General features: G+C 50.9%; 1 pseudogene; it reads left to right on the top strand.

The window, feature by feature from the left end:
• Window positions 1–36,949: 36,949 nt before the first annotated feature.
• LOC144277870 (syntaxin-binding protein 2-like) lies at window positions 36,950–48,102 on the top strand (annotated as a pseudogene).
• The last annotated feature ends 23,557 nt before the right edge of the window (window positions 48,103–71,659 follow it).

Genomic DNA, 71,659 nt, shown 5'->3' with positions numbered 1-71,659 from the left:
CGAGCCCTAATAGAGAAAATAAAGACTCCAACAAGTACAGAAGGCAGCATCACCTCAGAGACACAAACTGACAGGCATTTGGCAGCTGCTGAACCTCTCTCAGTAAGTTAGATGACAGACACGTCTTTCAGGCTTTCCTGTGCCCTGTGACAATCCTGCTGATGGAAAGCGGGAAGTGTGGTATAATATTGCTGTGTGGGCACTTCTCCTCTGATGGACTGTTTCCCTGAGTCCGGCTCTGCTGTCTGTGGAACAAATACGGCAGTTTTAGCTACGTTACTGATTTCCTTAATACTATCTGGCCATTAGAAAGTCTTTGGAGCAGGTTTCTCACAGTGCTTTGCAAATCTTCCTTTGGACTCGCAGCATGCCTTGGGAGGTCATACACATTTCTACAGATGTGGGAAAGTGAGCCACAAGTTAAGCAAGTTGCTCGCTGTCATTCAAGTTACTGGCAGAAGGGAGAATTTCGTACAGCAGATATCAGAAGGGGAGAGAGGGTGTGATGGTGTTGGGAAGAGATCTCCTTTTTTACCATGCTCTCCTTTCAGGCAACATGTGCCATCTTTGAGGTGGTGTCAGCCCTGCAGTCGAGCAAAGCTGTGCGGGAACTGCTCCCAGAGTTGTTTCCTGTTCTCCTGCAGCAGGTCAGCCAAACCCTCGGACAAAAGCTGCCTTTGCCAACGAGAAGCAGCCCGAGCAAAATCCGAAAAGGGCTACAACTTCCTGAGGGCAACCCTTGCCGGTAATTAGAAGGAAGGGAGAAAAACCAAGAGAATTCCAGGAGAGTTGTGTGACGCTCCCCAGGAGTTCCCAGGGTTACGAGGCACCTTACCATCACGTGCCCTTCGAGTGAGGAAGTCTTGTCTGTGCCTGCTGTGGGTCAGTTCCCTGAAACTACCAGGCTCTGGCAAAACAAACCCTGCCACCCAGGCCTCCTCAGACCTCAGTCCCTTTGTACAGGTTAATGACAGGCACACACCCACCCCCGAGTCTTCTGACCATTCCGTATAGTGTCCAGCCCTTTATCCACTGAACTCCCACAGAATTGTCAGGCCTGCTGTTCCCAATGGAACAGTACACACCAGTTTATTACTTCTTCTTTAGACTCTGTACTCGATACTTATACTCTGTACTGCAAAACACACAGCACTTAGATATATTTCTAGTGAAAACAAGAACCGAAATTCTCAAAAAACAGAGATTCCAGTGATTGTGAGTAAGAATGCAAGCAAAAAATGGTTACATTTCAAATGAAATCATAACCTGCTCCTAGAAACTAAACTTAACCAACAGGTTAACCTCCTGTCTCAAGATGTTTCTCACCCAAAGTTCTCAACCAAGCCTGATCGCGACCCCTCTTTCATGAAGCAAACTCACGGTCCATCTACTTCCGAAGTGAAAGATGTCCCCCAAATAGACTAGAGCAAACCTTTGATGTGTACCCCAAAATTGGGTCCCCACCCCCTGTCTACTTCCTGCTACTTTTCTTTCTTTGAAGTTCTCACAGTCCTTCTCAACTGAATGTGAACCCTACATGCTTAATGTACATGTAAACAAACAGATGGATAAACATTTCTTGCCTGAAAGAAAACCATTTTGTCACCTTTCCTGGTGACTAGTCCCGAGACACAGATCCTAAGAATGTAATTTCCAATGCATATCCATGACTTTTGACACAGCATCTGTACATGCGTTTCACAATGATGTTGGTGACATGGGCTTTTATTTGAGACTCATGGGGCAATCTTTTAGTGAGCTAGAATGTATGTACCAGGCCCCTCGGCACCCACTCTGTGCCCCTCGCCAGTTAACACTAAGATTCCTGAGTCCTCAGTTGACTTCAGCTCTGGTAGCACATTAATGTACATTTCCCACCAATCTCGCAACATTATTAGTTTCTCTTCTTGTTGTGTTTCTTTATTCCATGCCAACAAGGTGCTCAAATTACAGACTTCATGGTTTTATAACGTCTCTGAATTTTCCTAGGAAACCAGGATCTCAGCTCTGTTCACGGATGGGCAGCAGGTATCAAATAAACATAAGGAAGTACTACTTCACACAACACACGGTCAACCTGTGGAACTCATTGCCAAGGGGTGTTGTGAAGGCCAAAAGTATAACTGGGTTTTAAAAAAAAAAAGAATTAGATAAGTTCATGGAGAACAGGTCCATCAACGGCTATTAGGCAAGATGATCAGGGATGCAACCCCAAGCTCTGGGTGTCCCTAGGCCTCTGACCGCCAGAAACTGAGACTGGACAACAGGGATTGGATCATTTCATGATTGCCCTGTTCTGTTCATTCCTGCTGAAGAAGCTGGCATTGACCACTGTTGGAAGACACTGTACTGGACTAGATGGATCATTGGACTGAGCCAGTAAGGCTGATCTTATGTAGTGGCCACAGTGGGTCAGGTTTTCAAGATGGGTGCCTCAGTTTTGTCCACAAAACTTGAATTTGTTCAGATGGATGGGTACCTAGCTATGTGATTGCTGGCACTGCAGACACGAGTATATATTCTGCTCATGCTGTTGGCCCATGTGCAGGCCCATTTTAGGTACCTATATGTGACGGGGTGGTAGGCTGTGCCCCCGCCTCTTCCATGCACACAGACTGCTCTGAGTCCCTCCAAAGTGTTCTAGGGATGCCTGCTCCTGAGATCCTGGTGGTAAGGGCTCTGATGACTGTTTGACCCCACTGGATGATCTTAAATCACCTTTACGCTTGACCTTTGTTTTCTTTCTCCTCCCTCTTGTCTATACTTTCATGTCTAGGTTCCTCCAGCCCCTTTACATATATTTCCTCTTTACCTGGCCCTTCAGGTTTTATTTCCACCCTCCTGGGCCTCCATACCTGCCTTGGTGTCCCTGTTAGAAAGGGATTCCAGTCCATGCCCAGTAGAAGGCAGTGGGGCAATCCATCCACTCCCCCTACATGTTTCTGCCTAAACTTCCCCTTAATTTTCAGAGTCACCTCTGCCATTGGGCAGAATTTATTGTCCCCATGGACCTGGTATTCAGTTTTGATCCTACCTCTGGGAAGTATCCAGTGGGGTTTCACTAACTCCTGCCTGATTAGCAAACAGGATGAAGCTGTGTCCATTAGTCCCTTTGGTGGCTCCTCCCTACCCAGACCGATACGGTAGGTACTTTCTTTTTTCTTCCCTGCCTGGGAGTCTTGTCCCAACCACAAAACTGGGCAAACCCCCAGTCCATTTTCGGACAGTCTCTTTTTAGATGTCCTTCAGGTCCATGTCGGAAGCACACCTTAGGCCAAGCTCCCACTACAGTTCCTTGAGGCTCCTCCCTCTTCTTCTTGCTGCCCTTCCCAGCTGTAGGCACTCTGCTCCTTCTCAAATCTAGTCCCTTAAGCCACTGACTCACTCTGGGAATGTCCGCCTCTGCAAATTCCTCTCACTTTAACTGTGGGGTCCAGATGAACTGGCTGGCGCCACAGAACCCATACTCGGGTATGCTCAGGGAGACTCTGAAGAAACTTCCAGAACCATGCAGTCCATGATCTCCTCCACGGTCTGAGTATCTGGCCTTACCAATGAGTGGCCCAATCTTTTAATTTCTGTCCAAATGCACAGAGGCATAATCCCTCAATCCATCTTTCAACTCTACATTTCTGGCAGTACTTTTCTGTGGACAGGCCCCACCTCATCCAGCATGGCTGCCTTAATCATGTCCTAATCTCTTGCCTGCTCATCACTAAAAGCCCTAGATGTGCTTCCCCGGTTAAATAGGGTGTCAGTTGAAGGGCCCACATTGTTCTGTCCCTAGCAGGTCTCACTGCTCCTCCTTGAAGAGTAACCAAAAACACATGGGGGTTGTTCGCGGGTCCCATTTTACAGTCTGATCTCCTGTGCCTGGTTTCCATTTCCTGTCACGGGACTCACCAAACTTTGGGGGAGTTGTTGCCAGACCTGGGCTTGCTCCCGTATAAATTCCTGCCGAGTCTTTTGCTGTTAAACCTACCGGGCGAGGAAAGGCTGTTTTTCTGCCTGCTGGGATTGTTGGAAGGTCTGTCAGGTCTTCTACACCAGCGGTCTCCAAACTGGGGTGCGCGGGATGATTCGGGGGGGGCATGGCAGCAGTAGCGCCGCCGGATGGCACTCCGCCGTTATTTTCCCTTCGGCGGCAGCTCTGCACGTCCACGGCTGGTGCTCCCCTCTGGCGGCCCGCCTGCGGCAGGTCTCCCATCGGTGGCGCGTCTGCGGCAGGTCACCCTGGGGGTGCGTGAGCCAAAACGTTTGGAGACCACTGTTCTACACCAGCAGTTCTCAACCGGGCCGGTTTTAGGGGGTCTGCCAAGCAGGGTTGGCTTTAGACTAGCTGGGGCTCAGGGCAGAAAGCTGAAGCCTTGAGCCCAGCCCCTGCACTAAAGCCCCAAGCCCCTGCACCCTGTGAGGTTAAAATCTGGAGCCAGGAGCCCCAAACTCTGATGCCTGGCATGGCAGAGGCCTGGAACTGGGCCATGGACTATTTCTAGCATGTTGAGGGTGGGGGGAGGCTCAGAAACAGAAAGGTTGAGAACCCCTGTTCTACACTTCTCTTTGCTGCTTCATCACCCATTTCAGTGGTCTCCATCTCCTCCATCGCCTGGACTGCCAAACGTCTACACCGGCTTCTCCAACGGGCTCTCCATTTGCATAGATAACAGGGAAATCCCTGATGAGCCCCCAGCTGTGACAGAGAGGGGTGTTGCACCCCCACATCTTCCACAAACACAGACCGCGTTGAGACTTTTTTGCTTGTAAACACCAATGTATAGTCTATTTAATCCCCCTACCAATACATAGCACCTTTACATTGTATCTCAACTTTCTAAACTCTTCTCCAAAAGTCAGGTGGGGGGTAAGGTGTTTCCACTCAGAGACCTCACTTTGTCAGGCTCTCCTAGCTTTTTGTCTTTCTGTTTCTCTTAGGGTGACCAGACAGCAAGTGTGACAAATCAGGACGGGGGGGTGGGGTGGGGGGGATAGGCACCTGTATAAGATAAAGCCCTAAATATTGGGACATCTAGTCACCCAAGTTTCTTTCTCTGTCTGTTCCCCTCAAAGGGCTCCCTCCCATGTCCTTTTATACAGTTTTCCTGTTAATGGAATGATTGGTTCCTTGACTCACTAGCCCCAATCTGACCTCGTAATCAGGTACACCTCTATCCAATTAGGCCTTCTGTGAGGAACCGAATTAGTACGAACAGTGACCAGAGTGCTGACTCAAGTGCAAACCCTCAGTACTCTGTCACCTCATATCTGGAGATATGACCCCAAAATGTCCATTAGTGATCACCACACTCTATGCCCCCTGTTTCTGGGTCCTGATCATGTATCTTTTCCAGATCACTGTACTCTGCTAGTGCCCATACTCCTTGCAGAAAGAGAAAAAGGACTGCAAAATTTTGTCCCTAGCAAAACTAGTCCTATGAGATGTATGAGACTGAAACTTACCTCCCAGCATCAAGTCCTTCCAGGGACACTGGTGTCCAGGACATTGCCAATGGATCAACTGCCGATTGAACAGCAGACCTGAGAAGTAACCGGGGCTTCCTGACTCTCTGTTCAAGCTGCACCTTCCTCCTGATTGCTGCAGTTCTGTGCCTCTCTTTCCCCAGGCTTTCTATCAAAGCATTAGAAGCTGTGCTTTTCAAGGGTGGGAATGAGAGACTGGTGAGAGCGCTCAGGAAGCAGAGGACTTGGACTCTTGTGGAAAACCCCAAGACGCACCATGAGGGAGTGTGTCTGCTGGTGAGGTAAGAGATCTAGGAGGCATCATTTTATCCTTGGGAATGAGTAGCCAATAGAGTGGCTGAGAGGGAACCTCCCGTTTATAGCTTTGTGGGCGGGGGGTGTGGGGGTGTCCTGGGTGGAAACACACAGCTCCCACTCCTAGATATCAGAGCTGTATGCTCAGAGCAGCTGAGTTTTTGAAGTGTGCAATCTAGCCCATGAGCGGTTTCTTTTGTCTTCCAGGCTTCTGCTAAGATCTGGACTCATAACACCGGAGATCATACAGAGCCTCCTCCCCTGGGTGAATTCCCCCTCAGAAAACCACCGAGTCACCAGCACAGCTTTCCTTGCCCAGGTAAGACACAGGGCTCTGAAGAGCAGTTTCACCGTTAGACTCTTGTCTGCCTTTCTTTCGGGAGTTGTACAGTTCAGTTCATAGGAGTAATTGTCATTTTAGACAGTAGAATAGGTCCTCCTTTATATGGAAACCTCACCAGGAACTTCACGATACCTTTCTGAGTCCTTCTCTCTCTCTCTGTGGTTTTTATTGCCGTCATTGCCTATACTAGCTACACAACCACAGGTGCTGGCTGAGAGAGATACGGACAGAGTTTGGATGACTGGACCTCTTCTGCCAAGTCCTAGTGCTGATCCTAACCAACAGCTCCTGATTTTGGTTTAGCTCAGCACATCTTCTGAATGAACCGAGTGTCCTAATACTACCAACCAAGCAACCTACAACTACATTAATGTCTATCTTAGGTTCTCATTACTCTAGTATCAGAGTACCTCTAAACTCTTTAATGTCTGTGGCATAAGCCCCATGGAGGGGACAATGCTAATGGAGAGCTTGAACAAAGGGCAGAATGTAAAGGACCCAGAGTTGGGGCTGGAGACCCTAGTGAGGGCAATGGGACTCTTCTTGACTACCCCAGAAGGGGTTCCTTTGGACTTTGGGACTCAGCCAGAGGCCTGAGCCACAGAAGACACACTGAGGACGGCTGGCAGGGTGCACCAGGGGTGAGAAAAGGACTGTGATACCATACCCAGCCACTAAGAGGCTCTCAAGAGGTGAGTGGATCCCTATTCTAGTGCCCAAAAGGAAAGCTCCATGTTTTGTAGACCTTTCTCATTTGTGTGGAATTTCTCATTTGTGTTACAGTGTATTATGTGCCAAGTATCAGAGGGGTAGCCATATTTGTCTGTATCCTCAAGACTGGGGCTGTAGGAGGACTCCTTGTTGTTTTTAGTGTATGACATGTCTGCTCAAATTCTATTCCCAATCTTAATGATCATATTGGGGCTAATGGACAGGTTGATTTTCTTTCAGCTAATGAGTGATCCCATGCTCAGGGAGAAGAAGTTGCTTAAGCCAATCTTACACATCTTGGAAGAAAAGTCATATGATAGGAACAGCATTGTCCGGCAGATGGCTGTAAGAGGCCTGGGAAATTTAGTTTATGGGGCACCTGAGAAGGTAAGAGAGAATACTGACTAGAATGCAGCATAACGAGAGAAACCAAGGAAAATAGTTGTTCAGAGTTTACAGAGGCTGCACACAATGCACTAGGCCAAATTCTCCTCTCTCACATACCCGAGTAACCTCTTTGCAGTCAATACAGAGCAAGCTAGATCCTTTGCTAAGCTGGGCATAAGCAAACAATCTGTGCACTTTAATATGACCATGTGTAAATGTCTCCATCTAGGAACAAAAAAAATGCAGGCCATACTTACAGGATGAGAGACTCTATCCCAAGAAGCAATGATGCTGAAAACCACTTGAGTCATGGCAGAGAATCAGTTGAACATAAGGTGTCCCAATGCGAAGTTGTGGCCAAAAGGGCTGAAATGATCCTTAGAGGCATAAAGAGAGGAATCTTGACTAAGAGTAAAGAAGTTCTTTTCCCTCTGAATGTGACACTCATGTGAGCACTGCTGGAATGCTGTGTCCAGATCAGGTGTCCACAATTCAAGAAGGATGCTGATAAATTAGAGAGGATTCAGAGAAGAGTCCCAAGAATTCTCAAAGGATTGGCAAAGATACCGCTAGTGATAGACTCAAGGAGCTCAATCTATTTAGCTGTACAAAGAGAAGGTTAAGGAGTGACTTGAGGACAGTCTAGAACTACTCACATGGGGAACACATTTTGAGAATGGGTTCTTCCCATTAGCAAACAAAGGTATAAGAAGATTCAATGGGGGAAAATGAAGCTAGACTACTTCAGACTGTTAATAAGGCATTGATTTTTAATGGTAATTTTAATTAACCATTGGAACAATTTACCAAGGGTTGTAGTGGATTCTCTGTCACTAGCAATTTTAAAATCAAGATTGAACGTTTTTCTAAAAGATACACTCTAGTTCCAACAGAGACTATTTCGGGGAAGTTCAATGTTATGCAGGAGGTCAGACTGGATAATCACAAGGGTTCCTTTTGGCCTTGGAATCTAAGTAACTAGGAATGTAATAATAGGATGACACAGGTGTATGATGGCACCAAGTTTGGCTCATTGTAGCTCGAACCTGGTCTGAAAGATAGCTATAGGTCTCCGGGGGGTGGGAGGGGGAGAAGAAATTCCCACAGCTTCATAACTGCTAAAGAAAACGTATTAGAAGTGTGATCAGTGATCAGTGTTCTTTAATGTCGTATGTTTGTCCAGGTGAAAAAGCACAAGAAGTTTCTTATGGTCATCCTGCTCAGGGCCTTAAGTGACCCTTTCAGTTCTGAAGTCATTGGCGAGAGCATGAAAGCAGTGGCCAAAGTCCTGAAGGAGCTGAAAGAGAAGGACATAGGTTCTTCCTTCAGAGACCTCACCCAAGAGATCCAGACCTACTTTGACAACGTATGTGACCAGAACTCTCCAGCCCCATTTCAAGCGATCTTGATTAGACTCCATTTACTCCCTGGGCATTGCTCATGTCAGAGTGAAGAGATGTTTCGGCCCCAGGGAAGAGAGGTGTTTTACGGAGGAGGAGAACATTAGGAGGATGGGGATGACATCCCTGCTCTCACAGTCTCCCCCTTCTGTTCTTCTTTCTTGCCACTGAGAACCTCAAAGAAAGTCTGAATACTAGATTAGGTAGCTAGATAACCATGAAAAGGGGGTTCCAAGGTACAATAGAGAGCGTTGGGCCTGCTCTCTACCATTTTTACGTGAGAGGGTTGGAATGATTCCGTTTTGCAGAGAAGTTTGAGATGTCAAATTTTGGTTTTGTTCCTATTTGTGGCAATCCCTCTCCCCAAACTTCAAAACTCTTTGTGAAACAGAATTCCTATTCTCAGCCGAGCTCTATTGAAAGCCTTGGGTCCGGGCAGTCTGCTCTCAGACTATCCCAGTGGTGGGAACCCAGGAAACTGTGGGAGCTAGAAGTGCCAGGGAGTTGCAAATTTGAGAGCCAGGGTCCCAGACGCTGGGGGTTTGGAAGCCCACGATCCCAGTCAGCCTGCTAGATCGGCTTCCAGGGAGCTGAATGGGTGCACTGGCAAGACAGCAGGCAGGTTTCTAAGGACCCCTGCAAGGCTTCTGGAGGAATTTCATCAAAATGGAACTGTCGCTAAAATAGTTTGATGAATCAGCAAATTCAAATCAAAAATTAGTTCATGAAAGTGTTCCCGACTAGCTGTAGTTGGAATCCCTCGACTTTAGCGTAGAAGAGATGGCTGTGCGAGGTACGTGATGTGATTGTCCCTTAGTTACTAACTTGTGGGGCTTTCTTGGCTGTAGGAGGACGATGCTCTTCATTTATGGTCCTTTGTCCTATTTGGCATCCTGGCCCGCCTGACCAAAAGAAAATGGAAGGGCTATTTCGCCGAGCAGGTTAGACAGAGCTGGGTCACACTTCTGCTGCACCTGCAAGATCCGAACCCCAGGGTTTCAGTGGTAAGACCGAGAGTGACTTATTTACTAAGCCAAAGGAATCTTCCTCCCAATGACAGGGGAGCTCTGCTATTTCTGCCTGCTCTGGAGGCCCAAATTCCCCCCTCAGTTCATTGCCCTCCTGCTGAGTCAGTTCCCTCCAGGTTGGTCCATGGCTGCCTCACCAGAATCCAGGATAGGTCATGGGTCTGAGCCCGACAGCTCTCTCTTCCTGTCTGTCTCTGCACCCCAGGCCCCTGCCTCCCCAGAACAGAAGAGAGACCTGGTGAAGCAGCTTTCGTAGGTAGATCTGTTCCAAAAAGACATTGATGCTACCTCCAGGTTGCAGTGGAAGCTCTCCCCTCTATTAGTCATTCCTGCATGTTTTCTGCCAATTACATCCAGATGAATCCCTTTTTATCCTGGAATAGATGAGCAGGCAAGCAGATGAGTTCCCTTTGAATGACCAAAGCACTCAGTAGGGAACAATTAAATGGTGTGACACGCTTCCTTTTTTCAGGAATGCAGAGCTACGTTTCACCTCTGTGTCCCGTTTTTGGGACTGAAGAGGCTCCAAACTGCCGTGAATGAACACCTTGATGGCACAGCCGAGCTGAAGCCTGAAGAGCTCCAGGTGGACATTTGCAGACACCTTGTGAGTGAGCTGTTGAAGTGTCTGAAATTCTTGACTGGAGTGGTATGTGGTGGTGTAGAGGTGTGGGAGGGATGTGTGATGGGTAATGGAAATAACGGTCAGAGTGGGATATATGACTGAGGGTGATGGGAAATGTAAATCTGCCACAGATCCCCATTTTTCCCACGTCCACCCAGTCACCTGTTCTTTCTCTGATTTACCTGTGGCTCGTAAAAGCATGTGCTGGCAGTCAAAGGGCACTTCTAGCCAGAGAGAGCTCATGTGTCCCTGATTTCCTCTAGGCCAAAGAGAATGCCGAGCTGTTGGAGAACTTGTACAAAAGCACCATCATGTACTTCTTTAGCAGATGGGAAGAGATCCGGGCAGTTGCAGCCAAGTTAGCTGGTGAGAGATGATGCCCAGTGTCCCTTTTGGTATTCCCATTGAGGGAGAGAGAAAAAAATCCCACTGTGCAGCACTGAGCTGCCATTAATCTCTCTGTGCCTCAGCTTCCCATACATAAATGGGGATGTTAATATCCCTACCTCTCCAGTGTGGTGGTCGGAGGAAATCATGACTTGCTATAAAGTGCTTTGGGATTGTTGCAGGGAAAGCACGGTGCAGTCATTTAGTAGTAGAGGCTGGGACACTGTCTCATAGGGCATGTTTACACTTGGAGCTGGGGGTCTAATTCCCAGCTTGATGAAACATACCCGCACTAGGCCTGAGTGCTAAAAATAGAGAGTAGCTGCGATGGCAGGAGCAGGAGGAAGTTTAACCACCCCAAGTATGATCCCATCCAAACCCCAAAGTCGATTCTCAAGGTGACTAGCTCCTCCCACTGCTCGTGCTTCTTTAGCTACATTCTAATTTTAGCATGCAAGCGCTGTCCGAGCTAGAGTGGGCCTATCCCATTGAACTGGGAGTGATCCCCCTCGCTCAAAGTGCAGACCCACCCACAGTGTTGCTCAGTGCTCTTCACTACTACTTCATCATTGGGAGGCATGCAGCCCACCTGCCCTCAGCACCTGCTGTTTCAGGTTCCTGGCCACACCACCTTGTCAAGGAGGCAAAAGGTTCCTCCGCTTTGGCCGTGTGCCCTCTTCTCCCAAGCATACCCAGGTGAGACAGGCAGGCATTGTGGCCTAAGTCCCACCTGTCAGTCACCTTGTGGGATCCCTGCTTAGAACTCACTTATTCCTGGCCCCAGTCCTTTGCTCAGACAACTAGACCAAGACACTAGTGTAGTATGTCTCCAATAACTGACAGCAGTGGCAAGAGGAACACAGACTCTTGAAAGCAAATGGGTTTTGCCTAAACATTCTTTAAAAAAAAAAAGTCTTTCTCATTCTCTTCAGTGTGGACTCTAAACTGCACTAGCATCCTCTTGCCCACAGCTCACCCTTAGGCCCACAGTAGGAGAGGCCAAAGACCTGTCTAGGGGCTGCTAATATCACTTTGCACTCAACAAGGGAAGGTTTTATTGTTGTTGTTTGTTTTCCATTGTGTATTTAGGCATCATCCTGGAACACACAGACAGGCAGCGTATGAAATGGCTGAACCTGGACCATCTGCTGATGTGTAAGTAATAAATACAGCTGAAGTTCTGCTCATCCGTGAGTTCTAAAGGAATTTAGCTGACAAGCAGCAGTAACCGATACCACTGGTGCAAAGTGCATCAGCCACACATCCACGGACAAATTCAGTCTTGCCCAGTAGAAAGTCAGCTTTAATTTCCCCTGAAGGAGGCAGCTGCAGGGGGTGTGATGTGAGTCCGTGCATCTCCTGGTTGTCCTGGCAAGGCCCCCTCCGCAGCCAGTGCTATCCACTCTTTGGGCTTTATTGGCTCTCTGTGGACTGCCCAGGTGAGGAGAAATTGTAGCCACTTTCTGCTCCCCCAAATTTCCCACCAGCAATTTTTCTTCCAGTAGGTGCCCTGCATCCTGCACAAACCAGCTTGGACCTGGTCTCTGTTCAATTCCAGGGTTATTGGAGCTCAGACCGTGGCTCCTGAATAGAGAAGGAAAATAAACTTAAAAGTGGAAGCTATTGAAACAATGGACCTTCTTCCATTTACAGCAGAGTGGATGACTTTCTGGTCGAGTCAGGGCCTCCCCACTTGTTGGGAGCATGGAAGGGAGCCAATGGAGGAACCTAAAGCTTTCTTTGTATTGGAGAGCTTCTGTAGCGTGCTATTCAGAGATAGTAAGTCTCCAGCTATTTCAGGCACAGGTGACAATATGAAAAGTGAGGCATATTCATCTCTCATGTATTTTCCATCCCAATAGAAGGACTGAGCCCAGTTTCACATTTTACAATGTGATCATTCAGCTCTGGTAGTTCAAGATTCTGTGATCACGCTTAGCTGTGATTTGACAGTCTGTACACTAGCATGTTGTCCTCTGTCATTTCAGCTCTCCAGTTCCTCAAGAAAGACCCAAGTCCCTCTGTCCAGCTGGTGGCAACTGAGGTCCTAAATGACATCTGTCCTGGCCGAGTGCTTGGGGAATGAAGCGGGAGAGAAACATAAGAAGGCGCTCCAGTAGTATAAGGGCCCTACCGTCAATCAAACGTTAACCCCGCCCTTGGCCCTCGTAAGCCTTGCCCACTGGTCACTGGAAGTCCCAAGCCATGAGGTATTACTTCCAGGGTCAAGGCAGACAAATGACCGGAAGCAACGTGTGTCATGTGACCCCTCTAAGAACTCCTCCCATTGTCCTCTACCAATCGGGATGGGTTTCGCCCTGATAGGAACGCCCCAAGAGAAGATTTGACCAATCAGGGGGAGTTCCGGGGCAGGATGACTTGTCTGGAAGTGGTTCGTGTGACCCCTCTAAGAATACCTCCCACCACCGTCTACCAATCAGTAGGGGTTTGAGCCACTGGGGACCACCCCGAGAGGAGGTTTGACCAACCATGGGGAGTTACGGGGTGGGGTGATCTGTCTGGAAGTGGTTTGTGTGACCCCTCTAAGAATTCCTCCCACCGCCCTCTACCAATCAGGAGGGGTTTCAGCCACTGGGGACCACCCCGAGAGGAGATTTGACCAACTGGGGGGAGTTCCAGGCTGGGGTGACCCGTCCGGAAGTGCTTCGTGTGACCCCTCTAAGAACTCCTCCCACCACCTTCTACCAATCGCGATGGGTTTCGGCTGCAGAGGACCGCCCCGAGAAGAGATTTGACCAAAATGGGGCAGGTTCTCGGATTGGGTGAACCGTCCAGAAGAGGGTCATGTGAGCCCTCTAAGAACTCCTCCCAACGCCCTCTGCCAATCAGAGTGCAGCACCATCACCCCATCAGTCCCAGCGCTGGGCAGAGGAAGCCATCTCTCACCAAGAAGACATGTTTTAGAAATTGTGGAAAGGCTGAGAGGAAACATGGACTCCTTTACCACCCCCGTGAGACCTTCAGATTTTGTTTCAGCTCCGAGGACCTTTGGAGTTGTGTGGAGAAAGCGCTACGGCAGTGACAGTTCCGAGGAGGGCCCTTTGACTCAACCGTTGATGGGTTCGTCGGAACCCGACCCCAAAATCCAAACCTTTGTGAGGCATCCCGATGAGTGTGACAGCCTCTCATTGTCCATGCCCTAAAGTTGGAAGGCGATTGTGGCTTGGGGGAGTCACAAGGTGAACGGGAAAGACGGCGCTCAGGTAAATGAATGATTAAGAAGCGACGGTCGATCATGGGGGTGTAATGGGGTTAGGAATCGACCTGGCATTGCATAAATGTAAAAACAGGCAGTGGGGTGCTTACACTGTTTTTTGTCTGAAAATCTCTCAACAGCTCGACGATGCCTTTCTAGAGGCCTTTCAGAAGTTACACATCGGTAGCCCTGTGGGAGTAAATCCATCGCGCATCAGCTGTTTTTGCTCCTGTCTGAGACCCAGATCTCAAGAGGAAAATCCAGAAAAGGACAAAAATGGAAGAATGAACCAGCTCAGACTCCCTCATGGTAGGGATCATGGCCTCCTTTGTTTCAGGCGGCTGTAAAAGATTGTGTTAAACCAGGCGATTAATAAAACTTATTTAAATGTGCCAGAACGAACCTGTCCCCCTCCATACTTATGTTCGTAAAAGACGGTCCCAGGAACAGCCATGTCTCCACAGACGGCTCTGTTAAAGAAAATCTGTTAAACCCCCAGGAAAGTTGGGGGCTTTGACAGGGTCAATCTTCTTTTTCAAGTGGCCAAAAAGCATCCTAAAACTTTAAATAGAAGACAGGTCAGAGCTTGGCTTTCACACCAGGATGCTTACGCTTTACACAAACCAGCTCAAATACGTTTTAAAAGAACCAGGACCGTTGTTTCAGATGTGGACGCGCAATGGCAGGCAGATTTGGTCCGTATGCACCGCTTCTCCAAACACAACAGCGGTTTTAAATACATCTTAACAGTGATAGACATTCTATCCAAATATGCCTGGGCCTTAGGCCTAAAAGACAAGATGAGCGGTGAGGAATCCAAGGCCTTGAATGCTGTTTTTAGCCAAGGTCGCGTGCCTCAAAAATGACAAACTAATCGGTGGAAAGAATTTTGAAACAAACCTTTTAGCAGATTGTTGAAACGGCACAGCATTAACGCTTTTTGTTACTGATAATGAAGTCAAAGCAGGGGTTGTGGAGCCATTTTAACAGAACTTGAAAAAGATGTGGAGGATGTGGCGATATTTTACAGCCCATAACGCCTTTCGCCACATTGACCTGTTACCTGACTTTATGAAGAGTTACAACCAGAGCTTTTACAGAACTCTACTACCAGACCCGCTGATGTTAACCCTTCCAATTCTCTGAAGATATGGAAACCGGTTGATAGAGACGGTTTTAAAATAAAACCGGTTGTTGCCCCTTTTAGAAAAGGCGACCACGTGAGACTATCTAAAACCAAAGGAGCTTTTGAAAAAGGTTGTGAACAGACGTTTACTAATGAGATATTTATAGTGGATGAAGCCTTAACCAGGAGCCCGAGACCTGTATACCGATTAAAAGATTACGAGGGTGAGACAGTTACTGGATCTTTTTACCCTGAAGATTTACAAAAAGTAAACCCCAAACAAGACAAGATTTGCAGGATCGAAAAAGTTCTAGCGGAGAAAGGAAAAGGGAGAAAAAAGCAGCTACTGGTGAAATGGTTTGCGGGGGGGCGATAAGTTTACCAGCTGGGTGGAAGCTTCTCAATTCTGACGTTTAGACACAAACAAAAAGATTCCTCCTGCAAAGACTGAGGGAGCAAAAAATGAGCGACAGCGGGTTTTACATGACTTTGCCCAGCAATGCCAGCTCTGCAGTTTTTCCTCAAAACACCAGCTCGAACTTTACAATACAGCTAATTAAGCCCTTGGATCTCCCGGGTGCCTGGGAGGTGGGGTTAGTGGAAATACAACACCCGCACAGCTGGAACGCTATCAACGAGGACACCCCTTTTGAAATCACCTTTGAAGATATGGCATAGAGTTTTATCCTATGACGAGGTTATTACTTGTCCATACCCAAATGATTGGATCATATGAACAATACCGTGGCTCGTCATCCCCCACCACCTGAGGTGGTCATGAACGATGACCCTGTGGGTAGAAAAGTTAGCCTTAAATCTGCTGATTTTACTTTTATGTTTTCTACCAGCACGGAGCTAGCTCACATTCTAGGTTTGGGCCCCAAACGCAGCGTCCAAAAATTCCCCTTCTGGGCAGACATCACAGGGGGAGTTAATTCCCTGTATCTGCAAACAGATATTGTAGAACACCAGTTTGTGAGGGACTTTTTTGTTCCCCTGTTACACTGTGTCCCTGTCTGAGGAAGGAACAATGAGTTTGTCACCATCACCTACGATAAACCTCATCACGTTCCTGTCAGAAAACACCACATCGATACCATTACCATTGAAATAAAGACAGATCAGAATAGATACATCTCATTTGTTGAACGGAGTGGATGTGAAAATTTAAACTGACGTGCAGATAAGATGCTTTCTGTTTAATGGGCAGTGCAGCCGAAGGCTTTAAATTGCGCATTGTATCAGCATCGCTTTTTGTGAAGAAAGTACGGGTGGCCCTGAGCGTTCGTCTGGGGCACGCGGAGTCCCTGCTTACCAGAAATGGTAAATATCCCGTGGACCGTGTGGGAATGAAAGTGTTTAGCATCCCCGTGGGCAGCAGGGTCAATAACCAGGAGAACCTGTTTTTTGGGACAGTTACCCAAAATGCTTGTCCTAGGGTTTGTCTTATGCCTTGAGTGGAAGTTACACTAAAAATCCCTTTCATTTTAAACATGAAGATATTAATTTTGTGGCCTTGTATGTGGATGGTGAACAGATACCAACCAAGCCTCTGCAACCAAACTTGGAGGCAGGATGCTGCGTGAGAGAATACATGAATCTGGTACAGACACGGGTAAACACATGACAGATCGTTCTCTGTTAATCGACCGTGAGGAGTTTCCACAGGGTTACACCTTGTTTGCCTTTGACCTGTCTCCCGACTAGGAATGCACCGATGACTATTCCCTGATTAAAACCGGGAACCTGAGAGCAGAAATACGTTTGGGGAAGGCTTTAACCATCACCATCAATCTGATCGTGCATGGGGTTTTTGACAACATCATAGAGAGAAATCAGAGGAGAGACGTTCTGCTTGACCATATGTGAACATGGACACCATGCAGCTCTCGTGTGTCTTATCAAGGTGCCTTACACAAAAAAAGAATTTCTTAGATGTGTTCCCTTGTGATTTGGCTCCCTGGCAACAAGCTGTCTCAGAGACCCCTAGGTTTGTATCGCGCATCCACACAACCAACCTGGTGAACACTGGCTTGCCTTGTGTCTGGCAGAGCGTAACCGTGGAGAGTTTTTAGACTCATACGGGCACCCCCCGAAGAGCATGTTGTTTCCTAAAAGCATTATGAAATGTTTAAACAAAAATGCCACAGGCATTGTGTTTCACAATAGACAATTACAAGACCCCCGCTCTGTCACCTGCGGCTATCACTCAGTGTTTTTCTTACATCATCAGAGCAAGGGTTTATCTTTTGACTGGATTTTAAAATTGTAATCTAATGATTTAGTGCAAAACGAACGGATGGTGATGAATTTTGTAAAAAATACATTTAAATTCTTGGGCATGCCTAGCCTTGCTCAAAATGTGTTTCAACAAGCCCAGACATGTGTATCTTGCAATGCTTTTTATAGCCATGTTATCCAATATTCTCAGGCATAACAGACAATGTTTTGTTTGGCATTATCCAACACATTTTTTATAAAGTAACTTTTCCCACAGTTGCTAGGCCCCGTGAGAATTGCAGAAAAGGGGTGTGTCCACCTCGTATCCATTTTAAAATCTGTAGGGCAGGGTTTTAAACCCTTCTCCTAGGACCCTCTTGTTGTAAATGACTTTCTGTGTTTTCTTAAGGGTTTTGGTCTCTATTTACCACTGATTTTTGTTCCTTACGATAGAGGGCTACTGCACCTCTCTCTTTTTTGAGGTGTTTTCTCGCAGGCCCGTGCAATAGTCCAGGACTAGATCTTTCAAACTGTCAAAGTTGATCTTTTGACAGTTTGCCAAGTTCAGGGTAATACCTTTGACTTTCATACAGGCCTTTCCTCCCGACAGCTTATACCCGTATGTTTTCGGGCCTGCCGAAACAAACTCGGTGATGTGTTGATCTGGCGGGATCTTCCTCGTGAGGGAATTTAGAAAGAGTTTAGCGATTTGGCGTTTAGCGGGGTTAAACCTGATCTCGTGTTGGCACAAACGCACGCCTTCTTTCTGGTAGAAATCGTTCATGTACTTATTTTGTTTTTCTTCGTCTGTGCACCAGCTGGGATACCCTGAAGCCTCTTGTTTCTGGCGGAGGTGTCATTTGATGTACTCTGAAAAGAGTTCATCAGATTTTTCATTAAAAAGCCAGATTTCATATATTTTTGCCACCGCGTACCCCTTTGTTAGGGCCGCGTTCAATTCCACCGTGCACCAAGTCCCCAGGATGGCCCTCTCCTTGTCAGTATGGATGCACATCTCCCGCTGCTCGGTTTCCGCACAGGTTCGGCATAGCGGGAACATAAGCTTGCCACCCACTCTGACAGGTAACAATGGGAAAAAGAAGCCTTGTGTGGGGTACACTTTAAGTTTTGCGATTCCAAAATAATTTGCAAGGGGTCCAAATTTGTCATAAACTATATTGGGGTGTCCGATAGTGTATTCTTTGGTTTTCTTTACAAAAGGGTAGAAGTTGGTAAAATCATAATAGTGGATTTCTTCCCCGGAGTTAAGTTTGTAATATAGACAGATAGCGTTTGTCCTCCCCCCAAAAAGAGCATCCCTAGGCATGAGAGGCTAGGGCAACTGGGCTCATTTTCAATACCTGCAAGCTCCCTGTCTGTTTCTTTCATCACTTCCCACTCTTGCTCCCAAAGAGTCCTCACCACAAAACCAAGTTATTTCAGATAGTCGGTCTTGAGCTACGTCTTGTAATAAGGAAACCCAAAAGTTGTCCCCGTCACAGGGTTTTGTGCTTTTTCACAATGACAGGTGGCACAACCATGGAAAAGAACACCCATTAAACTCTAAGGCTGTGTGTACCCTGTCAACACTGACATAACCCTCTAAAGAGTAGGAGCCTACTTGTAGTTCCCCACCCTGTAAAGCATGCCCTATTTGTATAGTTTCTTGGTGAGAGGTATACAACAGCCACTGAATAGATGGGGTCGAATATCTTTTTCTGCCTGTGATCATTGTCTGGAGGGAGAAGAGCTACCGTGTTAGGCTCCAAAAACATAAACCTGTACATAGCCATGCAGGCAGATGCCAGTGTTATGTACCAGAATGGATCTATACACAGTTTTATCTCAGTGAATTTACCAGGTTCTCTCTCTACTAGATCTCCCTTCTCCATCATTTTCATAATCTCTTTTCTGTAGAGGATACAAAGCTGTCTCAAAATTTTGACATCCTGCTGACAGTAATACGCGAGCTCTTTCTGCAAGTCAAACGTCTCCTACCTGTGGGCCTGCTACCAGTCGAGAAACTCTGCTTTTTCCCTGAGCATCATGCTTTCTACACCATAGTGCTCCACACCGGGCATAGGCCCCACGTCATTTTGATTTTCTAAAGTGTTCAAAAAATGTGGAAAATACCCTTTGCACCCTTCAAACCCCATCACCTGCGGGAGCTAACCAAGCTTCATGGGCAAGAAGTTTAAAGAGTCTATAAAACGAACGCCCAGGACCTTACCTTCCACACACATTAGTTTACTACCCTGAGTGATCAGTTCTAGGCACATCTTTTCCTTCAGTAACTGTCTAATGATGAAGTATGCATCGTAACCTTTGGAATTGTGCGCCTGGAACGTGTAGACCCGGAACTCTTTGCCAATAAAGGTCTGAACAAACATAGAAAGACACTCATCACCCTTAAATTCCCAGGACTTTTCCGGCTTGAGGGACATAGCAAAAATGTAATTGGGAGTGTGCAACCCAGTCTCCTGTGTGTATTTGGAATCATAACAAATACACTTTTCTAAGGATTCGGGCTTTCTAAGGCTGTCCATAAAACCGAGGTGACCATCTACATCACCAGCGATCAAACCCTGACCCTGCTTACAGCGCCTCCCTTTACACCTGTGCCGCTTGTCCACGTAAGACTGACCCTTATCGCACAACGTTTTAGACAGGCATTCAGCTTGTTCTGTTGATGCCCAGTCGATGTGTCTGTCTAAACGCTCTCTGGACTGACAATACAGTCTACAGCGAGGACACCTCAGCTGCACGTCCACGCTGTCTGAGCAGGTTACGCTCAAGCAGAGGCAGCAGCTGTACCTGCGAGAGTGGCCGTGACTGTGCACCGTGGGGCAAAACTCACCATATTTTTTTGCTCCGAACAACTTTTTCACAACCCCATAGTAATGCTCATCGTGCAACAGGATGAAATAAGTCTTGGGGTAAACTGCCCCCCCCGTTTAAAAAAAGCCCCTTTCGCCGCATACAGCACCACCTGTATGTTGACTCCTAAATGCTGTTCAGACATTGCTACGTCACTGAGCATAATCTTTTTTTGATCTGACCAGCCCAGTTTCTCATGCAACTTTCTCGCCCCCGCTAACGATTCCGCATCCGTAGGTTTATGGTCGGACATGACGGCCAAGAGCCCATGCGCAAAACACAGATTGGTAGCCGTGTACGTCAGGTCTACTAAACATTGTCTCTTTTTTATGGATGATTTGACTACTGAGGATAGAATTTAAAACTCTACGAGCGGCCCCCACCCCTGTTTTTTTAAAACTGTCCCAACGAGGTGCAATGTCCCATTGACATGCAACTCTATTGCTCTGTGGCAGCTTTGAGGTCTGATTGAAGAAATCCTCAGCAGACAGCTCATCCCTAGTTCTTCAGACCGAAAACAACGGGTTAGTTCAATTACGGCTCTCTAAATGTAACTGAACATAATCATCAGGGCCTACCCTACCATTAACGTCATCGAGAACTAACTGTATCCCCCTGTGTATGGCTTCAACAACCTGCTGAGCTGAATTTATTCGCTCAAGATTGACAAAATGAAATTCCTCAAAATACACCAACCCCCCAAATCTAGGTAATTCACGTTGCCAACTTCTCACTCTCTCCATACACACCTCTGCATTTTCAGGGTTACTTGGGGATTCTTCTACGGGAGCATCTACATCAGATGCTATTTGAGAGTCAGACTGAGGCGCCTCCGTGAGGGTCATCGGGAGGAAATGGGGACCCATCATTCTCGAGAGCCCTCTGGGGAATTTTCTAAAGCAGACTCTGTGTGAGAGTCTGATTCCACCTCCCCATTTTCAGACATTCCAGTTTGAGAGCCTCCAGTCGAGGGCATCTCTTTTTGTCCCCCCTCCCCATTACCTCTTTAGCCCTTTTTAAAATTTTTACAGCGACCCTGGCCTGGAACTTTTTGGCAGCCATTTGTTTGTCCACCAAGCGCTGTCCCCCCTTTTGTTTACACCTGAGCTGATGTGTATCCTTGAGGGTGCCCCTTTTACCCAAGGCCCTTTCCACAACTAGTCACGCCTGCGCAGAGCCAAAAATTGAAGACAATATTATTATGATTATGATTATGATTATTAAAGATCACATGAAACTGTCTTGTAAACTTAAAAATAAAATATTCATTAGGGTGTTTTTCTATTTAAAAAGTCAGAGCTTTAAAATAAAATAATCCATTTCAGGCTGTACAACAAACAGGAGTTTTGAGTTTATTTCTACCACTTTAAAACAAAAAACAACAAACCCGCAAACATTTTTTTAAATGCACCTCAGTTTGCAAAATAAAAACCAAACTGCTTTTAAAATCAACTTTTAAAATCCAGTTTAAAACACATTTTGCACATTAAAAAAGCACCCTGTTAATTTGAAACACACCATTACCATCAGTTTGCAGCCATATACTTAAAAAAAAAAAACCTATGTTTTTTTACACAGAGAGAGAGAGAGAGAGAATTTAAAACACAGTTTGCAACAAAATGCTTTTCAATAAACCCACATGCATTTAAAAGCCAATTGCAGAAAGTTACGCCCCCCCCCCCACCCCACCTCCATATGTGTTTGGGCCCTTGGATTAAAGAACAAGCAAAACTGTTAGTTAGTATTACCCCCAAATCCCTATCCAACCTGTGTAATACCTGAAGTTATTAAGCAAAACTGCAGTTAAATTGGTTTTTACCTTGGCCCGGTGATGAAATGCAGTTTAAAGTGACTGGTTCCATGCTAAACAGATCACACTGCAAGAAACATAGGCAGCATTATTTACTAAGACAGCATGGCCAACGAGTGATATAATAGAATATATATTTTCAGAGTTAAAAACAGGGAGCATGGCTCCTTTTGCAGTCCAGCAGCCATTCAAGAGAGTTTCTGTTGAAAGAGTCTCCAAAATACATGAGGTTTTTACACCATCCTAAGCCTTTGTTTCAAACAGACTTCAAAATAGGAGCTAGCAGGTTGATTTGATCGCTACAACTCTCAAATAATAGCTACTTAAGGATGTTAGGCACCCCTCCCTAACATTCCCTTTTGTGATCTGGGGTGGGGGAATTTGTTATACCAATAAAATAAAAACCAGCAGGATCTTATTAAAAGGGAAAAGGCAAAATGCCACATTTATTGTGCATACAGAAAGAATCATAGTAAGCAGTTATAGCTATAACATTCCATTCAATTTCATATTTATTCACACATTCATTCATACACACACACACACACACACACAGGTTCTGCAAGGTTGTTATCATAGTTACCAGCCTTAGAGTTGCTCATGCCAAGCCACTGGCCAGGTGGCCTGGACACGAGGGGGGAGCAGGGCCTTGTCAGATGCACATCTGACGCGCCTGGAAGTTAGTTTGCAGAATCAGACCCCAAAGTTTTCCATTTCTAGAGTCCATTTTTATAGGAATTTATTCCTATGCCAGCCTATGGGAATTGCTTCATCATGCTGTTGCTGAATCAATCAGCAGATGGCACATTCCTGATGGCTCCATCTTGTTCTTCGTTTCTCCCATCCTTGAGGCTGTTGGGTGGATTCCAGTCTGCCCTCCGGGGGTCCTCTGGTTGACGCCTCCTTTGGCCGACGGACACTGGATTCTTAGGCTGGCACCTCCCTGATCATTCAGTTATTATCTACACCAAGCATCCATCCACATACATCCTCTATCTCTATTCTAAAGCACAATTGTTAACAAAGCCAGATAAATACAACAAAAGGGCGGGGAGTCTCTGTGTGCTGTTTCTGTTGTTACAAAGTGTTGCTTTGAGAACAGACTCTGTCTAGGATGTACTAACACAATTAGCAGCTTGCAACTTTCACATGGAGAGGGAGAGAAACAGTACCAAAACCCAAGAGACCTCTTAATTAGCAATACCCTGGAATTTAAACTATGGGGAATCAAACTCATTTGTGATTTTAAAACAGAACTTCTTTAGTATGATCCAACAAATTAAGCTGTTTGCACAACCGAGCTGCTTTTGGCCACATTTTTTTCCTTTTAGTTAAAATACATTTTTCTGTAGGGCCTTCTGACAGTATTAAATAGTAAATCGCCAATCCGTAATGTAACTGTACCCATTTCCAAGTGGGGACCCTTTGCAGATCATAGAATCATAGAATATCAGGGTTGGAAGGGACCCCTGAAGGTCATCTAGTCCAACCCCCTGCTCGAAGCAGGACCAATTCCCAGTTAAATCATCCCAGCCAGGGCTTTGTCAAGCCTGACCTTAAAAACTTCCAAGGAAGGAGATTCCACCACCTCCCTAGGCAACGCATTCCAGTGTTTCACCACCCTCTTAGTGAAAAAGTTTTTCCTAATATCCAATCTAAACCTCCCCCACTGCAACTTGAGGCCATTACTCCTCGTTCTGTCATCTGCTACCATTGAGAACAGTCTAGAGCCATCCTCTTTGGAACCCCCTTTCAGGTAGTTGAAAGCAGCCCTCAAATCCCCCCTCATTCTTCTCTTCTGCAGGCTAAACAATCCCAGCTCCCTCAGCCTCTCCTCATAAGTCATGTGTTCTAGACCCCTAATCATTTTTGTTGCCCTTCACTGGACTCTCTCCAATTTATCCACATCCTTCTTGTAGTGTGGGGCCCAAAACTGGACACAGTACTCCAGATGAGGCCTCACCAATGTCGAATAGAGGGGGACGATCACGTCCCTCGATCTGCTCGCTATGCCCCTACTTATACATCCCAAAATGCCATTGGCCTTCTTGGCAACAAGGGCACACTGCTGACTCATATCCAGCTTCTCGTCCACTGTCACCCCTAGGTCCTTTTCCGCAGAACTGCTGCCTAGCCATTCGGTCCCTAGTCTGTAGCGGTGCATTGGATTCTTCCGTCCTAAGTGCAGGACCCTGCACTTATCCTTATTGAACCTCATCAGATTTCTTTTGGCCCAATCCTCCAATTTGTCTAGGTCCTTCTGTATCCTATCCCTCCCCTCCAGCGTATCTACCACTCCTCCCAGTTTAGTATCGTCCGCAAATTTGCTGAGAGTGCAATCCACACCATCCTCCAGATCATTTATGAAGATATTGAACAAAACCGGCCCCAGGACCGACCCCTGGGGCACTCCACTTGACACCGGCTGCCAACTAGACATGGAGATCTCAGTAAATGTCTTTGGGGCTTGTTTTTTAAACATGTTTCTTTCATGATTAAAGTTTGGGGTGGGGGGTTGAAATAAAATGGTTGTATCACAACCATAATAAGCACCCACAGCTTTTAAAAATTTGTCTTTCGAGCAAATGATTGTTCTAAAGCATGGTGAAGATTTGTGAACCCTTCAAACATTTCAGTTTTGGGTTAGACCCGTGTGTGTGTGTGTGTGTGTGTGTGTGTGTGTGTGGTGGGGTTTTTTGGTTGGTTGTTTTGGGTTTTTTGGGTAAATATAGTATTTTAAACTTTTAATGGCTTTGAATTGCTTGAAAAAGTGACCCATAGCATTCAAACAACTCCTGGGTCATATTTAAACTGTCCAGTAGAGTTCTGCCAGTTCCTGGGTCATTTTCACTGTCCAATAGTGCTCTACCAACTCCAGGGATTATATTTAAACTGCCCAATAGCATCTGCGAATTCCTGAGGTTTTATTTCATTTCATATTAATCCGAACTCACCCACCCACCTCCCTTACTATGGGTGCACACCCATCAAATTTATCCCTCTAGCAGCAAGGGTAAGGAATGACAGTTACCTTCGCTATTCAGTGGGGGTGTGGTTAAAACCATTCAGTTCAACAGGATGAGTCAACTCTATTGTACTCAAACACATGTCTGAACCATCCCTGTTTTGTTTTCGTGTTGTAAGCAGAGGCAGGATGAGCTCTACCCTGACATCTGGTGGTGAGTTGTGGAAAAGGACTTCAGGAGCTGATCTCGTTTGCACAGGACACTCACCCCACCTAGCATGAGCCCACAGGAGCCCAAATGGTCACTTTGGCGGCTGTGGGATCCCCAGTTTCTCTGTTATTGGGGCAGGAAGAAGAAAGTGCTGTTATCCTGATTATGTGAATCAAGGACAGTGGAACTGTCCTTGGCTTTTTATGACGGAGGGACTCGCCATCAACTAAGTAGCACTCGCTAGGCAAGGGACAAGGATTCCAAAACCCAGGGAATTGAGAGAGTTTGGAGGTTTGTGCCTAGTGATGTGAGCCCCCTTCTGAGGGCCCCAAACATCAATTGCACTTTCTCTCCATGGTGTAATGTCAGAGGTAATTTTGATTCTATTAGGAGTTTGGTTACAGACTGCAGAGCTGACGTCACTTTGGGTTCATGGTGTCCCAGCTCTGAGGCCCCACTACTACTTAACACAGTATTCAGTGATTTCAACTTGTCATAGGGGAGCTACAGTGCCCCGCTGGTGGGGGCTTGACCCGGTTTTGCATTGCGTTACTGGGAGGGAACTCCTAGGTACTGAATCCAGCCCCTGTTGTGGCCAACTCTGATGGGCAGAAGGGTTACACTATAAACACGTTTTTAGGATTTGTTCCCCTCCCACTTCACTGCTTTTTGCTGTAAATGGGTCTCTTTTACACAAAGACACAAGACCTAGGTTCTCACAAACCATTTTTTTTCATTTAAAAGTCATACAGTTTCTTGAAAACAAACCCAGAGGCTCCATTAAAACTTTTAGCTCACTTAAGGGCCAGAGACCTTCTAACAGAAACACAGATAATCACAAAGCCCTTTTCATTCGATTTTTTAAAATGTACAGCAACCAAGTTTTATATTGCATGTTTGTCCCCTCATCATTCTCTCAATTAATCCTTTTAGATTTCTTACAAATAGACTTTTTCTTAAGCAGGGTTCTGTCACTTTTTGTGTGGACCAGACGGTCAATGTAACGCTGTAAGCAGGCATCTTCCAGTTTGGACATTTTCTTTAAAACACGGTCAGGGTCTCCACTGAATTGCACAGCATTTCTCAAGGTCACCCCTTGCGCTAAATGTTCTTGGGTTAGGCACAGATGTTGCATAACACAACCTATGGCAATAATAGTGTTCAATAAGCTTTCCAAACATAGCTCAGCACACAGGTCCCAGAGCTTGCAGTTTCTATCCATTGAAGTCCAAGTCACACAGTCATGGTGCCATTGGGCTGGGGCATCTATGACACAGCCCTCACCATTTTCAAAAAGCTTTTCCCTAAGACAGTGATGAAGAACAGCATAAACAGCAACGTGTACAATAGTCCGCATAACATTTTTACGCTCGTGATGTGGCACTGGCTCAGCGAGTTCCATGCCAAGCCTCCTCCTAAACTCCTCGTAGCCGTCCTCCTCGGAGTCATCTTCAACAATTTCTAGCGGCGTTGAGCAAAAACAAGGCGGGCCTGGTTCACCTTCGCTGCTTGATGCAACGCCGTCCAGGGCCTCCGGGTCCTCTGGAAAGGCATCGTCAAGCTGTCGAGAGATTTTCAGACAAGAAACAAACGTAAGTTCCCACTGCTTGTTTTTAGATTTACACAACCCCTGGTTCCTAACCTCATTACACCCAATCATCGACCGTCGCTTCTTAATCATTCATGTACCTGAGCTATGTCTTTTCCATTCACCTTGTCTGCCAGTGCCTCCCCCAAGCCATGATCGCCTTCCTCCTCCAGGGTGGCGGATGACGAGAGGCCACCATGCTCATGGGGGTGTCTCATGAGCAGTTGGGCTTCAGGGTCGGATTCTGGCATATCCATCAATGGCTGGGCCAAAGGAATCCCCTTGGCTTCTCTCTCATCCTCTTCAGAACTGTCGCTGCTGTAGTGCTTTCTCCACACAACTCCAAAGGTCCTCGGGGCTAAAACAAAGTCGGAAGTTCTCACAGGGGTGGTAAAGGAGTCCACGTTTCCTCTCAGCCTTTCCACAATTTCTAAAACACGTCTTCTTGGTAAGAGATGGCCTCCTCTTCCCAGCACTGGGACTTATGAGGTGATGGTTCTGCACTCTGATTGGCAGAGGACATTGGAAGGAGTCCTTAGAGGGGTCACATGACCCTCTCTGGGTGGTTGAGCCCGTCCCAGAACCCACCCTATTTTGGTCGAATCTCCTTTTGGGGCTGTCCTCTGGCCAAAACCCATCGCGATTGGTAGAGGGTGGTGGGAGGAGTTCTTAGAGGGGTCACACGAGCCACTTCCTGACGGGTCGCCCTGCCCCAGAATTCCCCCCAATTGGGCAAATCTCCTCTCGGGGTGGTCCCCAGCGGCTGAAACCCCTGCTGATTGGTAGAGGGCAGTGGGAGGAGTTCTTACAGGGGTCACACAAACCCCGGAACTCCCCCTGATTGGTCAAATCTTCTCTCGAAGCGTTCCTGTGGGGGCAGAATCCATCCTGATCAGCAGAGGACAGTGGGAGGAGTTCTTACAGGGGTCACATGACACACCTTGCTTCCGGACATGTGTCCACCTTGCCTCTGGAAGTAATACTCCCAAGAGGTGGGACTTCCAGTGACCTGTGTGCAGGGCTTATGGGATCAAGGGGTGGGGTTAACGTTTGATTGATGGTAGGGCTCTTATACTACTCGCTCCCGCTACCCAAAATTGGAACAAAAGAGACGAAAATACTGGAGAGAAAGAAAGGAATGTTTTAAATGTTTTAAATTCTTGTACTGTGCTGTAAATTCTTTTCCCCAAATTCATTCAAAATATTAATTTGTATTTTTGATTTTTCTATGTTTTGTTCTTGTTTTATAACAGAATATAGCAACTATAATACCGGCCAGTATTATGCTTTTATACATAGAATACAACAACCATAACAGTGGCCCGTATTAGCCATTCTCCTACTGCTCAGATGCTGTAAGGGAGAGAAGGCTCAGGCCCTGTAAAGTAGGCTGGGTTGATTTTTTATGACTCCAAGTGTTTTTATTACACATCAGGACATCTAGTCATTCTGCTGGACGTGCAGCCTCTGGACAAGCTCAGTGATAAGCATGTACATTACACTGCTTGCTCAGGGGTCATTACTATAGAAACAGCCAAGTACTGGCCCAGATCCTCAAATACACCTGAGCTTTAGACTCTGGGTTGTTCTAACTTATGCTGTCTTGTAACAGCCATTGCTGTACGGGAGATTGCTGTAGCACCGGGATCGGCAACGTTTGGCATGCAGCCCCCCAGGGTAAGCCCCCTGGCGGGCCAGGCCAGTTTGTTTACCTGTTGTGTCCACAGCTTTGGCCGATCGCGGATCCCACTGGCCGCAGTTCCCCACTGCAGGCCAACGGGGGCTGCAGGAAGCCGTGGCCAGCACATCCCTCACCCCGCACTGCTTCCCGCAGTAAAACAGAAGGTTTATTAGACAACAGGAACATGGTCTAATACAGAGCTTGTAGGTGTCGAGAACCGGACCCTTCAGCTGGGTCCATTTTGGGGGGCAGTGAGCCAGACAACCACGTCTGCCCTTCACTCCATGTCCCAGCCAGCCCCAAACTGAAACTCCCTCCAGCCCCTGCTCCTCTGGGCTTTGTCCCTTTCCCCGGCCAGGAGGGCACCTGATTCCTTTGTTCTCCAACCCTTAGGTCTCACCTTGCAGGGGGGAAGGGCCCAGGCCATCAGTTGCCAGGAAACAGGGTGTCGGCCATTCTCTGTGTCCAGACCCCTGCACGCACCTGCCGTCTAGGGATCTAGATCTAGGGATCAGTCCAGCCAGCCTTGACGTCCCTCTCCGCGGAGCTGGGAATGCACCTGGAGCTGCCAGCCCAGTCCTGTCTACTCAGCGAACGGCTTGCTGCTGCTCTTTCCCGGGTCTCCTCCTCCCTCCCCAGTCCTGGAGCCAGACGAACACCCACACACAGGCCTACTGTGCCCATGGCTGTACAGCGGCTGCAGGGCTGCAGCCATCGCGTCCTGGACATATTCAAGGGGAGCCCGATGGGATTGGCCAGGCAAGGAGGGCATGAGCCCTGCCCAGCTAGGATGGGGCACCATTCCCAGGCTGCTGCATCAAAGCCAGCCCTGGCTAGGAGCAATTCTGCAACCCAGGAGAGATTCTGCAACCATCCGCCTGCTGGAGAAAGACATCAAGGTGAACTTGTCCTAGCTTGGAACTCCCTGTAGCCAATGGGATACATTTGGGTTAGGAAAAAGAAAAGGAGGACTTTGTGGCACCTTAGAGACTAACCAATTGATTTGAGCATAAGCTAAAGCTCACTTCATCGGATGCTTATGCTCAAATCAATTGGTTAGTCTCTAAGGTGCCATAAGTACGCCTTTTCTTTTTACGAATACAGACTAACACGGCTGCTACTCTGAAACCTGTCATGATTTGGGTTAGGGTGAATATATGTCAAGAAGACAAAACCACTCCTTGAGAGGGGCATGGCAGTGAGCTAGGCCCAGCCTGAGGGCCTCAGAGACCCCCTTGTCCCACCCTCTCTGCCTAGTTTCGGAACAGTCTAGGGGGTTCTCTGTGTGTGAAATTCCTCTCACTCTGCCTTCATTACCGGGGCTGGAGGGGGGCTGGACTATTTAGCTGCATGCAGCACATTGGCTTCTTGGGGTGAAGTCCCATCACAGAGAGGTGCACACAGGACTAGGGAATGGGCAGCTCCCTCAGACAGTCATAGTAGTCCCTGAATCACACATGCAACATGAAGGGCCCATGAGAGTGCTGAGTCGTGAGAGCACCACGGCTCCAGCTGGACTGGATCTCCTAGCTCTCCCCCTTCCCCCAGAAGGTGGGGGTGAGCAGCTCTCAGATCACAAGGGATGCTTTGCCAGCTTATACAAGGCTATTGGAATGCATGGTTTATTGGTGGGAGAAAATGAGCTAGAGAGCTGAGGTTTATGGGCCAACAGGCTTTGAAGTCTGCACTGGGTTTGCGTGCTGACGCACACCGTCAGTGAGACCAGGGACAGCACACGCACAGGGCTGTGGACAGCTCTGGCCCATGGGCTGGGCTGGGCTCAGAAGCATCCAGCGGAAGGAAGGCTTCGGTATTTCACTAGAAGGGGGAATAGGTCAGAGGCGAATTGCCGATTGGAGCTGGCTCGCTCGTGTTGGCAGGCCCCGCCCTTTACAGACACGCGACTCCATCCTCGTGTCCATGCTCCCCGAGCCCTTTAAAACAAGGGTAGCCAAAGGCAATGTTTCCATGGCTGCCCCAAGGAGCTTGGCTGCTGGAGGTTACAGGACACAGGCAGCAATGCTCTACCTTGAACCAAGCGGCTAGGCCAGGAGCATGACATGCCAGAGACCCAAGGTCTCCACCAGCCACACCACCTACGAAAGATGATGCAGCTGGATTCTTTGCAAACTGAGCAAGGCCCTCAGGTCCTCTCACCCATCCCCTCCTGCTCCCTGGGCCTCCCTGCAGATGCTGCTGACTCTGCATTCCAGTGCTGGGGAATGGCAATGCTGGATGGAGACTCCCCTACTGGGGCTGTGCAGGAAGGTCTAGCAGTGTGGGGGCATTTATCGTGGGTCAGTGCTCCTGCTCTGTGCCTGATTATCAGCTTCAGTGACCAATTTCTTGCTCTAACAGCACCCAGAGAGCACAGGATTTGCTGTGCTAGCTCACTGCAGCGCCCAAAAGCCAGGTATCCTGTCTCCATAGTCAGAGGCTTCGAGGAAGGTACCAGAGACCCTGCAGTGTGTAATTATGGAATAACCTTCTCTTTGGAGAATGTGCCCCCCCTGTAGTCAGTGGCTGGCTCCTGCCCTGTGGAGATGGTTTTATAGTCCTGGTGTCTCCTGCCCTCTCTAGCTGGTGATATTTGGATCATCCATATATATGTCTCATCCTTTTTTGAATCCCACTAGACATTTGGCCCCCTCAATATCCTGTGGTAGTAAGTTCCGCTGGTGAATTATGTGTTGTTAAGAAAGCCTTTCATTGGTAAGTCCTGAAAGCCCAAGGTGCCAAGGCGGCTGTGACTGGCTCATGGCTGCTGTGTTCCCTGTGGGAGGGTCAGAGGGGCATCATTCAGGCTGCCTGCCCGCACCCCCGGGTAGAAGTATGGCCGCAGGGGCTCCAAGAAGATGCCACTGAAGGTGTAGATGTGACAGCTGCCAGTCACGTTGTAGAAGGACACCTCTCCGGCCTCAAAGTCCAGGAGGATGCCAATCTGCCGAGGCTTCACTCTCAGCATAAGCTCGGGCAGGGGGGAAGTGAGCGCTGCATACTCATCCCCATTGTGCAGCCACACCGTCCCGAAACCAGTCGCTGGTGAGGGCGTGAATATTCCCTGCCTGCTCACACACTCCTCACAGACCCCCAGTGTCCAACATGGCTTATCCCCCACTTCCACCTCCCAGTAGTGCATCCCGGCTGTGAACCGCTGCCGGCCCAGCATGCAGGTGCACGTGTCAAACCGCTTGGGGTTACTGGGGATGTCCCGCCTCTTGTTGCCCACCCTCACGCTCCGCTGATCCCGGGACAAGAGCAGGTAGGCATTGGCTGTGTTGGGGTCCACAGTCACATGTGCTAGGAACAGAAAGAGAATCACATGGTGCATCCCATTAGTGTCTGTTGGTTACTTATGTCCTGCCCTTTCCTAGCACCTCCCTCAGAGGTGCTGTATAGACTGGAATGAATCCAGCCCCAACCCCCAGGAGCTGGCTCAGTGTCATTATCCCCGTATGACTGAGGCACGGGGGGGTGTGGGGAATTGCCCTCAGTCACACAAGGAGTCAGCTGCAAAGCCAGGAGGAGTCCTGACTCTCCATCTCCTGATCTAAACAGTAGACAACCCTCCCTCACAGATCCAGGAATAGAACCCAGGAGTGCTGACTCCCACCCCCAGAGCCCCCACTCATACCCACTAGACCTCGAAGTCTAACTTACAAATGCAGATCTTTTTTTGGTTACCTAACCTACTTCTTATTCTGCCAATCGCTCAGACAAACAAGTTTGTTTACATTGAGGGGAGATACTGCTGCCTGCTTCTTATTTACAATGTCACCTGAAAGTGAGAAGGCATGGAACTTTTGTAGCCAGCGTTGCAAGGTATTTACATGCTAAATATGCTAAACATTCATATTCCCCTTCATGCTTCAGCCACCATTCCAGAGGACATGCTTCCATGCTGATGATGCTCATTAAAAAAATAATGCATCAATTACATTTGTGACTGGACTCCTTGAGGGGGAGAATTGTATGTTTCCCACTCTGTTTTACCCACATTCTGCACATATTTCATGTTATAGCAGTCTCGGATGATGACCCAGCACATGTTCGTTTTAAGATTTCACTGCAGATTTGACAAAACGCAAAGAAGGTACCGATGTGAGATTTCTAAAAATAGCTACAGCACTCGACCCAAGGTTTAAAATTCTGAAGTGCCTTCCAACATCTGAGAGGGACAAGGTGTGGAGCATGTGTGGAGCATGGTCACCTCATCAGCAGAGGTGACCATGATGGAGTCACAGAATCGCAAGAGAGCTCCAGCATGGACCGAACAGGAGGTACGGGATCTGATCTCTGTATGGGGAGAGGAATCCGTGCTATCAGAACTCCATTCCAGTTTTCAAAATGCCAAAACTTTTGTCAAAATCTCCCAGGGCATGAAGGACAGTGGCCATAACAGGGACCCGAAGCAATGCTGCATGAAACTTAAGGAGCTGAGGCAAGCCTACCAGAAAACCAGAGAGGCAAACGGCTGCTCCAGGTCAGAGCCCCAAACATGCCGCTTCTATGATGAGCTGCATGCCATTTTAGGGGGTTCAGCCACCACTACCCCAGCCGTGTTGTTTGATCCTTCAACGGAGATGGAGGCAACACAGAAACAGGTTTTGGGGACGAGGAAGATGATGATGATGAAGTTGTACATAGCTCACAGCAAGCAAGTGGAGAAACCGGTTTTCCCAACAGCCAGGAACTGTTTCTCACCCTGGACCTGGAGCCAGTACCCCCCGAACCCACCCAAGGCTGCCTCCCGGACCCGCCAGGTGGAGAAGAGACCTCTGGTGAGTGTACCTTTTAAAATAGCATACATGGTTTAAAAGCAAGCATGTGTAATGATTAATTTGCCCTGGCATTTGCGACTCTCCTGGATGTACTCCCAAAGCCTTTGCAAAAGGTTTCTGGGGAGGGCAGCCTTATTCTGTCCACCATGGTAGGACACTTTACCACACCAGGCCAGTAGCACATACTCGGGAATCATTGTAGAACAAAGCATTGCAGTGTATGTTTGCTGGCATTCTAACAACATCCGTTCTTTATCTCTCTGTGTTATCCTCAGGAGAGTGATATCATTCATGGTCACCTGGTTGAAATAGGGTGCTTTTCTTAAGGGGACATTGAGAGGTGCCCATTCCTGCTGGGCTGTTTGCCTATGGCTGAACAGAAATGTTCCCCGCTGTTAGCCACGGGGAGGGTCTAGCCACGTGGTGGGGGGAGGCAAAATGCGACCTTGGAACGAAAGCACACGTGCTGTGTATGTAATGTTAACAGCAAGGTTTACCGTGAAAGAGTGTAGCCATTGTTCTAGAAAATGTGTCTTTTTAAATACACTGTCTTTTTTTTTTCTCCACCAGCTGCATGTGTTTCAAGGATCACAGGGTCTTCTGCTTCCCAGAGGCTAGTGAAGATTAGAAGGTGAAAAAACGCACTCATGATGAAATGTTCTCTGAGCTCATGCTATCCTGCCACACTGACAAAGCACGGACGAATGCGTGGAGGCAGACAATGTCAGAGTGCAGGAAAGCACAATATGACCAGGAGGAGAGGTGGTGGGCTGAAGAGAGTAAGTGGCGGGCTGACGAGAGTAAGTGGCGGGCTGAAGAGAGGGCTGAAGCTGAAAGGTGGCGGCAGCGTCATGAGAGGAGGCTGCTGGAGGATCAAACCAATATGCTCCAGCGTATGGTTGAGCTGCAGGAAAGGCAGCAGGAGCACAGACCGCCGCTACAGCCCCTGTGTAACCAACCGCCCTCCTACCCAAGTTCCATAGCCTCCTCACCCAGACACCCAAGAACGCAGTGGGGGGGCCTCCGGCCACACAGCCACTCCACCCCAGAGGATTGCCCAAGCAACAGAAGGCTGGCATTCAATAAGTTTTCAAGTTTTAAACTTTTAAAGTGCTGTGTAGCCTTGTCCTTCCCTCCTCCACCACCCCTCCTGGGCTACCTTGGTAGTTATCCCCCTATTTGTGTGCTGAATGAATAAAGAATGCATGAATGTGAAGCAACAATGACTTTATTGCCTCTGCAAGTGGTGATCGAAGGGAGGAGGGGAGGGTGCTTAGCTTACAGGGAAATAGAGTGAACCAAGGGGCGGGGGGTTTCATCAGGGAGAAACAAACAGAACTTTCACACCGTAGCCTGTCCAGTTATGAAACTGGTTTTCAAAGTTTCTCTGATGCGTACCGCGCCCTCCTGTGCTCTTCTAACCGCCCTGGTGTCTGGCTGTGCGTAACCAGCAGCCAGGCGATTTGCCTCAATCTCCCACCCCGCCATAAACGTCTCCCCTTTACTCTCACAGATATTGCGGAGCGCACAGCAAGCAGTAATAACAGTGGGAATATTGGTTTTGCTGAGGTCTAACCGAGTCAGTAAACCGCACCAGCATGCTTTTAAATGTCCAAATGCACATTCTACCACCATTCTGCACTTGCTCAGCCTGTAGCTGAACAGCTCCTGACTACTGTCTAGGCTGCCTGTGTATGGCTTCATCAGCCATGGCATTAAGGGGTAGGCTGGGTCCCCAAGGATAACTATAGGCATTTCAACATCCCCAACAGTTATTTTCTGGTCTGGGAATAAAGTTCCTTCATGCAGCTTTTGAAACAGACCAGAGTTCCTGAAGATGCAAGCCTCGTGTACCTTTCCCGGCCATCCCACGTTGGTGTTGGTGAAACGTCCCTTGTGATCCACCAGTGCTTGCAGCACTATTGAAAAGTACCCCTTGCGGTTTATGTACTCGCCCGCTTCGTGCTCTGGTGCCAAGATAGGGATATGGGTTCCGTCTACGGCCCCACCACAGTTAGGGAATCCCATTGCAGCAAACCCATCCACTATGACCTGCACATTTCCCAGGGTCACTACCCTTGATATCAGCAGATCTTTGATTGCGTTGGCTACTTGCATCCCAGCAGCCCCCACAGTAGATTTGCCCACTCCAAATTGATTCCTGACTGACCGGTAGCTGTCTGGCGTTGCAAGCTTCCACAGGGCTATTGCCATTTGCTTCTCAACTGTTAGGGCTGCTCTCATCTTGGTATTCTTGTGCCTCAGGGCAGGGGAAAGCAAGTCACAAAGTTCCATGAAAGTGCCCTTATGCATGCGAAAGTTTCGCAACCCCTGGGAATCGTCCCAGACCTGCAACACTATGCGGTCCCACCAGTCTGTGCTTGTTTCCCAGGCCCAGAATCGGCATTCTACCGCATGAACCTGCCCCATTAGCACCATGATGCCCACATTGCCGGGGCCTGTGCTTTGAGAGAAGTCTGTGTCCATGTCCTCATCACTCATGTCACCACGCTGACGTCTCCTACTTGTCCGGTATCGCTTTGCCAGGTTCTGGTGCTGCATATACTGCTGGATAAGGCGTGTGGTGTTTAATGTGCTCCTAATTGCCAAGGTGATCTGAGTGGGCTCCATGCTTGCTGTGGTATGGCGTCTGCACAGGTAACTCAAGAAAAAAGGCACAAAACGATTGTCTGCCCTTGCTTTCCTGGAGGGTGGGAGGGAACGGGGGCCTGACGATATGTACCCAGAACCACCCGCGACAATGTTTTAGCCCCATCAGGCACTGGGATTTCTACCCAGAATTCAAATGGGCGGCGGAGACTGCGGGAACTGTGGGATAGCCACCCACAGTGCAATGCTCCGGAAGTCGACGGTTACCTCGGTACTGTGGACACATTCCACCGACTACGTGCACTTAGAGCATTTGTGTGGGGATCCCTGCTCTGTCTAGCCCATCATCCGTCCCCAGCTAGGCTTGGGTATGTCGCCTTCCCACCGCGCTAGATCAGACCCAGCTTGTCCAGCTAGCCCCATATCTCCCCCCCACACACACACCGGATCAGACCACTGGGACCAGTGAATCAGCCTGGGTGGGAGGAGGAGCAGGAGAGTGCCAAGCATGGGGGCAGTATGTACCATTGGCCAGGAAGGTTATTGAGCCCCCGGCATGGACTGGGCTGGGGGATGTGGAGCAGCGGGTTAGGCCGGTGCGGCAGAGGGAGCATTCAGCACGGCAGGAAGGTGGTGGAGATGTTGGGCCAATGGCCTACAGGGCTTTCCTAGGGGAACACGGAGACTCCCCTCGTTCCATTTCTCTGTGCGCAGCACAATGTCAGGATGGGAATGGGGCCAGTAGGGGCTCCCCAGGAGGCTGCTTCCCCGGAGCTGGGCTTCATGTTCTTTGCCACGTGAGGCACAGACTGTCCCCCAGACCTCTCCGCAGTGCAATCCTGTGGGGATTGGATGGGCAGGTGCAGCAGGTGGAGAGAGGCGACCTCAGCTGAGACTCAAAGCGAAGGAGACTCGATGAGGCAGAGGCTCAGGGAGCAGGGGCTGTTGGGGAGGAGGCTCCTGCATCTGCAGCAGCAAGGTGAGTGGAGGGAGACCAGGGGCAGGGGGCGCTGGCAGAGCAGGGTGAAGCCCAGAACCCGCAGGGGCTGCCCGCGGAGGGAGCGCTGTAGGAGAGGACTGCGAGCTGGGGCCTGGGGCTTGGGACAGGGCAGCCAGGTTCTCACCTGTCACAATGGCTGGTCGAGGGGTCTGAACAGGTTCCAAACACCCTGCCAGGCTAGCTGGCGTGGCGAAGCTGCAGGTGCCCAGCATGGCGCCCGGGGAGGAAGGGGCCCTGATGGTAGTTGCCTGAGATTGCTGCTCGGCCGGCTGTTCCCTGGGCACTGCTCAGAGCCCACTTAGTTCAGCAGCAAGGCAATGCCAGGCCCCATCTGTGGCCGGGCATGGACACTTCTGTGGCAGCGAGAGATATGACTGGGCCCTAGGATGTCCCGGGCACATGGGCACAAGCCCTGCTCCAGGTGGAGAGGGAGCCCAGAGCCAGGGGGGTAAAAACCAGCCCACCTCCCGATGGCATCATGCTAGGCCCTGAGTCCCCAGGGGCTGGGCATGGGCTGGGCCATTTGAGCAGCAGGGAGGGGCCTCGGCAGGTGCTGACAACTCCCTTCTTCCCCCTTTGCAGTCGGTGCAGGTTTTGATCAATGACTTCCAGGGCACCCCCACCTTCAACTACAAGGCAGCTCACGTCTTCTTCCTCAGCCGTGAGTATTGGGGGTCGGGGGATCCCCCAGCTGGGAGCCTGGGCAGCAGCACATTGGAGCCTGGGGGTGGGGGGGTCTCTCTCTGCCGGCAGGCCAGTGCGCAGCACCCTGATTATGCTCTGCCCTCCTGCAGGGGATGCAGCCCCAGCAGGCCAGACCGAATGACACCACCTTTCCCTTCCCCCCCTTCTCCACCACGGGCCTGCCTCCAGCCAGCACGGCTCACAGACATCTGCAGCGTGTGCCCAGAAAGGCGGCCTCTGGCTACCATTCCCAGCATGCATTGCTCCATCAGTCCCAACTCGGTGGGGGGATGGGACAGCACCAGAATACCCAGTGTGTCAGGGTCAGATCTGCTTCTCCCCATTACAGCGGCAGGGGGACCCCAAGTCCCCGTTCCTCCTTGTGCATCATCCTATGTTGTACACTCCGGTCACTCAGCCCTGCGGGGGGGCTGAGGGCAGGGTGTGAGACAGGGGCTGCGTAGGAGAGATTGTGGCTCCCCCTCGCTGCTGATGCTGCAAAAGGCGAGAACCCGGCATGACTCTGGTTCGGGGGGGCTGGACTCATCGTTGACTCCTGTGTGGCCCTGCTGGCTTGCACAGGTTCCCCACAGGCGTGCAGCACTACTGCCCCTGCTGTGCCCGGTCTGGCCCCGTCCGTGGGGGCTGGCGCTGTGCTGGGGGTCCTGAGCCCTGTGCCTGTCACTCCCACCCACTGCCTCTGCCTTGCAGCCTGTCCTGAGCCTCTGTTCAAGGAGCTGAGGAAGTCACGGATCACCAAGGTCATCAAAACCCTCAAGGAGATCAACATGGCCTTCCTGCCCTACGAGAGCCGGGTGAGGGGTGGCCGGGCTTTGGAGGAGCAGGTCCGCGGGGCGGATGGTGACATACGACACCCCACCCTTAGTGTTTCATGTGGCTTGGCGGGGGAAGCTTTCCCTTCTAGGGCCCCGGGTTTGACGCCAGCACAGGGCAGCAGGGACTAGCTGGCTGCTCACACCCTGTGAGACGTGGAATCGCTGGCTTGCACCTGATGGGGATGGTAGATGTATGGGGGAGGAGGGCCCTGCCTCCCTGGCTTTACCAGCTCTTACTGATGGTTTATACTAGGCCTGCAAGACAGCCCGATACTCCACACGCCTGCCCTTTACCCAACCACCCCATCCCCTCCTTGTGTCATCAGTGGATTTCCCCCCTCCTGCCCCTGAGGGGCAGGACTGTGGTGTCAGCCCCATTGCATTGATGGGGAAACTGAGGCACAGAGAGACATGAGCCTGGTCTACACACAAAAGCTTTGTTGGTGTGGGTTTGTTACGGGGACATGAGAGTAAAAATCCCCCCTGTAACTGATGCAGCTGTGCTGGCAGAGCCCCTGGGTAGGTGCCGTTACGCTGGCAAAGCAGTCCTTTCGCCACTCTAGCTGATTTCATCTGGGGTACCGGTGCCAGCTGTGCCAAGAGAAGCTTTGGCTGGTAGAAGCTGAGTGTCCGTCAGGAGGCTTTGCTGGCTCACCCGTCCCGTTGCGCCAGCAAACCCTTCATGGGCCGATACTATTTATTGGTGTCCAAGCACGTTTGTCCCCATGGCTCGTTCTGTTCGGCCAGTGAAATAAGCAACAGCGGCAGACGCACCTTGATGCCGGGTTTGCCCGTGGCTATGCTGGGGCTTTTGCCAGACTAGAAGCGTCGCCAAGCCCCCTCCCCCAACATTGAGGGCACCTGGGAGTCTGCAGCCAAGTAATGACCTGAACCTGGGGCATCTTCATCCCAGGCTGGTACATGAATCTCTGGCTCGCTATCCCTCTACCACAACAGGAGTGACACTGGCAAAGGGATCTCTCCCTCACTAGGGGCTCGCTACAGCTCCACCAGGCTGGCCTGATCCAACAGCGCGTCTATGGGGCACAGCTGGCCTGGCTGCAAGCAGTTGGCACCGGGGTCTGATCTCTGCTCTCCCCTGTCCCCAAGGTGTACTCCCTGGACAGGCCATAGAGCTTCCACAACTGGTTCAGCCCCTACCGCTTTTTCGAAAAGAACAAGCAGATGGAGAATCTGGCAGAGCAGATTGCCACATTGTGTGAAACCCTGGAGGAGTATCCAGCCATCCGTTACAGGAAGTGAGTGTGCCCAGGGGGAGGGGTACCCAGCTATCCCCTATAGGAAGTGAGTGTGCCATGGAGAAGTACCCAGCCATCCTCTACAGGAAGTGAGTGTGCCCAAAGGGCAAGGGTACCTGGTTACCTCCTACAGGAAGTGCATGTGCCCCTGGGGGAGGAGCTGTTTCTGACCCACAGGGTTTGTCTTTGCTGCAGGGACCATGAAGATAACTTCCACTTGGCGCACGCTGTGCTGGCCAAACTCAAGGTGTTCAAGGCATACGAGCCCAGCATGGGAGAGGTGAGCGAGCTGTGTTGGCCACGCCCTTGCCATGGGACAGAGCCGCGGGGGAGCACATGAGAAGTAGAAGGAAGGAGGAGTGATTTAGAACCTGCTTGGAGATCCTGGCGGGGGGAGGGGTGGGGTCTAGACACCCTTGGAGATCCTGAGGGGTTGGCAGAACAATAGCATTCCCTGTGTGGCTGGATTAATGGCCCCAGCCCTTCTCTAACACTGGCTGTGGGCAGATCTCAAAGTGCTCTACAAAGGCTAGTGTCCTTATCCCCTCTGTATAGATGGGGAAACCGAGGCACCAACTGGGGAAGTGTGTGCCCAGCATAATCTCTTTGTTTATAAACAGGGCAGTTCGGTCACAGAACTAAGCTTCGCACGCAGAGCCTCTTCCACACCTGGACACTCCTGTCTGTGTGTGCTCCTACACCCATCACCATGGTATCAGAATCTCACTAATGAATTCAGCCTCCCAGGGGAGGCAGGGTGGCCTGTGTTACAGAAGGGAAACTGAGGCATACAGGGAGTCTGCCAGAGCAGGAATAGAACCCAGCTCTCCCGAGCCTTAGCCACAAGTCAGCCCTGGCCTGTGGGCTTCCCCTAGCTCCTGCCATCCCCGTCCCACCCCCAGCAGAGGGCAGCTGCAAACCCACCCTGCCCTGGATTCTCACACGGGAAACCCACTAGCTCCTGCCCCCCCTAGGAGAAGCAAAGTGATGTAAAATCCAAGGCCTGCCCAGATCTCTCTCTCCTGTCGCCTCTGCTCTTACTTCCAGCCTTTGCTGAGTTGCTGGGAGACTGTGCACCTGTGACCAACTGGGAATGTTTGTAATATCTTTTATGAATCTGATGCGTGCCTCAGTTTCCCTATATATTTCCTGGCTTCTCTGGCAGAGGGTGAAGGGGAAGGATTCTCGGGGAAGGTAAGAGTCATGCGGGGCGGGGGGGGGGGGGGGTGTCACCTCCCTGTCTTGGTGAAATGAAGAGAATCCAACACAGATCAGCCTGGGGGCCAGAAAGACCGTGCCAGCTCCAATGACTCCTGGCTGGATGCTCCCAGCAGGGAATTGGAGCAGGGCCCCCAGCTCGAGAACACAGGGTTGGGAAGGTTTGAGCTGGGGGATGAGTGCGGGAAGCTGGGAGCTCTCGCCTGAGAACTGACCAAGGTCAGGCCGAGGCCTGGTCTACACGAGGCAATTGGGTCGGTGCCACTGTGTCGCTCGGGGGTATGGGAAAGGCAGCATCACTGAAGCGGAGCAGCTGAAGTTGTTTACATGTAGACAGGCCCTGAGTGAGAGACCCGGAGCTGAAAACAGGTTTATCTGCAGCTCGGCCGGGCTCTGGGCTGACCAGAACGGCCTCTTGCTTTAACCTTCAGTGGGCTGGGCTGCCCAGGCTGGGGTCCAGGTGCCTAAGAAACCCGACTGTTCTGACAACGCTGGGTGAGTGGCCCTGTCACCCGGGCAGAGGGGCGTCGGGCCCTGCGGAGTGGACGGGTCTCTACCAGGATCTGTCCCAGCTGGAGTCGCTGGGCAGGGCTCACGGGGTAAAGACTAGTGGTTCAGTCTCAGGAGGTGGGGAGGCCATGTGGCCTGTCCTGGAGGAAGAGAGAAACCTGTTGGGGTCTGGCACAGCAAAGGGCTTCCTCCAGAGACTTCCACAGCTGGGACCCTGGCACCGACCCTGTGGATCCATGACTGCACCATTCCTCTCTACTTTCCCATCGACCAAGACAGTGTTCCCTAGTGGATAGAGCCCTGGACTGGGACGGGCGACCCGGGCTCTATTCCCAGCTGGGTGACCTTGGGCAAGTCACCTCCCCTATTTACCTCTCAGTTTCCACATCTGTAAAAGGGGGATAATGCTACCAGTCTCGGGCAGGGGGGCCCCCCTCTGGGATAGCTGGCTGCCATGGCACAGATGCTCTGTAACTCACAGCTGGCAGCACAGGCCTGCCTCCAGAGGGGAGCCTGGCACACACCTGGCTGCCCAAACCATCTACCCAGGGAAGAGACTGACAGCATGCTTGTTAACCACCGGAGCTACTTGCTGCAGCAGAGCTGGCTCCAGCCTGCAGCCCCAGTCTGATCTGGGCTATTCTCAGGAGCTGATAGCGGCGCTGGGGAGGGAAAATCCTGCTCTGTGCACACCCTGCTGCTGTGACTCCCATTGAGTCCCCCCAGGGATATTCCTGAGGCTCTTGCCAAGCCTCCCTGTCACAGGTGAAAGCACTATCCCCATGTTACAGGGGGGGAAACTGAGGCATGGAGCAGCATGCCAGGAGTAGGTGGCAGAGGCAGGAATAGGAATAGCCCAGATCAGGGGGACGGGGGCTCCCATTGCACTGCCAGGGGGAACTAGAGAGACCCCTGACCCCAGCGCCCGAGAGAACCTGTTGAGGGAGGAGCAGCAAGAACCTAAATTCGATCATTAACTGTGTGGGGTTCAGTGGGTTAGAGCGGATGGTGCTGGGAGCCAGGACTCCTGGGTTTTATGCTCAGCTCTGGGAGGGCAGTGGGGTCTAGTGGGATAGAGGGGGCCTGGGAGCCAGGACTCCTGGGTTTACCCCCAGCTTTGAGAGGGCTGGGAAGAGCAGGATCTCAGGATTTGATCGGGGAACTAGGACTTCTGGGGCCACGGACTTGTGTGCCTGGGCTGTGGGTGCATCCCAGGGGTGCTAGGGCTGACCTGTCTGTCCCCGTGCAGGTGTGGACAAGGAGAACCTCACCAAGCTGATCCGGCATGCCAACATCCAGCAGCAGAGAGACATCATCCACAACATGCTGTTCTGGGCATCTCTCTCACGCCTGGGGTAAGGGACTGGGGCCAGGGGCCAGCAGCTGTCCCCGTGCCAGGGGGCAGATCTGTGCTGCACAGGGGAGCCCAGGCCATCCTGGAGGTGCCACCCTATGGCAGTGACCTACTCCCAGCACAGAGGTGGCCTCTGTCCCTGTACAGTGGGGTGACGCCCTCCCCATATGAGGGTGACCCCCGAGTTACTCCCCATCTGGGGTGACTTCTTCTGCCCTGGCAGAGGATACTGGGAGTCAGGACCTCAGATTGCCAGCGACTGGAGCTGGTGACCACTGCTTGGGGTGGCCATGCGGCGAATGGGGGGAAGCAGCTCTGTTCTCCCATCAGTCTCTCTCTCTCTCTCTCTCTCTCTCACTCAGTGATCCATTCTGTTTTCTCTGCCTCTCCCCTGCCAGCCTGGCTGGCGTGACTCAGGTAGGCCACGCTCTCCCTGTCTGCCCCCGTTCCCACCCCGCACCTCCTCCCTGCTGCCTCTCACCCCCTCTCCCTTCCTCCCCCAGAGCAGGCAGCTGTGACCGAAGAGGAAGGCGCGGCTGGAGTCCAGCTACCAGCTCTCCCACTGGATCCCCATGCTCAAGGACATCATGGAGGTACCGGGCCATCTGCTTCCTGGCCTTGGGGACTGGGGTCACAACTGGCAGGCTGGGCCCAAGGGGGTGGTTTGGGGTCAGCCATGTGTAGAGCCCTGCATATCCGCGCCCCATTTCTGTGGATAGTGGATCGGCTGCAAATACAACCGTGCAGGGCTCTACTCCCCAGCAGCGCCTGGCCCGCGGCATCCAGCTCAGGCAGCCCGGGGCACGCAGGGCACTCGGGGCCGCCGGCCCGCAGCCAGTGGCTAGGCAACACGTCGGAGTTGGGGCTGTCCGGCACCCACTCGCCCCACCGCGCGGCTTCCTGTCCAGCAGCTCGAGCAGCACCAGTGTCCCCACCAGCTCCTGAGCAGCAGGATTTGGGATTGGAGAGGGTGAGGCCCTGGCACCCCACCCCTCCACCCCACTGTGATGCAACATGCTCTGCTGCTGCCGTGTACGCTCGTGACCCCCCAGGAGCGGCACGTGATGAGAAACCCCTTCCCCCCCAGCCCCCACCCCCTCCACACTGCCCCTTCTCCTCAAGACCCCGCCCCCACACTGCCCCTTCTCGAGACCCCGCCCCCTCCAAGCTGCCCCTTCTCCTTGAGACCCTGCCCCCTCCACACTGCCTCTTCCCTGCAAGACCCCTTCCCCACCCTCCCTAGCTGCTGCTGGTGTGGATGCGGATACAGGTAAAAGGCGGCTTGTGGATTGCAGGCTGATGCACATCCACATTTTTGTATCTGCGCAGGGCTCTAGCCATGTGAGGGGCTCATCAGCGAGTCCTCTCCTTCTGCCATCCTTAGGGGTCTTAAATCATAGACACGAGTGCAGGGGAGTTGTCTTACCCGGTGCTGAGATGCTGCCAGCTCTGGGGTGGGGCATGGGCAGTATATACAGGGGTTCCTCACCAGGGCTGAATTCTTCCTAAGGAGTGGCGGGCAGCTGTTAACAGCCGCCCAGCAGCGCTGCCCAAGAGTCTAGGGCAGGAGGTGATCAGTGTGTGGGGCTGGAAGTGCAGAGGATCCAGGCAGCACACTGTCATGACTGGCACTGGAATCTGAATGGCTGGCAGGGTCCTTGGCCTAACCTCCAGTGAGGAGCAGCTGTGTGACGTTCATCTAAAGGCTGAACTCCTGCAGCACAGTACTGGTCACTGACTGAACTGGGAGAGCACCCCCTGCAGAGCCCCCCGCCCACTCCCTGGGGTCATAGAGCACCCTCTGCTGACTCACTCGCACCTCCCAGCACCCAGTGGCTTTTCCTTAGAGGTCTCCTATCCAAGCACTGCCTGGGCCCAAACCTGTTTAGCTTGTGAAAGGTGACATGGTCACTCCTTCCCCCCACCCTTGCTGGGGGCTGAGCCCCTCATCACCCAGTCCTGTGGGGCACTCCTCAAGGGGGTGGGGGGCACACTTAGTTGCCTTCAAGCTACTGGCTTGGGGCTCCTCCAGGCCAAGAATTAACCCCCCGACCAGAGCTCCTGTCCCTGGCAGATCACAGGTGGGAGGCTCCCAGGCCCCTGTTCCAGCATTGTGATGGTTCCTCCTGTGGGATTTTGGAGCAGGTAGTTGCGGTAACCTCAGTCCCATGCATAATCCAATCAGGGGCGCCCCCTTCTGCGCCAGCCGCAGCTTGGCAGGCCTTAAGCTTCCCTGTACAAGTCAAAGCAGCGGACTAATGTAAAAGCCCCTATTATGTGGCATTAGGATGTATCATAGCCTGGGCCCCCTGTGTGGCTGGGACAAACCTTATGGAGCAAGAGGCAGGGCCTGGATCTGCCCGCAGCAGGGAAGGGGCACTGAGGGCAGCCCCCTGCCTCCCCCACCCCAAGTGAGGGGCCCTGGATCCGGCTGCAGGAGGTCTCTGCCCTCCCCATAACGGTGGATGGGTAGGGAGGTCACAGCAGGGCACTGAGCAGCTGAGGGGGATGTGGGGAGTTGGGGGCATCACTGGAGGAGTCAGCGTGCTCTTTGCTGGCTCCCCATGCCCCACCCTGGAAAGTGGGCCCCAGGCTGCTCCCCCCCAGGGACCCAATCATTGAGTAAGGAGCCATCTCAGCCCCTCCGCCCCAATGGGGCCTGGCTTGGCCACCAGGTCAGAGGTTCCTGCTGCTTGGCCCCTGCTGATCTGTCCTCCCCCGCCAGGACATCCTTGAGGACAAACTGGACAAGAGTCTGTGGCCCTTCGTGTCAGACCCGGTCCCTACCACCAGCTCCCAGGCTGCTGTCAGGTAAGGCTGAGCCTGGCTGGGCTGTGGACAGCAGAGCCCTGACACACACACCCCAGGGTGTGGGAGCCTCTGTGCCTGGGAGTGCATGGCCAGGGCCCTGCCCTCTGCAAGGGAGGGGGTGCCCAAGAGCCTGGAGCCCTGGACCCCTCTTACCATGTCCCCCACGCCCCAGCAGTCCCTCAACACACCAGGGTCCAGGATAGAGGAAAGGGACTGGACGAGCTTTAGACAGCACCCCCAGCCCAGGGCAGGTGCCACCCTCCCCTACTCCCTTCTGCCTGCTTTGGGACTCCTGTCCCACTGCCTTGGGCAGGGCCTGCCTCCCATCCTCCTCCAGGCCCTGCCCTTCCATGCGGCATTCCCTCAGCGAGCCCCTAGTATCCACACTGCCCCTCTCTCCCCCCAGCCCCCGCTTTGGGCAGTGCCCACCCCTACACCTGGCATTCCCTCAGCGAGCCCCTGGGATCCACACTGCCCCTCTCTCCCCCCAGCTCCCGCTTCAGGCATTGGCACAAGAACAAGCCAGCGACTGAGTACCAGACGGGCCCGTGCCTCATCATCTACGTGCTGGGTGGGGTGTCCATGTCTGAGATGCGCTGCGCCTACGAATTGACCGCGGCCACCAGGGGCAAGTGGGAAGTGGTGATCGGTGAGTAGGGCGAGTCCTGGGGGGAAGGGTGGCTGGAATGCCCAGGTCAGGGACAGTTGGGACCCCCTGGGCGGGGGAGACCCTAAAACTGCCTGCCCAGCACCCACAGGGGGCCCATGCTACCCTCTGTCCTCCCGCACCCAGGGGTCTGGGAACAGATGTGCTTGTCCCACAAGGCCTGTATCTAGCCACCTGATCTCCTGGCTCCCCAGGCCTCTCATTGCCCAGGGACCATGTGTGGGGGCCCAGTCAGACACCCCCAGTAACTCCCATAGGGATATGGCTCACCCCCTGCACACACCCCTCGAAGACCCAAGGGTGAGGAACACTGTCAGCGCGTGGATTCTTGCCTGGCTGTGCAGGGTACAGCGGCACGAGGGGTGCAGTGCCAGGCCACAGTGTAGGCATATTCCAATATTTGTGATTCTGTTCATAAGAAATTGTAAACCTGCAATATTGATTTATAATATTTATTAAATCTGCATTTATAATTCTTCTATTTGACATAATTGTAAATCTGCAATATTGATTTACAATTCTGAATTAAAGCTTGCAAACCGTACCTTGCAAACCGCTCAATTGGCTTTGCTTTCTCTAAATTGATACTTTCTCTCACTTGTTATTAAGATGGACGCTTGTAAAACTAAACTGCTCAATTTGACTCTGAATTGATACTTTCTCACTTGTTATTAAGATTGACGCTTGTAAAACTAAACTGCTCAATTTGACTCTGAATTGATACTTTCTCACTTGTTATTAAGATTGACGCTTGTAAAACTAAACTGCTCAATTTGACTCTGAATTGATACTTTCTCACTTGTTATTAAAATGGACGCTTGTAAAACTAAACGGCTTAATTGACTCTGCTTTCTCTGTATTGGCGCTTTCCATTGTTTGTAATGGAGATTGACATGCTTTTAACTAACTTCACTTTATGTTCAATTGGCTCTACTTTGCAAACAGATACTTTGTAATGGAGATTGACATGCTTGTTTGTAACACCCATGAAGAACCGCGAATTGGAGCGGCGCTCATAGAAATGTCACATAGAGACTCCCACCTTCTATAGTTTGGATCAGGAATGTTAAAAAAACGGGGAGTCTCAAATAAATAACACCTTTGTATAATAAAAGAAAGGCAATACTGAAGGAATGTCAAGAGACAGGGAGTCTCAAATAAAATAACAATACTCGGTGAAATGAGAAATGTGTTTTTTTATTAAAGTAAGGAATGTATGTGAATGAATGGTGGGTTTTGAATAAACAGGGAAGTGCCAGCCTAGGAATTTAACATCGATTGGCCGAAGAAGACGCCAGGTGGAGACAACCAGAGAACCCCCCCGGAGGGCAAACTGGGATCCACCGGACCAATTCAAAGGATGAAGAAAGCTGATGAGCACCTGACAGCCGTCCTGGAGCAGTCATGACTGACAATATGACAAAGCAAATTCCACGGACTGGCATAGGAAGAAATTCCTATAAAAATGGACACTAAGGACTGAGAACTTTGAGTCTCCAGTTCTGCCACTACCCTTCAGGAGCATCGGATGCGCATCTGACACGGACTCGGCTCCACTCTCGTGTACAGGTTACCTGGCCAGTACCCTGTCACGAGCAACCTCTAGGCTAGTAACTATAAACCCCTATGCAGAACTGGTATGAATGAATGAATGAATGAATATATAGATATATATATATAATTAAGTAAGGAATAAGTAACGATAGGACAGTGTGAGTTTTATATTTCTTTATTATATTTACAATAAATGTGGCATTTTGCCTTTTCCCTTTAATAAGATCCTGCTGGTTTTTATTTTATTGGTACAACAACAGGGGGTAGGAGAGAGTCTCTCCCCTCCTGCACTAGAGCAGGGTCCAGCTGCAAGGATGGGGGTGATGGTGATGCCAGCCTCATACCCGCCCCACTGTGCCCACCGCTGCCAACCACCTCTCTCTCCCCCAGGTTCCAGTCACATCCTGACCCCCAAGCGCTTCCTGGATGACATCCAAACCCTGAACCAGCTGGACCCCGAGGAGGCCTAGAAGCAGCCCCCTCCCCCCAGAGACTCTGCCCCCCACAGCTCCAGCTCGCTGTCCCCAGCTCCACCTCCTCTTCTCAACAAGGCACCTTCCCCCCTACTCCTGGCTGCGGTGTCAGTTCTTGGGGGGGGGGGGGGAGAGGGGGGGAGGGAACGACTCCTTGGCTGTTAGGGCAGAGGGCAGGCCAGGCTCCCTCCCTCTGGCACAGCCTCTAGGGCTGTCACCCTTTGTGCCCTGTGGCCACCCTGCCCCCGATGGGGTAGGGGCAGAGTCTGGCTCCATTATCTACCAGCTTCAGCCATTCCTACCTCCCCTGCCTGGGACCCAAAGCACAGCACCTCCCCCTCCCCCTCCTGTCAGCCCTCCGCTAGTGATGCGGGGCACGCAGAGGCTGCTACCACCATCTGGCTTTGGGGGGGTTGTGATCCAGCCACTGAGCCCCAGGCTGTGTCTGTCCAGTCTGCAAAGGCTTAAAGAGAACACCCCTTCTGCCCCCATATCATCCCCATTCACTGCCTTGGGGTGCTGGCCCAGCCCTGGCTCCCTGCACCCCTCCCATCACAGCCTGGCACCCTGGCCTCTTGGCCCTGTCCCCCAGTGGGGACCTCGGCTCCCGAAGGGGGGAGGGGTCCTAGCAGGAGTTGCAGTCAGAGTGCCCAAGTAAGTGGGGGTGGAGCCAGGACTGCGTAGGAGGCGCGTCCAGGGTTGGTCAGCAGCAGGTAGAGTGACCAGATGTCCCGATTTTATAGGGACAGTCCTGATATTTGGAGCTTTTTCTTCTCTAGGCTCTTATTACCCCCCACCCCTTGTCCCAATTTTTCACACTTGCTGTCTGGTCACCCTAGCAGCAGGGCAGAGCGGGCTCGCCACCTGATGGGCCTGGATCAAATGCCCCTGCCCAGTGGCAGACACCTCCCCACTGCCTTTCCCTGGGTATCAGAGCCACGCCCTGGGCACCTGGAGCCCCAGCTCCATCTGAGGCAGCCAGCTCCAGCCCCCTTGGGTCTGATCAAGCCCTGTGCCAAGCCTCACCCCCTGCATCCCATGGGCCCTAGAGGTCCCCTCCCTCTTGCCTGCCAGGGGGGCTGTGCTGGCAGGAGTGACCCCAGGTAAAGGCAGTGACCTCCTTTTCAGGGAGTGGCCTCGGTGGGGGGGCAGAGTTTGTGTGTTCGCAGCTCTGAGGCCCCCCCCCCCCGCCCATGATCACAAAGTCAGTGCTGGCCCTGCCCCCGGCTACTGCCCTGCCGGGCATGTGCCTGGGCCAATGAAGTGCATTGCCAAAGGCTGGCCGAGGTCTCTGTTGCTGTTCACGGGCTGGGGAAGGGAGGCGACAGGGCGGGGTGGGTGGCTGAGGGCCCAGGGAGCGGGATCTCCCCAGCTCCCCCTCCAGCCCTGCTGCAGGTCCCAGGCGTCCTGGCTCCGAGTCACCCGGCCAGCGCCGCCTCCCCGCACCCGGGAGCAGGGTGGGGCAGTGGCTGCTCCTTTCAGTGTTGGACCAGGGCCTGGGGGCTGCTCTGCTCTGGCCTGTGGTCGCCCCCTGCTGGTGCAGTGCTGCCTCACCCAGCCGTGCCCCAGAACCTCCACAGTTCCCTGTGTCCCCCTGCCCCTACTGCCTTGTTCTGCCTCTGGTCCGTGTGCCAGAGGGACCAGGAGGGAGCCCCAGGAGTCCCCCCAAGCCAGCTATAGGGTCCCCAGCAAGTGTGGGTTGGGGCAGGCACTGAGCAAGCACCAGGGCCCAGCCCCCAGGCTGGCCCCCACAGGGAACCATACCCATCCAGCCCCTGCCCCTCCCAGAATCAGCGCTGGAACCCAGCCCTCTGCATCCCAGCCCCTGCTCTAACCACTAGCCCCTGCTTCCCGCTCAGATGTGGGACAGAACACCTGCCTCCTTGGTCCCCCTCTAGGGCCTGGCCTTTGCCCCAACCCCCACCTCCTCCATCCTCCTGTGCCTAGAGCTGCCCCAGGGTCCCGCCACCCTGGCTGCTGCTGGCCCCCAGCCCTTGGGGCCCTGGCTGGCACCTGCATTGTGTGAGCAGCTGTGTAGGCTCGTCCCGCCAGCCAGGCCAGGCCTCCCCTCTCGCACCCTCTAGCCTGTGCCAACAGCTGGGGGTGCAGTGGCAGTGTCCCCAACCCCCCCCCTCGTTGGAGGGAGAAAGGAGACAAGGAGGGGCTGTGAGAGAGCCACATTCTCCTACCCTTCCCGCACCCTGCTCCCCCGGCTCAGCTCGGAGACTCGTCCTGCCTTTGTAGTCACTGGGCATGGGGGTTAGCGCCATCAGCAACCCCACCCCCCACCAGCTGGAGACAGTGAGAGACCAGTGCCAGGTCAAGGACCTGCCCCAGGACCCGGAGGTGTATGGGGGATCAGGGCCCAGAGCAGGGGTGACCGTGGTGGGGGATCAGACCCATCACTCATGAGGATTGGGGGTTGTCTAACTTCTCCTCTCAACCTGCTCGCAGGCTGTGGCCCCTCCTGCCCTCTCCCAGCCCATCCCCTGCTCCCTTGGTGCCCAGGGGGCACTCAGCCAGCCGCACAGGATCATGCACCCCGTGAGGTGGGAAGGAGGCTTCAGGCCTGTGAGCTGCGCTGTGCCAAGGACCAAACCCGCCTTACCCAGGACCCGGGAGATTTTCGTGATGCACAGAGTCACTGCTCTGGTTGCCTGTGACCCCTCCCGCCCTGACCTGCAGTGTCCCAGTCAGGCCAGTGGGGGGGAGGGGGCGGGGAGCCTGGGCGGGAGAGCAGCACGGCTATTGCAGGCAGTTGGGGAGGGCGGGGGGCTGGAGGGCACTGACTTGGCCATGCAGCCATGGGTTGGGGTCTGGGCTGAGGTAGGTTTGGCGCAGGGATGGCCTGGCTGGATGCGCCCTGTTTGTGATCATCTGGGCCTGGCCTAGGCCACATTAGGCTAGTACCCCTTCAAGCCCAGTGCCCCTGGCTGGTTCACGGGAGGGCAGGTGGCTGCTTCCCAGCCCAGCTGGGGGCTGCCCTGGGTGGGAGACAGGCAGAGGGAGAAAATGCAGTTCCTCTCCGCAGCACGAGGGGTCCAGCCAGGTCAGGCACTCTCAGCCTATGTGCTCCCTGCAGCCCAGACTCTGCATTGCACCCCTCCTGTGCCCCTACCCATCTCACCCTGCCACGGCTGCCCAGCACCTGCCAGCCTCAGAGTGCCCCAGGCTTGGCAAAAGACGATCCCAGCCCCCCAGGGGGCTTGGAAAATGCCCAGTAGCACCCGTGTGACATGAAACCTCAATAACAGACACCCAGAGCGGGAGTGACTCACATGGATTTGGGGGCAGAGCTGGGCATGGAACCCAGGAGTCCTGCCTCCCAGCCCCTGATCTAACCCCTAGACCCTACTCCCCTCCCAGAGCTCAGCACAGAACCCAGGAGTCCTGCCTCCCAGCCCCCCTTGCTCTGCCCATCCTTCTCTCCCCTCATGCTCCTACTAATAATTGCACACGCAGCCTGCTGGGGAACGTGCCCCAGCCCAGGTCAGTCCCATAGAGCCCATGTGGCCCCGTTTCCCCTCTCCCTGGGCCAGCTCCTGTCTCCCTGCTGGGCAAACGAGCCCTGCCAGCACTGTGTGCCTGCTGTGGACGGGGTGAGAGACCCTGGCACCTCGGATCTGCTGCTCGGGCCCAGCCCCAATCCGCTCAGCTGCGGAGCTTTCCACCCCTGATCCCCGTGGGGAATTATCAGCCGCAATTAACAGCCATTTGGATAATTGCTGCGCGGCTGCCAGGCAGGTGGGTGGCGAATTGGGGGCGCGGAATTAAAAAGCTCCGGTGGAGACACCTGCCCAACTGTGGGCTCGCCAGCTCCCCCCATGGCTGCCCTTACATGGGGCTCCGTGTGCACCCCGGGCCTGCACCTTGAGCAAGGGGGACCCCAGCCACACACGCTCTACCCCTCAGCCTGCCCCCAGAAGCATGAGGGGGGTGCAAGCCTGAGACAGCTGGCCATGGGCCTGGTCGGTGCCAGGAGGGAGGGTGGGTCCAGCAGACAGGCCCAGCCCCTCTGCCCTGGCTCTGCCATGCTCTGCCCCAGGCCCTGGTGAAGGCAGCTGGAGAGGGCTGCACGCATCAGCCCATGCAGTGGGCCTGGGGGAGCTGATCACTGCTGGTCCCAGCCCTGGGGGCTGGTGGGAATGGGGTGCCAAGATGCCCCTGTCTCCCAGTGCCAGCTGTGCCAGGGCCCCCAAGACCTTTGGGCCTGGATTGGGGGATCATGACTAGGGCGGAGCTGGGACCCAGGGACAGGTGAAGCTGCACCAGGCTTGCAGAAGAGCTCATCCTGCAGAGACCTGCATGCAGACCCTGCTGGAGGGAGATTGCTTGGGGCAGAGCGGGGTGACTTGGGGGGCTTACAGCAGGGCTGGGGGGAGGCAGTGGGGGTAGCAGGGAGGGGGAGAGGTTTACAGTGACTGCAAGCTGTATACAGTGCATGGGTGGAGGGGCCAGGGGGTGATTTGGGGTGGGGCAGTGGGAGGCAGGAGGTGCAGGTGGGTGATACCCCCATGCAGCGGCAGTGCCCCCTGTAGGCAGCACAGGTGCATCCAATGGGCCCTAGAGGAAATATTGTCTAAAGATCAGAATGAGCTAGCCCTGTCCCCAAACCCAGGCTGAGCCAGCCCTATCCCCAACCTGCCCATCCCTTGTGGGTATGGACTGCAGCCCAGTGCCCCCTGCCCTGGGCCTGGCCATGCTGGGGGCTGAGCGATCCCAGAATGATGCCCAGCGCACACCCCTTCTCCCGGGCAGGGACCCAGCATCTCGTCCCTCAGCCCTCCTCAGAGTCGGCCCCCAACCTCCAGGGCTGGGCGGGGGGTGGGGAAGGCGACCGGCCTGAGCCAAGTTCACAATTATGCAACTAGCCCGTGTGATGCTGCTTATCATCTTACCGCGCAGCCCAAAGCCGGCTCACCCGCCACTTTCGTGGCATTTTGTTGCCTGAAATTAAATCTCATTTCCTAATTACTGCGTGGGCTCCAGCTGCTGGGCTGGGCCGGGCTGTGCTGGGCTTTAAGAAGGGGGCAGTGTAGTGTGATCAGCATCAGTCACAGAGACAGCCTGTTGCAGAGAACCCCCCCAAAGCCTGAGAGCCCCCTCACCACAGCCAGCCCTCCCAGGCTGCATCTAACGAGGCCCACTCACCTCCCTCTGCCCTGCAGGAAACTCAGCCTGGCTGATTCCTACAGGGTCCATCCAGCCCAGTATCCCCTCTCCCTGCTGTGAGCAAATGTCAGGCCCTGCCCACTTGCACGTTCCCAGAATCTGGTGAGCCCAGCGCTGATGGTGCAGAAACGCGCAGTCCTGGACAGTGCTCGGCACAAAGGACTCACACAAACACATTCCAGAAGCGTGGTACAAAACCCACAATATCAAGAATGGCACAAAAACATTCCCCAAGGATAACAGGAACACACTGAGCCCTCCTAAAAGATAAGGTCAAATAGCAACATAATAAATACAAATGTTTTAATCAAACCAACATGTACAAAAAAGTGGACAATAACTAGCCAGGTCAGAGGGCAGTATCTAAGTCAGAGGGGTAGCTTGTTTGTATCAGGGTATCTCTGAGAGAATGTGTTGGTCCAGCCAAGGGGGAAATGGAAAGTCCCGCGATTCACTGAGCTGCGTCCATTGTCACAGGCATACATATCTTAGTATCCTCGTAGAGTCTGCCAGGTGCTATTAGCATGCCTTGTCAACAATAAACCTGGCCGGGTGCCTTCGTCCCTTAACAGATCTTGTGGTCATTGGGCGGTTCACTCAAGGTCTGCTGTGCTGGCTGTCTGCACAGAGCTGGGGCAGCACACAGGGAGAACACACACGCACACACACACACACGCAGTAAAATATCTAACAAGAAAGGCAATCAGTAAGGATATTTCGCAATGGCTCGTTTGGTTTCGATGGGCAGGCCCAGCACTTTACACTAATTCATGCTTCTCCCCTGTTGAGGGAGTTACACAGGCCATGGCTACACTACAAAATGAAATCGCCCTGCGTGCAGCCACCACAGTAGTTACAGCACTTGTGTGTGTGTACACCTGGCTCCTTGTGTCTGTGGTGTGTGGTATCGATTGTACTGTCAGTGTGGGGCATTGCGGGACAGTCGATGTAATCAACGCAGTACGTACACTGACACTGCATTGACCTAACTACGCTGACTGAGGGAAGTGGCATGATTAAGTCGGCAAAGCAGGTGAGTTACATCAGCCGGAGCCAAATTTTAGTGTAGACGCAGTGTTAGGTGGACGTAAGCTGCCTTGCAAACTCAGTGGTGTGGAGCAGTTACAGAGGTTTACGATGCAAACGTTCATTCTAACTTTATACCACGGGCTACAGAGGTTATGGGAGAGATCAATCCTGCAAGCAATTCCACAAGTCGAAACACTCCACACACGCTGATCAGCAGCTGTTGTCACACGGCTAACACACAGACTGGGTCAAGCTCTGCATTTGTCAGTGTTCAGTGAGGCCTAAGGGCCTGGGCATGAGCTGACACCTGGTCTGCTAGCGTCACAGGACCCATCTAGCCCAGTACCCCGCCCTCTCCCTGCTGCCACCTTCCCCAAACCAGATCAATGGGGCCAGCCGCCCCAGCACCAGCTACTTCAGAGGAAGGTGCAAGAACCCCCTCCTAGTGGCTAATGATGACATAACCAGTCGGGGGAGAGGGGGAAGGGGGGCATATCCCCCTCATCCTGACAGTCAGCAGTGGCCTTGTGCCCTGTTTTCTAAATTCTGTCCTGACACCATTGCTCCCCCACCATCCTTGTTTGAATCCTGCCAGGCTCGCAATGTCAGTGACATCTAGTGGCAGTGAGTTCCCCTGGCTAATTATGTAACTTCCCTTGACATTTGCTTTCACAGAGCATCCCATTGCTGTTGCAACACTGGGGCAGGTGAAGGGGGGGCAAATAGGAGCACCCCCCTCCTTTCATTATATTCTGTACCTATTTCAGCCCTGCTTCTTTCGCTCCTCTTTAAACTAAAGCCTGAGCTTTTTTGTTGGTAAATTGGCCTTTTTCTTGACAGTGTTGTAGACAAAATTTGCTTCTTTCTAAACATTTCAGGTTTTTGATGAGCAATTTAAAAAAAGCCTTCGAAAAATTACCCCTCCCTCCCCCCTTTCTCTGCCCTTTGTCCTTTTCTCATCTACTGGAAAGTGGATGGGAAGGGATGGAAAAAACTACACACACACACACACACACGCATACATTTTTGGCTTTTGAAATTTTTTTGCAAGGGGTGAAAACATAAGGGTTCCACACACACCCCCAAATTTCCAAGGCAGCTCAATTGTGGGGCTGCTGCTCTTCCTGCTGCCCTTCTAGTCCAAGGTAGACCAACGCCCTGTCACACTTTAACCCTTAAATGGCCAGCGTTGCCAACGCCCATCACTGCATGGTGAGCCCAGCCGTGGGTGGGTGGGTGAGTTGGAATGGGATCAGTAAGGAAGAATCTTCACTTTCGTTAGATAAAGTGCCCACCCTCGGCGTGGAGGAGAAGCCCCAGACCTCGCTCCTCCCAAACACAGCCATGCCAGAATGCAAACAAATCTTAAAATCTTGTGATTTTTTAAGCAAATCTCATGATTTTGAGGCCTGACTAGTGACTTCTGAGTGTTGGGGCACAAGAGGGGCACCAAAGCTGATGGGCCCGCTCGGCCTTCTTGCCATCTGGACAGAGGCACCTGTGTGGGACCCGGGGTGGCTCGTGCCTCCCCACACTTGGGACAGACAATACTAAACATCTCCTGGCTCCCCCTGGCAGTGCGTGGAGGGAAAGCTGCTCCCGAGCTATGGCCACAGAGTCTTCTTTTAGAAGATGACAGGACGAGGAGTAATGGTCTCAAGTTGCAGTGGGGGAGGGTTTAGGTTGGATATTAGGAAAACCTTTTTCACTAGGAGGGTGGTGAAACACTGGAATGCATTACCTAGGGAGGTGGTAGAATCTCCTTCCTTAGAAGTTTTTAAGGTCAGGCTTGACAAAGCCCTGGCTGGGATGATTTAATTGGGGATTGGTCCTGCTTTGAGCAGGGGGTTGGACTAGATGACCTCCTGAGGTCCCTTCCAACCCTGAGATTCTATGATTCTATGATTCTATGATAGCACATGGATCCTCCCGTATGAAGATCCATGCAGTAGGGGTTCAGTTTCCTTAATCGTTACAGTACTTTTTCTCCTTTCTCCACTCCAGGCCAGTCCATAAACCTGGGCTCAGCAGAGGAGGAGCTGAGATGTCTCCGTGAAGCACTAACAGCTCCAGACTCCGAGGCTCTGTTTCAGGCATCTTCCAAAATGGCCAGGGTAACTGACTCAGAAAGCTTGTGCGGATGTGCGAGTGACCGGGCACCGTTCATCTGACATTTGCTCTTTCATAATGCCTTTCCGTACTCGGAGTGAGCTGTGGGAGCGGGGCGTTGGTTGCTAGTAACCAGCAAGATGCTTTTCATAGATGTGTGCTCTGAATGCCACATAAAAACCAGATTCCACAGATTGTTGCACGCCCATGAAAATGCGCACGCGGATGCACACACATGTACCTATCCAGCAGGGCCGGCTCCTGCTTTTTCACTGATCCGGAGCGGCGAAGCACAAAAAATAATGAAATAAAAGACCCCCATGCCGCCCTAAGCTTGGCTGGAACACCGCCCCTTGCAATCTGCCGCCCCAAGCACGAGCTTCCTCGGCGGGTGCCTGGAGCCGGCCCTGCCATCCAGTCATCCAGGAGAAAAACTGTGTTAGTGGAACATCAAGCTGAGAAACCACCCAGGATTCATTCTGTCACCTTGTGGGTTTGCCTTCGCCGATATTTGTGTGCACGCCTCTCTTGACTGACTTCTATGTGCAGTAAAAAGATGCAGTGTATGTAAGAGACTACAAACGGGAAACTTACCTCCTGCATATCCAGTACAATGTTGTGCTAACTGTGCAACAGAGTCTTTGCCTCTAACCTGATATCATTAGTGTAGAAGACAAAAATGTAGTCTATAGACTAGAGAGAGAATTGTAATCCCAAATGGCGAGCTAGACAGGAGGCTAATTCACCATTTGCTGATGCATGTATCTTTTTTTCCATTTTTAAAAGTGCTGGAGCCAAACATCATTGCGGTCTCTCCTGTTTTTGATTTGTTCCCAGGTTGTTAGTGAGTACTTTCCTTCGGAACAGGCCACAGACTTTATTGAGGCCACATTGGGTGGTCTGCTGTCTGCTAGCCCCACCTGTGCCACGGCAGCTGGACTGTGGATGAAGATCATCCTAAAGGAGTGTGGAGGTGCCATGCTGGACGAGGTAAAACTGGGAACTGGAGAGCTTTTCTACCTGAACTCTAGGCTTTTTGATCTTTGCCCTCATGTGTAAGGAAGAAAAATCTTGCTGTTTCTCCCCCTCGGACATAGAGTCGATTCCATCTCTGTTTCTACCCTAAGATAGGCAATGGCAGAATCAATAGCAGTAGACCGAGATAATCCAAGGGAAAAGGAAGATGGTTGGTTGTTTATTGGTCTAGCTTGTTGCCACAGTATTCAGCCAAGAAAGGCTTGAGAAAACAGACTCTGGGGAAAAGACAAGAAGACAGAATGACTGGCACTTGGAGGCCTCCAGGTATTAGGAGGCCTATGATTAAGGGCTACATGGATTAAAAAGAGCACTGGGCTATTGCCAGCCTCTTGCCAGGTTTCTGAGCCTGGGCTCCAGCCCGAGCAGGAACAGCTCCACTTTTAGCCCCATGGTGCAAGCCCCACAGGCCCAGGTTGACCTGAGCTCTGAAACTCAGTGCTGTGGGATTTTTTTGCTGTGTAGACCTACCCTTTAAGAAGAGAAGGAGGGAGGGAGAAAACTCTAGTGTCTTTGGGATCCACTATTTATATGCCTTATTCTGGCGCCCAGTGCATTAGGGCTAGATGAAAGGAGCATTCCACAAATCTTCTAACAAGGCTGGTGAAAGGCCTCAGGACAGGGAACCCTCGCAGCAGAACTGCCATGTTTGCACAGTGTTTTGAAGATGTGAAGGGCTAGGAATGAATATGAGAGGTAGTCCCCTGTTCATAGTCCCAGGCATTTGCACACTGTCTTTAAAGCACTTGCATATTTTGTGCTTGTGGTTGTTGATGAGCTCTGCATTCTTCGAGGCAAATGGTCAGATTTGGCTGCTTAAATCACACCTGCAAAATCTGGGCAAGCAAAGCCGCCTTTTGTGCATGTGAACTGGTTTCTGTAATGCAGAGCTGGGCACCACCACATTAAATTACCTGGTATGTCTATGTGTGTGTCAGGGTTAATTTTTACAGCCGTGTGTGGGCAATTTGTGTGGGTTCAAGTTACACAGACGTATTTGAACATTTGCTTCTTGAAGTGAGGCATTTCTAAAAAAGCAGCAAATGGCTAAATAAGGTTTTGATTCTGTAGAGTGAATGGAGAGAAAGAAAAAGGGACATTTCTTTCTGGTTTTGTTCCTTCCAGGTGCCAGATATCCTGGCTATACTATATCGCCACATGCCTACTATCCAGGAGGGCAGCTTGAGGCAGTTCCTGGTGGAGGCAGTGTCCATTCTAGCTCACCATCACCAAGAGGCAGTGATCTCCAGCCTCCTCAGCAAACGTCTGCCGATGGACAGGTATATACCGCTACCTATTGCATTCATCTTGGTAAAACATGGATCCCACAGCTTTACTAGGAGATGTAGGGCTTCATTTAAGCAGCAGACAGTTTGGGATCATTCCTAAGGGTTAAGAGCCTGGCTCTTTCTGCAGGAAGGTCCAAGAACACGTTAAGGTGGGGTGCGGAGAGAAATTAAGTGTCATTCTGTTTCCATTCATGAATAGCTGCTTTGACATCCTAAAGACCTATCTTTACTGGTATAACTGGAGTGTATTGTTGGAAACATCTGTCTCTCTAGACGCCTGAATTGAGCTCACTCTGGAAATGAGCAGTGGCTGTTGGTTTCCTGGTAGCATGACAGCTTCAAGTGCAAATCCCTGGCTGATTGCAAAGACTAGGGCCAATATTATCATCAGACCTCTGCTTGGTATCAGTGAGGATGTGGCTGCTAGAGCAGTGTTGCCATCCTAGGTACTTAAAAGTGGATTGGAAGCAGATCCACCATTTCATTTAAAGATCCCTAACTGAGTTATCAGTGATCAGTGCTGGAATCTAAGACCATAAGAACAGCCATACTGGGTCAGACCAAAAGGCCATCTAGCCCAGTAGTCTGTCTTGCGACCGTGACCAGTGCCATATGCCCCAGAGGAAATGAACACAACAGGTCGTTGTCAAGTGATCCATCCCCTGTTGCCCAGTCCCAGCTTTTGGCAAACAGAGGGTAGGGACACCATTTGTGAAGGGGACGTAGGATGGCCATGAATACTCGTTCTCATAGTTGTATGTCCATCGAGTAGGAATCTGGCTTTTCTTTCATCCACTTGCCTTCCAAACCCTAGATCTTTGGGAGCCACATGCTCATGATTCTATATTGACTGGGAAGTGGAGAAAACAGGAAGTGAGGTTGGCGCTCTGTGTCCTGTCCTTCTGAAGTCTAGTATTAATGGTTAGGCTGCAGGAAGACTAGGTCACTTAACTTAGTTCTGTAACTGGAAACTCCATATTTTAACACGAGGAGCATTGAAGGAGGACAGGACTCCTAACTCTCTCATCATAGGCAAGGAGAACATTTGGTCGTTACTAAAATATGACGCATTCAGGGTGAGCCACAAAAGTGTCCAGGGCTCACCTGTAACTTCTGTTAAACTGCAGTGACACCGCTGAGCTGTGGAGATCTCTGGGGGGAGACCCCTTGCTGGCCACTCAAGTCCTACGAGCCCTAATAGAGAAGATAAAGACTCCAACAAGTAGAGAAGGCAGCATCACCTCAGAGACACAAACTGACAGGCATTTGGCAGCTGCTGAACCTCTCTCAGTAAGTTAGATGACAGACACGTCTTTCAGGCTTTCCTGTGCCCTGTGACAATCCTGCTGATGGAAAGCGGGAAGTGTGGTATAATATTGCTGTGTGGGCACTTCTCCTCTGATGGACTGTTTCCCTGAGTCCGGCTCTGCTGTCTGTGGAACAAATACGGCAGTTTTAGCTACGTTACTGATTTCCTTAATACTATCTGGCCATTAGAAAGTCTTTGGAGCAGGTTTCTCACAGTGCTTTGCAAATCTTCCTTTGGAGTCGCAGCATGCCTTGGGAGGTCATACACATTTCTACAGATGTGGGAAAGTGAGCCACGAGTTAAGCAAGTTGCTCGCTGTCATTCAAGTTACTGGCAGAAGGGAGAATTTCGTACAGCAGATATCAGAAGGGGAGAGAGGGTGTGATGGTGTTGGGAAGAGATCTCCTTTTTTACCATGCTCTCCTTTCAGGCAACATGTGCCATCTTTGAGGTGGTGTCAGCCCTGCAGTCGAGCAAAGCTGTGCGGGAACTGCTCCCAGAGTTGTTTCCTGTTCTCCTGCAGCAGGTCAGCCAAACCCTCGGACAAAAGCTGCCTTTGCCAACGAGAAGCAGCCCGAGCGAAATCCGAAAAGGGCTACAACTTCCTGAGGGCAACCCTTGCCGGTAATTAGAAGGAAGGGAGAGAAACAAAGAGAATTCCAGGAGAGTTGTGTGACGCTCCCCAGGAGTTCCCAGGGTTACGAGGCACCTTACCATCACGTGCCCTTCGAGTGAGGAAGTCTTGTCTGTGCCTGCTGTGGGTCAGTTCCCTGAAACTACCAGGCTCTGGCAAAACAAACCCTGCCACCCAGGCCTCCTCAGACCTCAGTCCCTTTGTACAGGTTAATGACAGACACACACACACCCCCGAGTCTTCTGACCATTCCGTATAGTGTCCAGCCCTTTATCCACTGAACTCCCACAGAATTGTCAGGCCTGCTGTTCCCAATGGAACAGTACACACCAGTTTATTACTTCTTCTTTAGACTCTGTACTCGATACTTATACTCTGTACTGCAAAACACACAGCACTTAGATAAATTTCTAGTGAAAACAAGAACCGAGATTCTCAAAAAACAGAGATTCCAGTGATTGTGAGTAAGAATGCAAGCAAAAAATGGTTACATTTCAAATGAAATCATATCCTGCTCCTAGAAACTAAACTTAACCAACAGGTTAACCTCCTGTCTCAAGATGTTTCTCACCCAAAGTTCTCAACCAAGCCTGATCGCGACCCCTCTTTCATGAAGCAAACTCGCGGTCCATCTACTTCCTAAGTGAAAGATGTCCCCCAAATAGACTAGAGCAAACCTTTTATGTGTACCCCAAAATTGGGTCCCCACCCCCTGTCTACTTCCTGCTACTTTTCTTTCTTTGAAGTTCTCACAGTCCTTCTCAACTGAATGTACATTAAGCATGTAGGGTTCACATGTAAACAAACAGATGGATAAACATTTCTTGCCTGAAAGAAAACCATTTTGTCACCTTTCCTGGTGACTAGTCCCAAGACACAGATCCTAAGAATGTAATTTTCAATGCATATCCATGACTCTTGACACAGCATCTGTACATGCGTTTCACAATGATATTGGTGACATGGGCTTTTATTTGAGACTCATGGGGCAATCTTTTAGTGAGCTAGAATGTATGTACCAGGCCCCTCGGCACCCACTCTGTGCCCCTCGCCAGTTAACACTAAGATTCCTGAGTCCTCAGTTGACTTCAGCTCTGGTAGCACATTAATGTACATTTCCCACCAATCTCGCAACATTATTAGTTTCTCTTCTTGTTGTGTTTCTTTATTCCATGCCAACAAGGTGCTCAAATTACAGACTTCATGGTTTTATAGCGTCTCTGAATTTTCCTAGGAAACCAGGATCTCAGCTCTTTTCACGGATGGGCAGCAGGTATCAAATAAACATAAGGAAGTACTACTTCACACAACACACGGTCAACCTGTGGAACTCATTGCCAAGGGGTGTTGTGAAGGCCAAAAGTATAACTGGGTTTAAAAAAAAAAAGAATTAGATAAGTTCATGGAGAACAGGTCCATCAATGGGTATTAGGCAAGATGGTCAGGGATGCAACCGCAAGCTCTGGGTGTCCCTAGACATCTGACCGCCAGAAACTGAGACTGGACAACAGGGATTGGATCATTTCATGATTGCCCTGTTCTGTTCATTCCTGCTGAAGAAGCTGGCATTGACCACTGTTGGAAGACACTGTACTGGACTAGATGGACCATTGGACTGAGCCAGTAAGGCTGATCTTATGTAGTGGCCACAGTGGGACAGGTTTTCAAGATGGGTGCCTCAGTTTTGTCCACAAAACTTGAATTTGTTCAGATGAATGGGTACCTAGCTATGTGATTGCTGGCACTGCAGACACGAGTATATATTCTGCTCATGCTGTTGGCCCATGTGCAGGCCCATTTTAGGTACCTATATGTGACGGGGTGGTAGGGTGTGCCCCGGCCTCTTCCATGGACACAGAATGCTCTGAGTCCCTCCAAAGTGTTCTAGGGATGCCTGCTCCTGAGATCCTGGTGGTAAGGGCTCTGATGACTGTTTGACCCCAATGGATGATCTTAAGTCACCTTTACGCTTGACCTTTGTTTTCTTTCTCCTCCCTCTTGTCTCTACTTTCGTGTCTAGGTTCCTCCAGCCCCTTTACATATATTTCCTCTTTACCTGGCCCTTCAGGTTTTATTTCCACCCTCCTGGGCCTCCATACCTGCCTTGGTGTCCCTGTTAGAAAGGGATTCCAGTCCATGCCCAGTAGAAGGCAGTGGGGCAATCCATCCACTCCCCCTACATGTTTCTGCCTAAACTTCCCCTTAATTTTCAGAGTCACCTCTGCCATTGGGCAGAATTTATTGTCCCCATGGACCTGGTATTCAGTTTTGATCCTACCTCTGGGAAGTATCCAGTGGGGTTTCACTAACTCCTGCCTGATTAGCAAACAGGATGAAGCTGTGTCCATTAGTCCCTTTGGTGGCTCCTCCCTACCCAGACCGATACGGTAGGTACTTTCTTTTTTCTTCCCTGCCTGGGAGTCTTGTCCCAACCACAAAACTGGGCAAACCCCCAGTCCATTTTCGGACAGTCTCTTTTTAGATGTCCTTCAGGTCCATGTCGGAAGCACACCTTAGGCCAAGCTCCCACTACAGTTCCTTGAGGCTCCTCCCTCTTCTTCTTGCTGCCCTTCCCAGCTGTAGGCACTCTGCTCCTTCTCAGATCTAGTCCCTTAAGCCACTGACTCACTCTGGGAATGTCCGCCTCTGCAAATTCCTCTCACTTTAACTGTGGGGTCCAGATGAACTGGCTGGCGCCACAGAACCCATACTCGGGTATGCTCAGGGAGACTCTGAAGAAACTTCCAGAACCATGCAGTCCATGATCTCCCCTACGGTCTGAGTATCTGGCCTTACCAATGAGTGGCCCAATCTTTTAATTTCTGTCCAAATGCACAGAGGCATAATCCCTCAATCCATCTTTCAACTCTACATTTCTGGCAGTACTTTTCTGTGGACAGGCCCCACCTCGTCCAGCATGGCTGCCTTAATCATGTCCTAATCTCTTGCCTGCTCATCACTAAAAGCCCTAGATGTGCTTCCCCGGTTAAATAGAGTGTCAGTTGAAGGGCCCACATTGTTCTGTCCCTAGGAGGTCCCACTGCTGCTCCTTGAAGAGTAACCAAAAACACATCGGGGTTCTTCGCGGGTCCCATTTTACAGTCTGATCTCCTGTGCCTGGTTTCCATTTCCTGTCACGGGACTCACCAAACTTTGGGGGAGTTGTTGCCAGACCTGGGCTTGCTCCCGTATAAATTCCTGCCGACTCTTTTGCTGTTAAACCTACCGGGCGAGGAAAGGCTGTTTTTCTGCCTGCTGGGATTGTTGGAAGGTCTGTCGGGTCTTCTACACCAGCGGTCTCCAAACTGGGGTGCGCGGGATGATCCCGGGGGGGCGTGGCAGCAGAAGCGCCGCCGGACAGCACTCCGCTGTTTTTTTCCTTCGGCGGCAGCTCTGCACGTCCATGGCTGGTGCTCCCCTCTGGCGGCCCGCCTGCGGCAGGTCTCCCATCGGTGGCGCGTCTGCGGCAGGTCACCCTGGGGGTGCATGAGCCAAAATGTTTGGAGTCCACTGTTCTACACCAGCAGTTCTCAACCGGGCCGGTTTTAGGGGGTCTGCCAAGCAGGGTTGGCTTTAGACTAGCTGGGGCTCAGGGCAGAAAGCTGAAGCCTTGAGCCCAGCCCCTACACTAAAGCCCCAAGCCCCTGCACCCTGTGGGATTAAAATCTGGAGCCAGGAGCCCCAAACTCTGATGCCTGGCAGGGCAGAGGCCTGGAACTGGGCCATGGAGTATTTCTAGCATGTTGAGGGTGGGGGGAGGCTCAGAAACAGAAAGGTTGAGAACCCCTGTTCTACACTTCTCTTTGCTGCTTCATCACCCATTTCAGTGTTCCCTCCATCGCCTGGACTGCCAAACCTCTACACCGGCTTCTCCAACAGGCTCTCCATTTGCATAGATAACAGGGAAATCCCTGATGAGCCCCCAGCTGTGACAGAGAGGGGTGTTGCACCTCCACATCTTCTACAAACACAGACTGCGTTGAGACCTTTTTGCTTGTAAACACCAACATATAGTCTATTTAATCCCCCTACCAATACATAGCACCTTTATATTGTATCTCAACTTTCTAAGCTCTTCTCCAAAAGTCAGGTGGGGGGTAAGGTGTTTCCACTCAGAGACCTCACTTTGTCAGGCTCTCCTAGCTTTTTGTCTTTCTGTTTCTCTTAGGGTGACCAGACCGCAAGTGTGAAAAATCAGGACGGGGGTGGGAGGGGGAGGAGATAGGCACCTGTATAAGATAAAGCCCCAAATATTGGGACATCTGGTCACCCAAGTTTCTTTCTCTGTCTGTTCCCCGCAAAGGGCTCCTGCCCATGTCCTTTTATACAGTTTCCCTGTTAAAGGAATGATTGATTCCTTGACTCACTAGCCCCAATCTGACCTCGTAATCAGGTACACTTCTATCCAATTAGGCCTTCTGTGAGGAACCGAATTAGTACGAATAGTGACCAGAGTGCTGACTCAAGTGCAAACCCTCAGCACTCTGTCACCTCATATCTGGAGATATGACCCCAAAATGTCCATTAGTGATCACCACACTCTATGCCCCCTGTTTCTGGGTCCTGATCATGTATCTTTTCCATATCACTGTACTCTGCTAGTGCCCATACTCCTTGCAGAAAGAGAAAAAGGACTACAAAATTTTGTCCCTAGCAAAACTAGTCCTATGAGATGTATGAGACTGATACTTACCTCCCAGCATCAAGTCCTTCCAGGGACACTGGTGTCCAGGACATTGCCAATGGATCAACTGCCGATTGAACAGCAGACCTGAGAAGTAACCGGGGCTTCCTGACTCTCTGTTCAAGCTGCACCTTCCTCCTGATTGCTGCAGTTCTGTGCCTCTCTTTCCCCAGGCTTTCTATCAAAGCATTAGAAGCTGTGCTTTTCAAGGGTGGGAATGAGAGACTGGTGAGAGCGCTCAGGAAGCAGAGGACTTGGACTCTTGTGGAAAACCCCAAGACACACCATGAGGGAGTGTGTCTGCTGGTGAGGTAAGAGATCTAGGAGGCATCATTTTATCCTTGGGAATGAGTAGCCAATAGAGTGGCTGAGAGGGAACCTCCCGTTTATAGCTTTGTGGGCGGGGGGTGCGGGGGTGTCCTGGGTGGAAACACACAGCTCCCACTCCTAGATATCAGAGCTGTATGCTCAGAGCAGCTGAGTTTTTGAAGTGTGCAATCTAGCCCATGAGCGGTTTCTTTTGTCTTCCAGGCTTCTGCTAAGATCTGGGCTCATAACACCGGAGATCATACAGAGCCTCCTCCCCTGGGTGAATTCCCCCTCAGAAAACCACCGAGTCACCAGCACAGCTTTCCTTGCCCAGGTAAGACACAGGGCTCTGAAGAGCAGTTTCACCATTAGACTCTTGTCTGCCTTTCTTTCGGGAGTTGTACAGTTCAGTTCACAGGAGTAATTGTCATTTTAGACAGTAGAATAGGTCCTCCTTTATATGGAAACCTCACCAGGAACTTCACGATACCTTTCTGAGTCCTTCTCTCTCTCTCTGGTTTTTATTGCCGTCATTGCCTATACTAGCTACACAACCACAGGTGCTGGCTGAGAGAGATACGGACAGAGTTTGGATGACTGGACCTCTTCTGCCAAGTCCTAGTGCTGATCCTAACCAACAGCTCCTGATTTTGGTTTAGCTCAGCACATCTTCTGAATGAACCGAGTGTCCTAATACTACCAACCAAGCAACCTACAACTACATTAATGTCTATCTTAGGTTCTCATTACTCTAGTATCGGAGTACCTCTAAACTCTTTAATGTCTGTATCCCCACCACACTCCTGCGAGGTAGGGAAGCACTATGTTTCCTATTTTACAGGCAGGGAACTGATGCACAGAAGGGCTAAGTGACTTGCCCAAGGTCACACAGGAAGTCTTTGAGGGAGCAGGAAATGAAACCTGGGTCTCCTAAGTCCTAGGCTAGTGTGGGGATACCTGCTGGAGCATCCTCCCTTTCCACAGTCTTCCTCCAACATCTGCATCATATTTCCCACTTCTGCTAAGCAACTATCTTCGGGGCTTATCTGGTTCTAAGAAAAACAAACTCTCTGTGCCTGTGATGGGCTGTACCTGGGCTTTAAGGCTCCTTACAAGAGGCCCCGTGGTCCTACTACACCCTGCCCCAGGAAAAGAGCCCCCAGTCTGGGTCTGTCTAGAGAGGCCTCATGAAAGCAGCCAATCCGAGCCCATCAGGGTCGGCTAAAAGGAGCTGAAGGGCTTTAGCAGGTCAGTTCCTGGCAGGAACTGGAGGGCAAGAAAGGGCGCTGCTCTCTGGCCACAGAAATTCAGGGGACAGCCAGAGTTTGATTCTGGCAGCCTTTACTTAAGCTGGGTTTTCAGGAAGAGAGTCCCGAAGAACTTTAACCCTGAGGTGAGGGTGAAGCTAAAAGTGGCCGGTAGGAAGAAGCGACAATGACCTGAAATCAAGCAGTGCCTAGCTCCTGTTTATAGGATCCATGGTTTGGAACCCAGAGTTAGGGGCAGGCCCAGGTTCCCCTACCACCAACAGTGGCATAAGCCCCATGGAGGGGACAATGCTAATGGAGAGCTTGAACAAAGGGCAGAATGTAAAGGACCCAGAGTTGGGGCTGAAGACCCTAGTGAGGGCAATGGGACTGTTCTTGACTACCCCAGAAGGGGTTCCTTTGGACTTTGGGATTCAGCCAGAGGCCTGAGCCACAGAAGACGCACTGAGGACGGCTGGCAGGGTGCACCAGGGGTGAGAAAAGGACTGTGATACCATACCCAGCCACTAAGAGGCTCTCAAGAGGTGAGTGGATCCCTATTCTAGTGCCCAAAAGGAAAGCTCCATGTTTTGTAGACCTTTCTCATTTGTGTGGAATTTCTCATTTGTGTTACAGTGTATTATGTGCCAAGTATCAGAGGGGTAGCCATATTTGTCTGTATCCTCAAGACTGGGGCTGTAGGAGGACTCCTTGTTGTTTTTAGTGTATGACATGTCTGCTCAAATTCTATTCCCAATCTTAATGATCATATTGGGGCTAATGGACAGGTTGATTTTCTTTCAGCTAATGAGTGATCCCATGCTCAGGGAGAAGAAGTTCCTTAAGCCAGTCTTACACATCTTGGACGAAAAGTCACATGATAGGAACAGCATTGTCCGGCAGATGGCTGTAAGAGGCCTGGGAAATTTAGTCTATGGGGCGCCTGAGAAGGTAAGAGAGAATACTGACTAGAATGCAGCATAACGAGAGAAACCAAGGAAAATAGTTGTTCGGAGTTTACAGAGGCTGCACACAATGCACTAGGCCAAATTCTGCTCTCTCACATACCCGAGTAACCTCTTTGCAGTCAATACAGAGCAAGCTAGATCCTTTGCTAAGCTGGGCATAAGCAAACAATCTGTGCACTTTAATATGGCCATGTGTAAATGTCTCCATCTAGGAACAAAAAAAATGCAGGCCATACTTACAGGATGAGAGACTCTATCCCAAGAAGCAATGATGCTGAAAACCACTTGAGTCATGGCAGAGAATCAGCTGAACATAAGGTGTCCCAATGCGAAGTTGTGGCCAAAAGGGCTGAAATGATCCTTAGAGGCATAAAGAGAGGAATCTTGACTAAGAGTAAAGAAGTTCTTTTCCCTCTGAATATGACACTCATGTGAGCACTGCTGGAATGCTGTGTCCAGATCAGGTGTCCACAATTCAAGAAGGATGCTGATAAATTAGAGGGGATTCAGAGAAGAGTCCCAAGAATTCTCAAAGGATTGGCAAAGATACCGCTAGTGATAGACTCAAGGAGCTCAATCTATTTAGTTGTACAAAGAGAAGGTTAAGGAGTGACTTGAGGACAGTCTAGAACTACTCACATGGGGAACACATTTTGAGAATGGGTTCTTCCCATTAGCAAACAAAGGTATAAGAAGATTCAATGGGGGAAAATGAAGCTAGACTAATTCAGACTGGTAATAAGGCATTGATTTTTAATGGTAATTTTAATTAACCATTGGAACAATTTACCAAGGGTTGTAGTGGATTCTCTGTCACTAGCAATTTTAAAATCAAGATTGAACGTTTTTCTAAAAGATACACTCTAGTTCCAACAGAGACTATTTTGGGGAAGTTCAATGTTATGCAGGAGGTCAGACTGGATAATCACAAGGGTTCCTTTTGGCCTTGGAATCTAAGTAACTAGGAATCTAATAATAGGACGACACAGGTGTATGATGGCACCAAGTTTGGCTCATTGTAGCTCGAACCTGGTCTGAAAGATAGCTATAGGTCTCCGGGGGGTGGGAGGGGGAGATGAAATTCCCACAGCTTCATAACTGCTAAAGAAAACGTATTAGAAGTGTGATCAGTGATCAGTGTTCTTTAATGTCGTATGTTTGTCCAGGTGAAAAAGCACAAGAAGTTTCTTATGGTCATCCTGCTCAGGGCCTTAAGTGACCCTTTCAGTTCTGAAGTCATTGGCGAGAGCATGAAAGCAGTGGCCAAAGTCCTGAGGGAACTGAAAGAGAAGGACATAGGTTCTTCCTTCAGAGACCTCACCCAAGAGATCAGGACCTACTTTGACAACGTATGTGACCAGAACTCTCCAGCCCCAGTTCAAGCGATCTTGATTAGACTCCATTTACTCCCTGGGCATTGCTCATGTCAGAGTGAAGAGATGTTTCGGCCCCAGGGAAGAGAGGTGTTTTACGGAGGAGGAGAACATTAGGAGGATGGGGATGACATCCCTGCTCCCACAGTCTCCCCCTTCTGTTCTTCTTTCTTGCCACTGAGAACCTCAAAGAAAGTCTGAATACTAGATTAGGTAGCTAGATAACCATGAAAAGGGGGTTCCAAGGTACAATAGAGAGCGTTGGGCCTGCTCTATACCATTTCTACGTGAGAGGGTTGGAATGATTCCGTTTTGCAGAGAATTTTGAGATGTCAAATTTTGGTTTTGTTCCTATTTGTGGCAATCCCTCTCCCCAAACTTCAAAACTCTTTGTGAAACAGAATTCCTATTCTCAGCCGAGCTCTATTGAAAGCCTTGGGTCCGGGCAGTCTGCTCTCAGACTATCCCGGTGCTGGGAACCCAGGAAACTGTGGGAGCTAGAAGTGCCAGGGAGTTGCAAATTTGAGAGCCAGGGTCCCAGACGCTGGGGGTTTGGAAGCCCACGGTCCCAGTCAGCCTGCTAGATCAGCTTCCAGGGAGCTGAATGGGTGCACTGGCAAGACAGCAGGCAGGTTTCTAAGGACCCCGCCTGGTTTCTGGAGGAATTTCATCAAAATGGAACTGTCGCTAAAATAATTTGATGAATCAGCAAATTCGAATCAAAAATTAGTTCATGAAAGTGTTCCCGACTAGCTGTAGTTGGAATCCCTCGACTTTAGCGTAGAAGAGATGGCTGTGCGAGGTATGTGATGTGATTGTCCGTTAGTTACTAACTTGTGGGGCTTTCTTGGCTGTAGGAGGACGATGCTCTTCGTTTATGGTCCTTTGTCCTATTTGGCATCCTGGCCCGCCTGACCAAAAGAAAATGGAAGGGCTATTTCGCCAAGCAGGTTCGACAGAGCTGGGTCACACTTCTGCTGCACCTGCAAGACCCGAACCCCAGGGTTTCAGTGGTAAGACCGAGAGTGACTTATTTACTAAGCCAAAGGAATCTTCCTCCCAATGACAGGGGAGCTCTGCTATTCCTGCCTGCTCTGGAGGCCCAAATTCCCCCCTCAGTTCATTGCCCTCCTGCTGAGTCAGTTCCCGCCAGCTTGGTCCATGGCTGCCTCACCAGAATCCAGGATAGGTCATGGGTCTGAGCCTGACAGCTCTCTCTTCCTGTCTGTCTCTGCACCCCAGGCCCCTGCCTCCCCAGAACAGAAGAGAGACCTGGTGAAGCAGCTTTCGTAGGTAGATCTGTTCCAAAAAGACATTGATGCTACCTCCAGGTTGCAGTGGAAGCTCTTCCCTCTATTAGTCATTCCTGCATGTTATCTGCCAATTACATCCAGATGAATCCCTTTTTATCCTGGAATAGATGAGCAGTCAAGCAGATGAGTTCCCTTTGAATGACCAAAGCACTCAGTAGGGAACAATTAAATGGTGTGACACGCTTCCTTTTTTTCAGGAATGCAGAGCTACGTTTCACCTCTGTGTCCCGTTTTTGGGACTGAAGAGGCTCCAAACTGCCATGAATGAACACCTTGATGGCACAGCCGAGCTGAAGCCTGAAGAGCTCCAGGTGGACATTTGCAGACACCTTGTGAGTGAGCTGTTGAAGTGTCTGAGATTCTTGACTGGAGTGGTATGTGGTGGTGTAGAGGTGTGGGGGGGATGTGTGATGGGTAATGGAAATAACGGTCAGAGTGGGATATATGACTGAGGGTGATGGGAAATGTAAATCTGCCACAGATCCCCATTTTTCCCACGTCCACCCAGTCACCTATTCTTTCTCTGATTTACCTGTGGCTCGTGCTGGCAGTCAAAGGGCACTTCTAGCCAGAGAGAGCTCATGTGTCCCTGATTTCCTCTAGGCCAAAGAGAATGCCGAGCTGCTGGAGAACTTGTACAAAAGCACCATCATGTACTTCTTTAGCAGATGGGAAGAAATCCGGGCAGTTGCAGCCAAGTTAGCTGGTGAGAGATGATGCCCAGTGTCCCTTTTGGTATTCCCATTGAGGGAGAGAGAAAAAAATCCCACTGTGCAGCACTGAGCTGCCATTAATCTCTCTGTGCCTCAGCTTCCCATACATAAATGGGGATGTTAATATCCCTACCTCTCCAGTGTGGTGGTCGGAGGAAATCATGACTTGCTATAAAGTGCTTTGGGATTGTTGCAGGGAAAGCACGGTGCAGTCATTTAGTAGTAGAGGTTTGGACACTGTCTCATAGGGCATGTTTACACTTGGAGCTGGAGGTCTAATTCCCAGCTTGATGAAACATACCCGCACTAGGCCTGAGTGCTAAAAATAGAGAGTAGCTGCGATGGCAGGAGCAGGAGGAAGTTTAACCAC

The sequence above is a fragment of the Eretmochelys imbricata genome, chromosome 20, assembly GCF_965152235.1.
Source record: "Eretmochelys imbricata isolate rEreImb1 chromosome 20, rEreImb1.hap1, whole genome shotgun sequence".
Classification (NCBI taxonomy): Eukaryota; Metazoa; Chordata; order Testudines; family Cheloniidae; genus Eretmochelys; species Eretmochelys imbricata.
The sequence above is the reverse complement of the archived record's forward strand: the minus strand, read 5'-3'. Positions and strand labels throughout refer to the sequence as shown.